This window comes from Aegilops tauschii, chromosome 7, assembly GCF_002575655.3.
Source record: "Aegilops tauschii subsp. strangulata cultivar AL8/78 chromosome 7, Aet v6.0, whole genome shotgun sequence".
NCBI classification, from domain to species: Eukaryota; Viridiplantae; Streptophyta; class Magnoliopsida; order Poales; family Poaceae; genus Aegilops; species Aegilops tauschii.
The window spans coordinates 85,882,027-85,953,438 of record NC_053041.3 but is presented as its reverse complement, the minus strand read 5'-3'; the positions used below and the strand labels follow the sequence as shown (position 1 = coordinate 85,953,438).

General features: G+C 43.3%; 4 protein-coding genes across 5 annotated transcripts; 2 read left to right on the top strand and 2 right to left on the bottom strand.

The window, feature by feature from the left end:
• Window positions 1-27,632: 27,632 nt before the first annotated feature.
• On the top strand, window positions 27,633-35,912 carry LOC109781666 (uncharacterized). Its single transcript, XM_020340256.4, has 26 exons — window positions 27,633-27,860; window positions 27,960-28,214; window positions 28,959-29,039; window positions 29,133-29,270; window positions 29,451-29,611; window positions 29,953-30,080; window positions 30,210-30,301; window positions 30,419-30,470; window positions 30,560-30,620; window positions 30,807-30,961; window positions 31,040-31,101; window positions 31,185-31,349; window positions 31,946-32,014; window positions 32,104-32,202; window positions 32,375-32,464; window positions 32,886-32,961; window positions 33,064-33,154; window positions 33,252-33,321; window positions 33,408-33,587; window positions 33,979-34,101; window positions 34,203-34,286; window positions 34,377-34,561; window positions 34,647-34,785; window positions 34,895-34,954; window positions 35,047-35,151; window positions 35,259-35,912. Exons 1-26 carry the CDS (start codon window positions 27,738-27,740, stop codon window positions 35,379-35,381), a joined length of 2,967 nt encoding a protein of 988 aa, XP_020195845.1. The 5' UTR covers window positions 27,633-27,737; the 3' UTR covers window positions 35,382-35,912.
• An 8,632-nt stretch (window positions 35,913-44,544) lies between these two features.
• On the top strand, window positions 44,545-53,177 carry LOC109781665 (histone-lysine N-methyltransferase EZ1). The gene is made up of 16 exons (XM_020340255.4): window positions 44,545-44,884; window positions 45,480-45,603; window positions 45,705-46,027; window positions 46,150-46,311; window positions 47,673-47,757; window positions 47,878-48,027; window positions 48,112-48,159; window positions 48,228-48,296; window positions 48,415-49,115; window positions 49,863-49,998; window positions 50,085-50,305; window positions 51,025-51,156; window positions 51,442-51,532; window positions 52,234-52,281; window positions 52,358-52,486; window positions 52,662-53,177. Exons 2-16 carry the CDS (start codon window positions 45,505-45,507, stop codon window positions 52,929-52,931), a joined length of 2,664 nt encoding a protein of 887 aa, XP_020195844.1. The 5' UTR covers window positions 44,545-44,884; window positions 45,480-45,504; the 3' UTR covers window positions 52,932-53,177.
• A 293-nt stretch (window positions 53,178-53,470) lies between these two features.
• Window positions 53,471-58,457, bottom strand: LOC109781664 (protein FAR1-RELATED SEQUENCE 5). The gene is made up of 6 exons (XM_020340253.4): window positions 58,062-58,457; window positions 55,858-57,981; window positions 55,652-55,782; window positions 55,492-55,563; window positions 54,178-54,250; window positions 53,471-53,937 (listed from the first exon to the last, which is right to left on the bottom strand). Exons 2-5 carry the CDS (start codon window positions 57,926-57,928, stop codon window positions 54,188-54,190), a joined length of 2,337 nt encoding a protein of 778 aa, XP_020195842.1. The 5' UTR covers window positions 57,929-57,981; window positions 58,062-58,457; the 3' UTR covers window positions 53,471-53,937; window positions 54,178-54,187.
• A 3,865-nt stretch (window positions 58,458-62,322) lies between these two features.
• On the bottom strand, window positions 62,323-64,382 carry LOC109781662 (uncharacterized). 2 transcript variants are annotated; one of them, XM_020340251.4, is made up of 4 exons: window positions 64,221-64,382; window positions 63,436-63,507; window positions 62,708-62,909; window positions 62,323-62,617 (listed from the first exon to the last, which is right to left on the bottom strand). In XM_020340251.4, the coding sequence occupies exons 3-4, from the start codon at window positions 62,900-62,902 to the stop codon at window positions 62,519-62,521; spliced, it is 294 nt and encodes a 97-aa protein (XP_020195840.1). In that variant the 5' UTR covers window positions 62,903-62,909; window positions 63,436-63,507; window positions 64,221-64,382; the 3' UTR covers window positions 62,323-62,518. The 2 variants fall into 2 exon arrangements, with proteins under 2 accessions (XP_020195840.1, XP_020195839.1); XM_020340250.4 differs by having other exon boundaries at window positions 63,436-63,502; window positions 64,221-64,376.
• Between the last annotated feature and the right edge of the window lie 7,030 nt (window positions 64,383-71,412).

The following is a 71,412-nucleotide window of genomic DNA, read 5'->3' as shown; positions in this document are numbered from 1 at the left end:
CGGAAGTCTTACGAAGATTCATTTTCTTCTTTATGCCCTCGATGCTAGGATGTCCCTGTTGAGCCTTCTTGATTTGTTCCACTAGGGTGGGTTGTATCTCCAGGTTCGATATGGTGCCCTCAGAGACTAACATCATGTTGAGCCGAGTGAACTCTCGCTGAAACTCAGGCCTCAAGTTTTGCTGACCGTCACTGTCCGGGCTGGGGTTTCGGCTAAGGGCATCGGCCACTACATTTGCTTTTCCTGGGTGGTAGTGGATGCCGACGTCATAGTCTTTGACCAGTTCCAACCAGCGTCGTTGGCGTAAATTCAGCTCTGGCTGCGTGAAGATATATTTGAGGCTCTTATGGTCCGTATATATTTCACAGCGATTTCCCAACAGAAAGTGCCTCCACTCCTTGAGTGCATGTATAACTGCTGCTAGTTCCAAGTCATGTGTTGGGTAATTTTCCTCATGCTTTCGCAGTTGCCTGGAGGCATATGCGACAACTTTGCCATCCTGCATTAGTACACATCCGAGACCTTTTCGGGACGCGTCACAATATACTTCAAAACTCTTGTGTATGTCTGGTACGGTTAAGACTGGTGCGGTTGTTAGCTTCTTCTTGAGTTCTTGGAAGCTCTGCTCACATGCTTCCGTCCATACGAATTTCTTGTCCTTCTTGAGTAACTGTGTTATAGGTTTCGCCACAGTGGAGAATCCTTCAATAAACCTCCTGTAATACCCGGCCATTCCTAGGAAACTCCGCACATCTGTGACGTTCGCGGGTGGTTTCCAGTCCAGTATGGCCTTGACCTTTTCTGGGTCTACGGCCACGCCTTCTTGGTTCAGTATATGGCCTAAGAAACCAACTTGTCTTAGCCAAAATTCGCATTTGCTAAACTTGGCGTACAACTGATGTTTCCTCAATTCTCCCAAAACCATTCTGAGGTGCTCAGCATGCTCTTCTGGTGTCCTTGAGTAAACCAGAATGTCGTCAATGAATACCACCACAAATTTGTCCATGAATTTCATGAATACTTTGTTCATGAGGTGGACGAAATATGCGGGGGCGTTTGTTAGTCCAAACGGCATCACCGTAAACTCGTATAACCCATATCTGGAAGTGAAAGCTGTCTTGGGGATATCCTCTGTTCGTACCTTCAGTTGATGGTATCCTGATCTCAAATCAATCTTTGAAAATACTTTAGCTTGTGCGAGCTGGTCAAACAAATCATTTATCCGTGGCATCGGGTATTTGTTTTTGATGGTGACCATATTGAGGGCTCGATAGTCTATGCATAGTCTCAGTGTCCCATCCTTCTTCTTGGCGAACAATACGGGCGAACCCCATGGTGAGGAGCTGGCTCGTATAAACCCCTTGTCCAGTAATTCCTTTATCTGCTTCTTCAATTCCACTAATTCTGAGGGTGCCATTCTATACGGCTTCTTATAAATGGGAGCGGTGCCAGTTGCTAATTCAATGCTGAATTCGATCCCTCGGTCTGGTGGCATACCTGGTAGTTCTTCCGAGAACACATCAGGGAACTCGCATACCACTGGCACTTTTCTTAATTCTGCGATGTCCATCTTGTTCAGTTTTGGTTTCTGTGATCGTGGCCTTTCTTGAGCGGAAACTCTTATTGTCTTGCCGTGATGGTGAGTGAGAATCACTGTCTGATTGAAACAGTCGATGAATCCTTTGTTGGTGGTCAACCAGTCCATTCCTAAAATGACATCCAGTCCTTTACTTTCCAACACGATGAGATTCGCGTGGAATGGTAGTCCTTCGAACTCAATGACCACTCCCTGGCAGTAACCCTGAGCAATTTGCTTATTTCCGGGGGACTTGATGATCATAGATTTTTCCAAGGGGAGTATCGGAAAACCATGTTGCGAAACAAAACTCTTCGAAACAAACGAATGGGAAGCTCCAGAGTCAAACAAAACCGTGGCAGGTACTGTGTTGACAGGGAACGTACCGAGCACGATGTCTGGGGCATTCTGCGCTTCTTCCCTGGTCACATGGTTCAAGTGACCCTTCCTGTGGTTGTTGCTGGGATTGAAGTTGTTGCGCTTGGGGGCTGGATTGGTTCCACCATTGTTCGGCTTGGGTGCCGAGTCTCTTGGCTTCGGGCACTGTTTAGCATAATGCCCTTGTTGACCACAAGCATAGCAGGTGACCCCTGGACGGTATGTGAACTCCTTGTCTCTGGCATGAAATTGTCCGACGGGTCTTGGCTCAGTAGCCGTGGATCTCCTCATGTCTGTCCTTGGGACCTCAGTCTTGCCTCGGTTGCTGCGGGCAAGAGTCGTCTTGTCCCTCTTCCGCTTGCGGATATCTTCCAGACTACGGCGCTCATTCTCCAGGGTGATGGCCTTGTCCACCAACGTCTTAAAATCCGGAAAGGTGTGTACAATCAGTTGGCATCTTAATGCTGGTGCCAGGCCGTCCAGGAATTTTTCCATCTTCTTGTTTTCTGTCATGTGCTCGTCGTAGGCATAACGAGACAGTTGGGTAAACTGGTCGTTGTATTCTGTGACGGTCATGCCTCTTTGCTTCAGGTCATCAAACTCTCTCTTCTTGATCTTTAGGATGCTCCTGGGAATGTGTGCCCCACGGAAGGCTTCCTTGAATTCTTCCCAGGTGATGTTGTGTTCCCTGGGGTGCATGTGTAGGAAGTTTTCCCACCATGCTGCGGCTGCTCCAGTAAGGTAGTGTGGTGCATAAAGCACCTTCTCATGATCTGAGCATTGAGCGATTATTAGTTTCCTTTCAATCTCGCGAAGCCAATCATCGGCTTCCAGTGGCCTGTCGGTGTGAGCAAAAGTTGAGGGGCGAGTCTTCTGTAACTCAGATAACTTGGAATGTGGTTGATAGGGTTCACGGTGGTTTCCCATATTGATGACATGGTTCATCATCTCCTGGTGTTGTTGCTGGCTTTGCTCGAAGAGACGGCACACTTGAGATAGTGCCGCTTCGCTGTCCTGTTGGCTGGACTGACCCTGAGTGAAATTGTTGCTGGTCTGTGTTCCGTAAACCTCTTCTGGCTGATTGGGCATAGAGCGAGTCCAAGGGCGAGACATTTTTCCAGTCTGGGGTATCATTTGCAAAACTCATGAGAAAAACCGTGTAGCGCAGGAAAACCCTTGCAAAGGCAACACAAATGATTTTTCATGGAGGAGAAGTGCTTAACACAAATCTTACATGCGAAAGCAAACACAAGATACAGCACTCAGGCTGTGCGTACACAATCCTGACATGTTATTAAAAGCTAGCGTACTACTCCGGAAGGCAGCAAACACACCAACGCAAACTAGCGTACAGATAAAAACAACACATCATACAAGCAGGCACAACACGCGGCTACTCGGTGCTCTCAGTCGGAGATGGTGAAGATCTCCTTCCCCTTGCCGAGGGCAAGGCTCAGCGGTCCAGGAGAATCAACCTCCTCCTCTCTAGCTGGCTCCTGGCGTGCGACGCTGCGCTGCGGTGATGGTGCGGGGGCGACTGGTGGTGGAGCGCGAGCGGCAGGTGGTGCGGCTCTGACTGGAGTAGGGGCGATGACTCGGTCGAACTCCTCAGTGGTAGGCAGACGGCGAGCAGTGGCCAAAACGGCCGGTGCATACGAGGCTGAAGACGAGACGAATGTCAGAGGCGGCGCCGTGTGGAGAAGCTCCTTCCTGCTGGCAGGACCGCCCCGGACTAAGTCCATGCGGGCAGCCACAAGATCATCTACGAGGTTGTCAAAAGACTCCTCCAGAGCCTTGAGATACTCCACAATCATCTCGATGGCTTCATCTCGCTCTCCCCGATGGCAGGCGAACGCATAGTGGCTGGTGTAAGGCACATGGCATGGGAGGTAGCGGTAGCGACGAGTCTTCATCGTAGGAAGGATGTCCCGAAGGCGAGCTATCGCCTCACGGGCAGCCATCTGCATGGCATGCCTCTCCGTAGGCATGGCCCTTCCCACAAAACGGAAGTGGCGTGCAGCTGAACGTCCTCCCTTGAACTGCACCACAGCCTGGTGCATAGACACGTCGTCACTGAGCTTGTGCTGATAGAGTGTGAACTCCGGGCGAGCTGCTGGCCCGATCGCGAGCTTGGTGATGGAGACGAGGAGCTTGACAAACCCCTCGGGCACGTTGGTGAACACTCGATTCTCACAGCCGCTGCCAGCCATCTATAAAAGTAGGCAAAAATTCTGAGTAGTCATGTCATAAATCTTATGATGACCAACAGAAAATAGCTACAATTGCAAAATGCTGAAGAAGCACTAAAGACGCTAATAACCGATTAGCGATCGCACCTAGTGGCTTCCTACAGTCAGCCTGGCTCTGATACCAAGCTTGTCACGACCGGTTTTTCAATAAAATAATTTATTGAGAAACCAATCCCTGTTACGGACCAGCGAGGAAGAATTCCTTCTCACTGATAGACAATACATTGGTCACAGAAGAAAAATACCAGGAGTACTAAATATAATACAAAGTTGAGCAGAGACTGCCCAACAATTTATTGCATGCACGCCGATAAAACAATACGGCGGATAGGGTGGCAAACTTCTAACTCACAATAATAACGGTGGTGGAAATATCATCGCGAAGCGAGTGACCTGATTCCAGAACACTACAACTCTTCGAGCGTCGGAGTGAGGCTCGAGAAGACTTATTGCGGGTGGCGGAAGCGTAAACGATACAAGTGACCAATATCCGGGATCGCGCAGGACTGACTGGGACTCCTCTAGGCGTCGGACGCGCTATCAAACTCTTCATCCAAGAGATCGCCTTCGTCAACATCTGGCCAAATCAACAAGCCAGGTGAGTACTATGAAAGTACTCGCAAGACAGTTCGGACATAAGGTATAACAAATGCAAACATGAAGCACATGAATAAGTTAACCAGTGCGATCAGACATAGAGATAATAAATACGGGGTGCCAAGCGAGGGTCTGAATGACGCCTCGAGCGGAAACTGCAGAATAGTAATACTGGTGCCAAACGAGTGTCTGAAAGACTCCTCGAGAGGAAAATGTGGAATAAAAATACAGGTGCCAAACGAGTGTCTGAAAGACTCCTCGAGCGGAAAATGCGGAATAATAATACAGGTGCCAAACGAGTGTCTGAAAGACTCCTCGAGCGGAAAATACAGAATAATAATGCCACAGTCGGGCGTCGGGGCGACACCACATAAAGGGCTTATAACAGAAAAATAAAGACAGTACATGCCACAGTCGGACGTCTGAGCGACATCGCATAAAGGGCTTATATTTAAAGTGAGAAAAGAGTACACGCCACAGTCGGGCGTCTGCGCGACGTCTCATAAAGGGCTTATATTGTAACACAACAATACAATAGTTCGGGAATATAACTTATCACAAGCACGAGACAATTATAGTGTTAGCCCATCCACAGGAATAACAATGAAATTGATTTTTACCACTTGAGCTTGTTCACCGGGGGCAAGTTTTTCACACGGATAGATTTGGATATGATGTCTACATTACTGATCATGGATACGATGATTTGGAAAGAATTGACTCTGCAGAGTTTGTACTTAACCACAGCCAACGGATTTCAGTAGTCACGGGGACTAGTTCCGTCTACGGTGTTCTGGAAGGAACACGTCTAACCAGTACACACCCAATTTAACCATCCGAAGCCAGGGATCACCCTCGGCAACATTCAGGAAAAACCCTGAGTCGGGGAGGCTACAACCTCGCGTAGCATGGGATCAAATTTCTATACGCGCGCTATAAGGGGGTGCCCCCCCCCCCTCTCGGTCCCAACCGGAAACACCCATGCCCCCTGACCGAATGACTGGCTTTAATCCTGGGCCAAGGTACCATCATCCCGGCCTCTCTGTTTGGTGTGTACACGGAAAGAGTTACCAACTTACTAAACCGTATCCTGGCAATGAGACATGTGGTAGCACGGAAAGGGGAAGGGACGATAACACGGCTCCAACCATGTTAACGTCGGAAAAGTCGGATGACACAAGGCTGGCATGCTACAACAGTACCACCCTGCTGCCCTTCATGTCACCACATGATTAGGCCACCTCTCATCAGAGGTCATCGCAACTTTGGAACATGCGGGAAAAGATCGATAACGTGGCTCCAACCACGTTAACGTCGAAAAGAGTCGGATGACGCAAGGCTGGCATGCTACAACAGTACCACCTTGCTGCCCTTCATGTCACCACATGATTAGGCCACCTCTCATCAGAGGTCATCGCAACTTCGGAACAACCGGGTCGTTGCCTTACAAGCAACGAGATATTTACCGACACTCATATGCCACACACAAACTTTCACATGAACATGCAAAACATCTGCCATATCAAATGTTCAAACATGCTTGCCTGGTTCGGAGAAGTCGGAGTCTAGCTCGGCGAAGTTCGCGGCTCCGTCCCCTCTCCCGGAACCTACGGCAATCACGAAACGGGGTACTAACGTAAAAACCAACACATGCACAGAAACTTTGCCAAATATTTTTCAAATAAATCCCATAAAAAACTAGACAAAATTTGGAGATTGACAGAAAAAGAATCACTCAAAAATACCTTTTCATTAAAAAGTTATAAAGGTTTCTGTCCAGGGACCTTTCTGTAATGAAACAGAAAAGTTCCAGGGTTTTAACTGAGAAAACAGAAAACGCTTCGGCTGGGAATGCGCAAGCGCAAGGAGAAAACGTATTTTGCCCGAAGGCGCCAACAGAAAACGGTTCGGGGAAATAAAACAGAGGCTGACACGCGGGGCCCGCATGTCAGGTTTGAAAGCTCGCCGGCGCCCGAAGACGGCGGTGGACGCCGGCGTCGAACCACGGCGAGTTAGGAGAAACGGAGGGTACCAAGAGCTTCAGTGTCTTCTTCCGCGTCGGTGGGTGGTGGACTCGTCCAACGGGGAGCACCACGTCGACGGCGACACTATCTCCGGCGGACGGCGGTTCGGGTGAGGTTGGGGAACTCCGGTGGAGGGCTGCAAAGTACGAATTGAGGCGCGGGTCAGAACGGGTGATGCAAGGAGAAGCTACTGGCAAGAGAATGGGGGCTGCGGAGCACACACGGGGGCGAATCGGGCTGGATCCCGTGGCGGATTGCGGCGGCCGGAGTTGAGGAAGGAGACCCCCTCGCGGCTCTTCCAGTGGCTGGGCGTGCTCTAGGGGAAGTGTAGGGCTGGTGGGTGCTCGAGTTGAAGCTCGGGGCCCCTATTTATAGGCAGATCGACGGGGTGGCCGTGAACGGAGAATCTCCGGCGAGCGATTACGGCGGAGCAGTGGGTTGGCAGGGGGTTTGAGCGGTCGAGCAGCATCAGTGGATGTTACGGGACTCGTTTTGCAGCTAAACGGAGCTGGCCCTGGCGTAATGGCGTCTGCCCACGGTGAGGTGACCGCACGGGCTCAACGGCGGCAGAGAGCGCGCTCCGCGCCCTGGGGTTCACGACGAGAGCGGCAGCGCATTCGGGGGAGTGGACGGCCACGCGGCGGGCTCCGGTGGTTTGGGCGGCGCTGGGTGGAGTCGGCGGCGCCGTGTCTCCCGCTGGCGTCCGCAAAGCCGCCGCCGGCGTCGGTCACGGGGCGGCGCACCTTCTGCTGCTCGTCGCCGACGCCCGCAAGATGCCAGGCACTCGTGCGGTGCAGGAACAAGTGGGCGAGGATGAGGAGCAAGGCGACGCGATGGCACTGGCGAGATCGATGCCCGTTTCTGAAGAAAACGACAACAGCCACTGCAGTGTTGTCTGAACTTACTGAATCTTGACATGACCATGCACTGCAGGTGTTCGACAGTAGGTTTTGGTAAAGAGATAAATTTTTCTGGTGCTGTAACTTGGTGAGATGATCACTCAAAGCACCCAGGGGCTGCATGAATTTACTTGGAATTTTTGGAGAAAGTTTTGAATGAATTTCACCAAATTTGCCAAATCTGGTCCAAACTTGCAGCTGATGTAGTTTGAAAATTTTGAACTGGAGACCAGTGGATCTTCATGGTTCTAGGTTGAGGGTTCAAAGGACTAGGAGGGGAAAGAAGTTTGGTGGTAAAAGTCCAAACAGAAAATGGGGTTCCTTTGTAAATCTCCAAGAGCTATAAGAGAAGACAGAAATTTGTTTGAATAGAATTTGAATGAAAAGGGTCACATGGAGAGGTTCAACTTGCTGGATTTGATGCAAATCATGATCCAAAGGTGAGGGAAGGGTTAGGAGAGAGGATTTGCACTAATGCCATGGCAAGAAGGAATAGTTGAAAGCGGCAAAGGACTTTCCAAAAGCCATAGTGCATTCTCAAAAATATTTCAAAGGTTATTTTCTCAAATGAAGAAACATTTTGTCTTGAGCCCAAATGAAAAGCAAGAACCTCCAAGACCAAAGGAGGATCTTGGGTGAATTCAAATAAAATTTTTGCCATAAAGAAAAAAATATTTGAGAGTGAGAGTTCTCTTGAAGAAAAAAAATTTAAATCACTCCCTTCAAGTCAAATAAAATCTTTTGAAAAATCCAAATAAAAACTTGGGTGTCACACGAAGCAGCTATGTACTCCGCTTCACACGTAGATCACGCCACGATGCTTTGCTTAGAACTGCACCAACTGGCAGCTCCACCGTTCAATATAAAGACATATCCGGTTTGTGACTTAGAGTCATCCGGATCAGTGTCAAAGATTGCATCGACGTAACCATTTACGATGAGCTCTTTGTCACCTCCATAAACGAGAAACATATCCTTAGTCCTTTTCAGGTATTTCAGGATGTTCTTGACCGTTGTCCAGTGATCCACTCCTGGATTAATTTGGTACCTCCCTGCTAAACTAATAGCAAGGCACACATCAGGTCTGGTACACAGCATTGCATACATAATAGAACCTATGGCTGAAGCATAGGGAATGACTTTCATTTTCTCTCTATCTTCTGAAGTGGTCGGGCATTGAGTCTGACTCAACTTCACACCTTCTAACACAGGCAAGAACCCTTTCTTTACTTGATCCATTTTGAACTTCTTCAAAACTTTATCAAGGTATGTGCTTTGTGAAAGTCCAATTAAGCGTCTTGATCTATCTCTATAGATCTTGATGCCCAATATATAAGCAGCTTCACCGAGGTCTTTCATTGAAAAACTCTTGTTCAAGTATCCTTTTATGCTATCCAGAAATTATATATCATTTCCAATCAACAATATGTCATCCACATATAATATTAGAAATGCTACAGAGCTCCCACTCACTTTCTTGTAAATACAGGCCTCTCCACAAGTCTGTATAAAACCATATGCTTTGTTCACACTATCAAAACGTTTATTCCAACTCCGAGATGCTTGCACCAGTCCATAAACGGATCGCTAGAGCTTGCACACTTTGTTAGCATCCTTTGGATTGATAAAACCTTTTGGTTGCATCATATACAACTCTTCTTCCAGAAATCCTTTCAGGAATGCAGTTTTTACATCCATTTGCCAAATTTCATAATCATAAAATGCGGCAACTGCTAACATGATTCGGACGGACTTAAGCATTGCTACGGGTGAGAAGGTCTCATCATAGTCAACTCCTTGAACTTGTCAAAAACCTTTTGCAACAAGTCGAGCTTTGTAGACAGTAACATTACCGTCAGCGTCAGTCTTCTTCTTGAAGATCCATTTATTCTCTATGGCTTGCCGATCATCGGGCAAGTCAACCAAAGTCCACACTTTGTTCTCATACATGGATCCCATTTCAGATTTCATGGCCTCAAGCCATTTCGTGAAATCTAGGCTCATCATCGCTTCCTCATAGTTCTTAGGTTTGTAATGGTCAAGTAACATGACCTCCAGAACAGGATTACCGTACCACTCTGGTGCGGATCTTACTCTGGTTGACCTACGAGGTTCAGTAGTAACTTGATCTGAAGTTACATGATCATCATCATTAGCTTCCTCACTAATTGGTGTAGGAGTCACAGGAACTGATTTCTGTGATGAAATACTTTCCAATAAGGGAGCAAGTACAGTTAACTCATCAAGTTCTACTTTCCTCCCACTCACTTCTTTCGAGAGAAACTCCTTCTCCAGAAAGGATCCATTCTTAGCAACGAATATCTTGCCTTCGGATCTATGATAGAAGGTGTACCCAACAGTCTCTTTTGGGTATCCTATGAAGACACATTTCCCCGATTTGGGTTCGAGCTTATCAGGTTGAAGCTTTTTCACATAAGCATCGCAGCCCCAAACTTTAAGAAAGGACAACTTGGGTTTCTTGCCAAACCATAGTTCATAAGGTGTCGTCTCAATGATTTAGATGGTGCACTATTTAATGTGAATGCAACCATCTCTAAAGCATAACCCCAAAATGATAGCGGTAAATCTGTAAGAGACATCATAGATCGCACCATATCTAATAAAGTGCGGTTACGATGTTAGGACACACCATTAGGCTGTGGTGTTCCGGGTGGCGTGAGTTGCGAAACTATTCCGCATTGTTTCAAATGAAGACCAAACTCGTAACTCAAATATTCTCCTCCACGATCACATCGCAGAAACTTTATTTTCTTGTTACGATGATTTTCCACTTCACTCTGAAATTCTTTGAACTTTTCAAATGTTTCAGACTTATGTTTCATCAAGTAGATATACCCATATCTACTCAAATCATCTGTGAAGGTAAGAAAATAAGGATACCCGCCGTGAGCCTCAACATTCATCGGTCCGCATACATCAGTATGTATGATTTCCAACAAATCTGTTGCTCGCTCCATTGTTCCGGAGAACGGAGTTTTAGTCATCTTGCCCATGAGGCATGGTTCGCAAGTACCAAGTGATTCATAATCAAGTGATTCCAAAAGTCCATCAGAATGGACTTTCTTCATGCGCATTACACCAATATGACCCAAACGGCAGTGCCACAAATAAGTTGCACTATCATTATCAACTCTGCTTCTTTTGGCTTCAATATTATGAATATGTGTGTCACAACTATCGAGATTCAATAAAAATAGACCACTCTTTAAGGGTGCATGACCAGAAAAGATATTACTCATATAAATAGAACAACCACTATTCTCAGATTTAAATGAATATCTGTCTTGCATCAAACGGGATCCATATATAATGTTCATGCTTAACGCTGGCACCAAATAAAAATTATTCAGGTCTAAAACTAATCCCGAAGGTAGATGTAGAGGTAGCGTGCCGACCGCAATCACATCGACTTTGGAACCATTTCCCACGCGCATCGTCACCTCGTCCTTAGCCAATCTTCGCTTAATCCATAGTCCCTGTTTCGAGTTGCAAATATTAGCAACAGAACCAGTATCAAATACCCAGGTGCTACTGCGAGCATTAGTAAGGTACACATCAATAACATGTATATCACATATATCTTCGTTCACCTTGCCATCCTTCTTATCCGCCAAATACTTGGGGCAGTTTCCGCTTCCAATGACCAGTCCCTTTGAAGTAGAAGCACTCAGTCTCAGGCTTAGGTCTAGACTTGGTCTTCTTCACTTGAGCAGCAACTTGCTTGCCATTCTTCTTGAAGTTCCCCTTCTTCCCTTTACCCTTTTTCTTGAAACTGGTGGTCTTGTTGACCATCAACACTTGATGCTCCTTCTTGATTTCTACCTCCACAGCCTTTAGCGTCGCGAAGAGCTCGGGAATTGTCTTATCCATCCCTTGCATATTATAGTTCATCACGAAGCTTTTGTAGCTTGGTGGCAGTGATTGAAGAACTCTGTCAATGACACTATCAACCGGAAGATTAACTCCCAGCTGAGTCAAGTGATTATGATACCCAGACATTTTGAGTATATGTTCACTGACAGAACTATTCTCCTCCATTTTACAGCTATAGAACTCATTGAAGACTTCATATCTCCCAATCCGGGCATTTGCTTGTAATATTAACTTCAACTCCTGGAACATCTCATATGCTCCATGACGTTCAAAACATCGTTGAAGTCCCGGTTCTAAGCCGTAAAGCATGGCACACTGAACTATCGAGTAGTCATCAGCTTTGCTCTGCCAGATGTTCATAACATCTCGCATTGCTCCTGCAGCGGGTTTGGCACCTAGCGGTGCTTCCAGGATGTAATTCTTCCGTGCAGCAATGAGGATGATCCTCAAGTTACGGACCCAGTCCGTGTAATTGCTACCATCATCTTTCAACTTAGCTTTCTCTAGGAACGCATTAAAATTCAACAGAACAACAGCACTTAGATAGACATCCCTCTAATCATCTAAGTGATCACGTGATCCACATCAACTAAACCATGTCTGATCATCACGTGAGATGGGGTAGTTTTCAATGGTGAACATCACTATGTTGATCATATCTACTATATGATTCACGCTCGGCCTTTCGGTCTCAGTGTTCCGAGGCAATATCTGCATATGCTAGGCTCGTCAAGTTTAACCCGAGTATTCTGCGTGTGCAAAACTGGTTTGCACCCATTGTATGTGAACGTAGAGCTTATCACATCCGATCATCACGTGGTGTCTCGGCACGACAGACTTTCGCAATGGTGCATACTCAGGGAGAACACTTGTACCTTGAAATTTAGTGAGAGATCATCTTATAATGCTCCGTCGAACTAAGCAAAATAAGATGCATAAAGGATAAACATCACATGCAATCAATATAAGTGATATGATATGGCCATCATCATCTTGTGCCTTTGATCTCCATCTCCAAAGCACCGTCATGATCACCATCGTCACCGGCGCGACACCTTGATCTCCATCGTAGCATCATTGTCATCTCGCCAACTATTGCTTCTACGACTATTGCTACATATTAGTGATAAAGTAAAGCAATTACATGGCGATTGATTTCATACAATAAAGCGACAACCATATGGCTCTTGCCAGTTGCCGATAACTCCGTTACAAAACATGATCATCTCATACAATAAAATTTAGCATCATGCCTTGACCATATCACATCACAACATGCCCTGCAAAAACAAGTTAGACGTCCTCTACTTTGTTGTTGCAAGTTTTACGTGGCTGCTACGGGCTGAGCAAGAACCGTTCTTACCTACGCATCAAAACCACAAGGATTTTTCGTCAAGTATGTGTTGTTTTAACCTTCAACAATGATCGGGCGTAATCACACTCGATTCAACTAAAGTTGGAGAAACAGACACCCGCCAGCCACCTGTGTGCGAAGCACGTCGGTAGAACCAGTCTCGCGTAAGCGTACGCGTAATGTCGGTCCGGGCCGCTTCATCCAAAAATACCGCCGAATCAAAGTATGACATGCTGGTAAGCAGTATGACTATTACCGCCCACAACTCACTTGTGTTCTACTCATGCATATAACATCTACGCATAAACCTGGCTCGGATGCCACTGTTGGGGAACGTAGTAATTTCAAAAAAATTCCTACACACACGCAAGATCATGGTGATGCATAGCAACAAGAGGGGAGAGTGTAGTCCACGTACCCTCGTGGGCCGTAAGCGGAAGCGTTATGACAACGCGGTTGATGTAGTCGTACATCTTCACGATTGACCGGTCCTAGTACCGAAAGTACGGCACCTCCGTGATCTGCACACGTTCAGCTCGGTGACGTCCCACGAACTCACGATCCAGCAGAGTGTCGAGGGAGAGCTTCGTCAGCACGACGGCATGATGACGGTGATGATGATGCTACCGGCGCAGGGCTTCGCCTAAGCACTGCAACGATATGACCAAGGTGGATTATGGTGGACGGGGGCACCGCACACGGCTAAGAGATCAATGATCAACTTGTGTGTACTAGGGTGCCCCCCTGCCCCCGTATATAAAGGAGCAAGGGGGAGGCCGGCCGGCCCTTGGGGCGCGCCAAGGAGGGGAGGAGTCCTCCTCCTAGTAGGAGTAGGACTCCCCCTTTCCTAGTCCAACTAGGAGGAGGAAGGGGGAAGGAAGGAGAGGGAGAGAGGGAGGGAAAGAGGGGGCGTCGCCCCCCTCCTTGTCCAATTCAGACTCCCAAGGGAGGGCGCGCGGCCAGCCCTATGGCCCCTCCTCTCTCTCTCACAAGGCCCATGTTGGCCCATTAGTTCCCCCAGGGGTTCCGATAACCCCCCGGCACTTCGATAATTATCCGGTGACCCCCGAAACTCATCCGGTGTCCGAATATAGTCATCCAATATATCAATATTTATGTCTCGGCCATTTCGAGACTCCTCGTCATGTCCGTGATCACATCCGGGACTCCGAACTATCTTCGGTACATCAAAACACATAAACTCATAATACCGATCATCATCGAACGTTAAGCGTGCGGACCCTACGGGTTCGAGAACTATGTAGACATGACCGAGACACGTCTCCGGTCAATAACCAATAGTGGAACCTGGATGTTCATATTGGCTCCCACATATTCTACGAAGATCTTTATCGGTCAAACCGCATAACAACATACGTTGTTCCCTTTGTCATCGGTATGTTACTTGCCCGAGATTCGATCGTCGGTATCTTAATACTTAGTTCAATCTCGTTACCGGAAAGTCTCTTTACTCGTTCCTTATTGCATCATCCCGCAACTAACTTATTAGTCACATTGCTTGCAAGGCTTATAGTGATGTGCATTACCGAGAGGTCCCAGAGATACCTCTCCGACAATCGGAGTGACAAATCCTAATCTCGATCTATGCCAACTCAACAAGTACCATCGGAGACACCTATAGAGCACCTTTATAATCACCCAGTTACGTTGTGACGTTTGGTAGCACATAAAGTGTTCCTTCGGTATTCGGGAGTTGCATAATCTCATAGTCATAGGAACATGTATAAGTCATGAAGAAAGCAATAGCAATATACTAAACGATCAAGTGCTAAGCTAACGGAATGGGTCAAGTCAATCACATCATTCTCTAATGATGTGATCCCATTAATCAAATGACAACTCATGTCTATGGCTAGGAAACTTAACCATCTTTGATTCAACGAGCTAGTCAAGTAGAGGCATACTAGTGACACTCTGTTTATCTATGTATTCACACATGTACTAAGTTTCCGGTTAATACAATTCTAGCATGAATAATAAACATTTATCATAATATAAGGAAATATAAATAACAACTTTATTATTGCCTCTAGGGCATATTTCCTTCAGAATAGTCGGGTTAAACTTGACGAGCCTCGCATATGCAGATATGGCCTCGGGACACTGAGACCGGAAGGTCGAACGTGAATCATATAGTAGATATGATCAACATAGAGATGTCCACCATTGAAAACTACTCCATCTCACGTGATGATCGGACATGGTTTAGTTGATATGGATCACGTGATCATTTAGATGACTAGAGGGATGTCTATTTAAGTGGGAGTTCTTAAGTAATATGATTAATTGAACTTTAATTTATCATGAACTTAGTCCTGATAGTTTTTGCATATCTATGTTGTTATAGATCAATGGCACGTGCTACCGTTCCCTTGAATTTTAATGCGTTCCTAGAGAAAGCTAAGTTGAAAGATGATGGTAGCAACTACATGGACTGGGTCCGTAACTTGAGGATTATCCTCATTGCTGCATAGAAGAATTACGTCCTGGAAGCACCGCTAGGTGCAAGGCCCACTGCAGGAGCAACTCCGGACGTTATGAACGTCTGGCAAGCTAAAGCTGATGACTACTCAATAGTTCAGTGTGCCATGCTTTACGGCTTAGAATCGGGACTTCAAAGACGTTTTGAACGTCATGGAGCATATGAGATGATCCAGGAGTTGAAGTTAATATTTGAAGCAAATGCCCGAGTTGAGAGATATGAAGTCTCCAACAAGTTCTATAGCTGCAAGATGGAGGAGAACAGTTCTGTCAGTGACCATATACTCAAAATGTCTGGGTACCATAACCACTTGACTCAGCTAGGAGTTAATCTTCCTGATGATAGTGTCATTGACAGAGTACTTCGATCACTGCCACCAAGCTATAAAGGCTTCGTGATGAACTATAATATGCAAGGGATGGATAAGACAATTCCCTTGCTCTTCGTGATGCTAAAGGCTGCGGAGGTAGAAATCAAGAAGGAGCATCAAGTGTTGATGGTTAACAAGACCACTAGTTTCAAGAAAAAGGGCAAAGGGAAGAAGGGGAATTTCAAGAAGAATAGCAAGCAAGTTACTACTCCCGGGAAGAAGCCCAAGTCTGGACCTAAGCCTGAAACTGAGTGCTTCTACTACAAAGGGACTGGTCACTAGAAGCGGAACTGCCCCAAGTATTTGGCGGATAAGAAGGATGGCAAAGTGAAAGGTATATTTGATATACATGTTATTGATGTGTACCTTACTAATGCTCGTAGTAGCGCCTGGGTATTTGATACTGGTTCTGTTGCTCATATTTGCCGCTCGAAACAGGGGCTACGGATTAAACGAAGATTGGCTAAGGACGAGGTGATGATGCGCGTGGGAAATGGTTCCAAAGTCGATGTGATCGCCGTCGGCACGCTACCTCTACATCTACCTTCGGGATTAATTTTAGACCTAAATAATTGTTATTTGGTGCCAGCGTTGAGCATGAACATTATATATGTATCTTGTTTGATGCGAGACGATTATTCATTTAAATCAGAGAATAATGGTTGTTCTATTTATATGAGTAATATCTTTTATGGTCATGCACCCTTGATGAGTGGTCTATTTTTGTTGAATCTCGATTGTAGTGATACACATATTCATAATATTGAAGCCAAAAGATGCAAAGTTAATAATGATAGTGCAACTTATTTGTGGTACTGCCATTTAGGTCATATTGGTGTAAAGCACATGAAGAAACTCCATGCTGATGGGCTTTTGGAATCGCTTGATTATGAATCACTTGATGCTTGCGAACCATGCCTCATGCGCAAGATGACTAAGACTCCGTTCTCCAGAACAATGGAGCGAGCAACTGACTTGTTGGAAATAATACATACTGATGTATGCGGTCCGATGAGTGTTGAGGCTCGCGGCGCGTATCATTATTTGCTGACCTTCACAGATGATTTGAGCACATATGGGTATATCTATTCAATGAAACATAAGTCTGAAACATTTGAAAGGTTCAAAGAATTTTAGAGTGAAATGGAAAATCATCGTAACAAGAAAATAAAGTTTCTATGATCTGATCGTGGAGGTGAATATTTGAGTTATGAGTTTGGTCTTCATTTGAAACAATGTGGAATAGTTTCGCAACTTATGCCACCTGGAACACCACAGCGTAAAGGTGTGTCCGAACGTCGTAACCGTACTTTATTAGATATGGTGTGGTATATGATGTCTCTTACCAATTTACCACTATCGTTTTGGGGTTATGCTTTAGAGACGGCTGCATTCACGTTAAATAGGGCACCATCTAAATCCGTTGAGACAATGCCATATGAACTGTGGTTTGGCAAGAAACCTAAGCTGTCGTTTCTTAAAGTTTGGGGCTGCGATGCTGTAGCGCCCAAGATGCGATTCTATCCCGGTCACGTGATGAACTCGTGATTGGGGCACAACCGCATTTCGAGCGCATAGCAAGGTGGATATCATTACAACATACCATGTACTGAATAGATGGGAATACGAGATAAAGGCTTACACTCGCCACAAGTTACAACATTCATACAACAATACATCAATACATAACATTCATCATGCAGAAGAGTAGGATCCGACTACGGATGAAATCAAACGAAAAAAAGAACGACATCCACCCTGCTAGCCCAGGCTCCCCGACCCGGAACCTATTTCCCTTGATCGAAGAAGAAGAACTCCAAAAGCAATCAAGCATCACACTCGTGTCAGAGCATCGCATTACCTGTACCTGCAACTGTTGGTGTAGTAATCTATGAGCCACGAGGACTCAGCAATCCCATTACCATGGGTATCAAGACTAGCAAAGCTTAATGGGTATGGAAAGGATAAGTGGTGAGGTTGCAGCAAGGGACTAAGCAAGTATGGTGGCTAACTTACCAATACAAGAATAAGATGAGAAACTACGCAAACGGTCGCGAACTAATAATGATCAATAAGTGATCCTGAACTACTTACGTTCAAACATAGCCCAACCGTGTTCTCCTCTCGAACTTCCCCGAAAATAGATAGTCACGGTTACGCACGCGGTTGGTGTATTTTAATTGAGTTTACTTCAAGTCCTCTACAACCGGATATTAACAAATTCCCATCTGCCACATAACCGCGGGCACAGCTTTCGAAAGTTTAAACCCTGCAGGGGTGTCCCAACTTAGCCCATGACAAGCTCACGATCCGCGGAGGCAATCCTCCATCGCGGGACCCTCCAATCAGACTCGGAATCCCGGTGCACAAGACATTTCGACAATGGTAAAACAAAACCAGCAAGACCTCCCGATGTACCGACAAATCCCGATAGGAGCCGCACGTATCTCGTTCTCAGGGCACACCGGATGGGCAAGACGTCGGGTTGGCTGAGACCTTGGTTGCCCAGGGGGCGCCAGACATCGCCCGGTTTGGACCAACACTCGGAGGAGCACTGGCCCGGGGGATTGATTAAAAATCCTCGGGGTCCGGAAAGTCCCTATGCAAGTTTTAGTTGTTATTAGGCAAATGGTAAAACCAATGTTGGGCCTTGCTGGAAGAGTTTTATGAAAACATGCGTATGCAATGCGGATGATGCGATGATGAATGCAACAAACAAATAAATCACACGGTGACAACGAGAAACATGGAAGGCGTCTCGAGCATCGGTCTCGGGGTGTTACAACTCTCCTCCACTTACAAGAGATCTCGCCCCGAGATCTAGGGATGACAAACGGAAGAGGAAGAGAAGAGGTAATACAAGTTGCTTCTTTGACAAACGAGTGAAACAAAATAACCTTGAGAGGTCGCAAAGCTTGAAGAAATGACACGACGAAGGTGAACAAAATGTAAAACACTCCGTTCAGCCAGAGGAACAAGGAACATTACAAGAACCTTGTAGGTTGAAAGACATAAGAAAAAGGGTTACAATGGAGAAGAAGTACATGCAAGCACTCCGGTTGAAACGAGATGTACAAGGAATGATAAAGAACAAAACAATTACGACAACACTCTGGTTGGAATGGAAGGAATAGAATATGAACTTGGCAAAATGAAAGAACTTGGATGAGACTCCGGTTAAAAGAGGAATGATAGACACAACACTCCGGTTAAATTGATAAACAATAAAAGAGCATGATCTTGACAAAACAAGACGATGGGTCGAAGAGAGCAACATCACCAGGCCTCCGGAACGAAAGAATAGAAGTTGGACCATTGGAAGGAAAAGAATTGAGAAGAAAATGACGTCTTCTACCACAATTGAATTTGAAAAGCATCCTTACAAAGAAGGATTGAACGGAGCTGATGGAGAATCAACAACGAAAAGAATAAGCTTGTTGTGGGCTTATGGAAAACATCTCAAAAGGTGAAATTTTGCCACTAACAGAATCAATTGCTTGCTTGAGAGCAACGAAGAGATGAAAACTTCTTTTACCAAGAGAATAGCAGGAAACTTGGATTATCGATAGGTGCCACAATAGCAACATTCCTTAGGGAACGCTTTAGATGAAATATAACCCAAGATAACTCCAATGAAGAGATTGATGGGTTGCAAAGGATCTCCTGGACGAAGAGAAAATGATGCGTTTAAATATCTCATTCCTGACAACTTGTGAATCATGAAACCTGAAGGAAATTGTCAAGAGTGACATAACACCACCTCAAAGATAAGGTAGAAAGAATTGACTTTGAAATGCACGATGAAAAATGCTTGATCCTCTCCAACAAGGATGTTGACGAACACTTGAAGAATGAATTAAATCCTTAATGAACCACTCTGTTGAGCCTTTGTGAGAACTCTGGTAATAAAAGAATGATCCAACGAAAGGAAATTTGAAAAGAACAAGATGAAGCCTTGAAATGATTTAGATGGATCTTCGCGATGACATAACCAAGAAAACTTGGAACTCCGGAAAAAGAAAGATGGAACAATTGAAACCAAGAATTTTGATGAACCTCCGGAATAAGGAATTAATCACTTGGATGAATTGACATGACAATCTTGATAAACAAGAAGGATTAGCATCCACGTAGAAATATGAGAACACCGCTTAGGGCAGGTATGGAATCAACACTTGACATTGAAGCAACTCGACTACCACAAACCAAAACAAAACAAAGGATTTGGCTTGGAAAATTAGCCGGAAACAAACATATGATAGAGATTTACCCAATCCCATATCATGCATCTGTCGGAAAGATATTCTAGGAGCTACTTGAATTCCCACCTATTAACTCCCGAAACTTTCTGGTTATGCCATCTGATGTTGGGGATACAGGGAGGCACAATATATATCACACAACTAACAAGCCCTACGCTCCAACTGTATCCATCCCTCAACACATAACCAAGAAAACTCTGAAAATCGTGTACCTCGACCTTCGAAAAGCATCCGATATATGAGTTGTGGCAATACTCCCGAACTCCCTCCCCAGTACTGGGTGGCGTCGAGGTTATCTCACCAATAACTGCATATAAGAGATTTTCGATGTCGGCGAGCTCAGGTATACCGGAACTGCAACGATAAAATTGTGACGACAACACCTCAGAACTCAACTCCCCGGGACACTGCCACAACCTCTAAATGTCAGGAGGCACCAAGAACAATGTTCTCGTCACAAGAATATCAGAACGATCCCAAGATACCCGCGTGATCCTAAAAAATTAGTGAAAATGAGGAGAGGAAAGTCAAAACATCTACGTCAGGAGACCTCACCAGAGCGACGAAGTGGCTGAGGAGTAAAAAGAATCCTACTCTCCGATATATATAATCCTAAGACTCAAAACAATTTTGTTCTAGACTCAACAACGTCAGCGATTCGATCAATCAAGGGGGCTCCTAAAGTCGGTAAGGCTCTGATACCAACTTGTAGCGCCCAAGATGCGATTCTATCCCGATCACGTGATGAACTCGTGATTCGGGCACAACCGCATTTCGAGCGCATAGCAAGGTGGATATCATTACAACATACCATGTACTGAATAGATGGGAATACGAGATAAAGGCTTACACTTGCCATAAGTTACAACATTCATACAATAATACATCAATACATAACATTCATCATGCAGAAGAGTAGGATCCGACTACGGATGAAATCAAACGAAAAAAAAGAACGACATCCACCCTGCTAGCCCAGGCTCCCCGACCCGGAACCTATTTCCCTTGATCGAAGAAGAAGAACTCCAAAAGCAATCAAGCATCGCACTCGCGTCAGAGCATTGCATTACCTTTACCTGCAACTTTTGGTGTAGTAATCTGTGAGCCACGAGGACTCAGCAATCCCATTACCATGGGTATAAAGACTAGCAAAGCTTAATGGGTATGGAAAGGATAAGTGGTGAGGTTGCAGCAAGCGACTAAGCAAGTATGGTGGGTAACTTACGAATACAAGAATAAGATGAGAAACTACGCAAACGGTCGCGAACTAATAATGATCAATAAGTGATCCTGAACTACATACGTTCAAACATAACCCAACCGTGTTCTCCTCTCGAACTTCCCCGAAAAGAGACAGTCATGGTTACGCACGCGGTTGGTGTATTTTCATTGAGTTTACTTCAAGTCCTCTACAACCGGATATTAACAAATTCCCATCTGCCACATAACCGCGGGCACGGCTTTCGAAAGTTTAAACCCTGCAGGGGTGTCCCAACTTAGCCCATGACAAGCTTACGAACCATAGAGACAATCCTCCATCGCGGGACCCTCCGATCAGACTCGGAATCCCGGTGCACAAGACATTTCGACAATGGTAAAACAAAACCAGCAAGACCTCCCGATGTGCCGACAAATCCCGATAGGAGCCGCACGTATCTCATTCTCAGGGCACACCGGATGGGCAAGATGTCGGGTTGGCTGAGACCCTAGTTGCCCAAGGGGCACCGGACATCGCCCGGTTTGGACCAACACTCGGAGGAGCACTAGCCCGGGGGGTTGATTAAAAATCCTCGGGGTCCGAAAAGTCCCTATGCAAGTTTTAGTTGTTATTAGGCAAATGGTAAAACCAATGTTGGGCCTTGCTGGAAGAGTTTTATGAAAACATGCGGATGCAATGCGGATGATGCGATGATGAATGCAACAAACAAATAAATCACACGGCGGCAACGAGAAACATGGAAGGCGTCTAGAGCGTCGGTCTCGGGGTGTTACAGATGCTTATGTGAAAAAGCTTCGACCTGATAAGCTCGAATCCAAATCGGAGAAATGCGTCTTCATAGGATACCCAAAGGAGACTGTTGGGTACACCTTCTATCACAGATCCGAAGGCAAGATATTCGTTGCTAAGAATGGATCCTTTCTAGAGAAGGAGTTTCTCTCGAAAGAAGTGAGTGGGAGGAAAGTAGAACTTGATGAGGTAATTGTACCTTCTCCTGAATTGGAAAGTAGTTCATCACATAAATCAGTTCTAGTGATGCCTACACCAATTAGTGAGGAAGTTAATAATGATGATCATGAAACTTCGGATCAAGTTACTACTGAACCTAGTAGGTCAACCAGAGTACGTTCCGCACCAGAGTGGTACGGCAATCCTGTTCTGGAAGTCATGTTACTAGACCATGACGAACCTACGAACTATGAGGAAGCGATGATGAGCCCAGATTCCGTGAAATGGCTTGAGGCCATGAAATCTGAGATGGGATCCATGTATGAGAACAAAGTGTGGACTTTGGTTGACTTGCCCGATGATCGGCAAGCCATAAGAGAATAAATGGATCTTCAAGAAGAAGACTGACGCTGACGGTAATGTTACTGTCTACAAAGCTCGACTTGTTGCGAAAGGTTTTCGACAAGTTCAAGGAGTTGACTACGATGAGACCTTTTCACCCGTAGCGATGCTTAAGTCTGTCCGAATCGTGTTAGCAATTGCCGCATTTTATGATTATGAAATTTGGCAAATAGATGTCAAAACTGCATTCCTTAATGGATTTCTTAAAGAAGAGTTGTATATGATGCAACCAGAAGGTTTTGTCGATCCTAAAGGTGCTAACCAAGTGTGCAAGCTCCAGCGATCCATTTATGGACTGGTGCAAGCATCTCGGAGTTGGAATATATGCTTTGATAGTGTGATCAAAGCATATGGTTTTATACAGACTTTTGGAGAAGCCTTTGTTTACAAGAAAGTGAGTGGGAGCTCTGTAGCATTTCTGATATTATATGTGGATGACATATTTTTGATGGGAAATGATATAGAATTTCTGGTTAGCATAAAAGGATACTTAATAAGAATTTTTCAATGAAAGACCTCGGTGAAGCTGCTTATATATTGGGCATCAAGATCTATAGAGATAGATCAAGACGCTTAATTGGACTTTCACAAAGCACATACCTTGATAAAGTTTTGAAGAAGTTCAAAATGGATCAGTCAAAGAAAGGGTTCTTACCTGTGTTACAAGGTGTGAAGTTGAGTCAGACTCAATGCCCGACCACTGCAAAAGATAGAGAGAAAATGAAAGTCATTCCCTATGCCTCAGCCATAGGTTCTATCATGTATGCAATGCTGTGTACCAGACCTGATGTGTGCCTTGCTATAAGTTTAGCAGGGAGGTACCAAAGTAATCCAGGAGTGGATCACTGGACAGCGGTCAAGAACATCCTGAAATACCTGAAAAGGACTAAGGATATGTTTCTCATTTATGGAGGTGACAAAGAGCTTGTCGTAAATGGTTACGTCGATGCTAGCTTTGACACTGATCCGGATGACTCTAAGTCACAAACCAGATACATATTTATATTGAATGGTGGAGCTGTCAGTTGGTGCAGTTCCAAGCAGAGCGTCGTGGCGGGATCTATGTGTGAAGCGGAATACATAGCTGCTTCGGAAGCAGCAAATGAAGGAGTCTGGATGAAGGAGTTCATATCCGATCTAGGCGTAATACCTAGTGCATCGGGTCCAATGAAAATCTTTTGTGACAATGCTGGAGCAATAGCCTTGGCGAAGGAATACAGATTCACAAGAGAACCAAACACATCAAGAGACGCTTCAATTCCATCCGCGATCAAGTCAAGGAAGGAGACATAGATATTTGCAAAATACATATGGATCTGAATGTTGCAGACCCGTTGACTAAGCCTCTTCCACGAGAAAAACATGATCAGCACCAAGACTCCATGGGTGTTAGAATCATTACTATGTAATCTAGATTATTGACTCTAGTGCAAGTGGGAGACTGAAGGAAATATGCCCTAGAGGCAATAATAAAGTTGTTGTTTATATTTCCTTATATCATGATAAATGTTTATTATTCATGCTAGAATTGTATTAACCGGAAACTTAGTACATGTGTGAATACATAGACAAAACGGAGTGTCCCTAGTATGCCTCTACTTGACTAGCTCGTTAATCAAAGATGGTTAAGTTTCCTGACCATAGACATGTGTTGTCATTTGATAAAAGGTATCACATCATTAGAGAATGATGTGATTGACATGGCCCATTCCGTTAGCTTAGCACTTGGTCGTTTAGTATATTGCTATTGCTTTCTTCATGACTTATACATGTTCCTATGACTATGAGATTATGCAACTCCTGAATACCGAAGGAACACTTTGTGTGCTACCAAACATCACAACGTTACTGGGTGATTATAAAGGTGCTCTACAGGTGTCTCCGATGGTACTTGTTGAGTTGGCATAGATCGAGATTAGGATTTGTCACTCCGATTGTCGGAGAGGTATCTCTGGGCCCTCTCGGTAATGCACTTCACTATAAACCTTGCAAGCAATGTGACTAATGAGTTAGTTGCGGGATGATGCATTACGGAACGAGTAAAGAGACTTGCCAATAACGAGATTGAACTAGGTATTGAGATACCGACGATCGAATCTCGGGCAAGTAACATACCGATGACAAAGGGAATGACGTATGTTGTTATGCGGTTTGACCGATAAAGATCTTCGTAGAATATGTAGGAACCAATATGAGCATCCAGATTCCGCTATTGGTTATTGACCGGAGATGTGTCTCGGTCATGTCTACATAGTTCTCGAACCCGTAGGGTCCGCACGCTTAACGTTCGATGACGATTTGTATTATGAGTTGTGTGTTTTGGTGACCGAAGTTTGTTCAGAGTCCCGGATGAGATCACGGACATGACGAGGAGTCTCGAAATAGTTGAGAGGTAAAGATTCATATATTGGAAGGTAGTATTCGGACATCGAAATGGTTTCGAGTGGTTCGGGTATTTTTCTAGAGTACCGAGGGGTTACCGGAACCCCCCGGCGGAAATCATGGGCCTCATGGGCCATAGGAGAGAAGAGGGGACAGCCCACAAGGGGGAGGCGCCTCCCCCCAAGTGGAGTCCGAATAGGAAGGGGAGGGGGCGCGGCCCCCTTTTCCCTCTTCCTCTCCTCTCCTTCCCCCTTTCCTCCTTCGTTGGAAGGAAGCGGAGCCCGAATAGGACTAGGAGTCCTAGTCGGTTCCCCCCCCCCCACCTATGGCGCGCCCCTTGGCCGGCCTCCTCCCTCTCCTCCTTTATATACGGGGGCAAGGGGGCACCCGATAGCACATTAATTGTTCTCTTAGCCGTGTGTGGTGCCCCCTCCACAGTCTACTCCTCCGGTCATAGCGTCGTAGTGCTTAGGCGAAGCCCTGCGCGGATCACATCACCATCACCGTCACCACGCCGTCGTGTTGACGAAACTCTCCCTCGACCCTCTGCTGGATCAAGAGTTCGAGGGACGTCATCGAGCTGAACGTGTGCTGAACACAGAGGTGCCGTACGTTCGGTACTTGAATCGGTTGGATCGTGAAGACATTCGACTACATCAACCACGTTAATATAACGCTTCCGCTTTCGGTCTACGAGGGTACATGGACACACTCTCCCCTCTCGTTGTTATGCATCTCCTAGATAGATCTTGCGTGATCGTAGGAATTTTTTTTTTGAAATTGCATGCTACGTTCCCCAACAAGATTACCCTATCTCATAAATTGTGACAACAGTCGGGCTCATAATGGTCTGTTCTTCCAATGATCGCTTTGTAGGATAGCATATTGCTTATACAAGCCTGAGAACACATTAAGATGAAAGTCTGTCTGTCATACAGTTTGCGAGAGTAGTGCATCTCCAATGGAGTGGATTAGTAAGGTTACTCTCCTCAGATTACTAATAACTTATTTTCCCATGTCCTACTTCACAGTATCTCTGATCAAATAGGTTGGATTACCATCGGGACTACTCATGTGGGTCTCATACCCATCTTCTTCTAGATTGCATGTTGCCCTTTGAACTGCTTTCCCTGACAAGCATTGTGTGATTGTCAATGTTCATAAGGATAGCCGAAATTAGGTTTTTAACCACCGGCAAGTCCATCAAAAGCTCTCAAAGCCATTCCGTTTGAGTGCAAGGTTTTTCTAATGATGTGAGTATTGCTTCCATCATTGAAGTAGTTAAGATGGTTTACTTGCAAGACTTCCATGAAACAAGGCCACCTCCAAGTGTAAACACATATACACTTATGGCCTTCCTCTCATCAACATCAGAAATCCAATTTCCATAACTACACTGTTCAAGTACAGCCTGAAGTCCATGACTCGTAGTACCTTTTAGATATCGCATAACTCTTTCAACAATATGCCAATGTACATCTCCCAAAATTAGAAACAACCCGGCTTAGTTTGCTCACATCAAACATGATCTATGGCCTCATCGCACAAGCTAGGTACATGAGTGAACCAATAACTTGAGACTATCTCAGTTGACCTTTAGCTAGTCCTTCGAACTTTCAGATCCATATACTAGGATCATATAGTGTTGGAGAAGGTTTGCAATCCGAATATCCAAAGCAACTCGAAATCTTCTCAACATATTGGATTGCAGAAGGGTATAAGCACACCCTTAGTATTTCACTAACTTGTACACCTTTCCTTCTTGACCATTCACTACAAAGCCATCTGTTTGTTACATGTAGATTTTCTTGTCTAGCTCTCTGTTTAGGAAAGTTGTCTCGGCGTCCATCTGATGAACGAGAAGACTATGTGAGGCGACCAACGAAAGTAGCACTTGAATGGTTGTGAGAGTTGCCACATGTTATGTAAGCATCAAAGAAATATTCGTCTTCTTTCTGGGTATATAACCCTTGGTCAGAAATCAGCCTTGTACTTTTCAATTGTACTATCAGACTTACACTGCGTTTGGATGTCTTCATTGAAGTCATGAAAACTGAATTGGTATTCTGCTGGCAGCAATGCAGGTGTTTGGCTGGACACCAAATCTGTATTGGAAACTTAAAGACAATTCAGCTCGTTTTGGCTCCCACGTAAAATTCCCTCCCACAATTCAGAGGCTCGCCGCTCCGATTTTGACCAAAATCACTCGCTCCTGCAAAATATACCGTTTCACCTTCGCGGCCACGAACAGAAGGAGAAAAAGAAGGGAGAGAAAAGACTTATATTTAAAAACGAAGGGAGTACTTGATATTAATATATTCTTTCTTTTTACATGAAGCACTTGTATTCCATTAAGACACGACTAAATTGCCGGTTACAGCATGGGTCATATTATCAGGATAGTTTGAAATCCAGTGGTTTGAAACTGCAACTGGTAATCCGGTACCAAAAGCCGCCAACACATGTACTGGCTTGTTACTTTCACGTGGTGTGTGCACTGCAATAGAAAAAAAAAACGGAAGCTAGCTCTCCCCTCACCGCTTATAGAATAAAGTCTCCTCCTCGCTGACTCACCAGTTATTTTCTCGTGTAAAATAACAGAAATCCACCGAGAGTTCGGTTTTCCGTTCCGTTTCCTTTCCGGAAAGAGAAAGAGCGCCCCTCGCCTCCGGCGACCGCCATGGTGGACACTCCCCGTAGTTCCGCCGACGGCAGCGGACGGGGAAAGGGCGGCGGGAAGCGCGCGTCGTCGTCGTCGCCGCCGCAGCCCCCGTCCTCCGCCTCTCCCATCAAGCGCTCCAAGGTGACTCTGGCCGGACTGGCCCCTCCAATCCAGCAGCGCGAGAATTCGGTGTCAGTTTGGACCTTGGGCGCCTCGGGTTGACCCGACCTCGCTTCGCAGGCGGACGCGACGGGGAAGGGGAAGGAGAAGGAGAAGGCGGAGGCGGACAAACCCCAGGAGAAGGCGCCCGTCGCCGCGGCGGCGGCGGCGGAGAAGGCGACGACGAGCTCGAGGCGTGCTGTGGAGGAGGAGGCGTGCAAGGCGCTCGCGTCATTGGCCGCGCAGAACAGGCTGGCTGCGGCGGCGACGGGGTCGCAAGCGAGGCAGCCGCCCAACCAGGGGCCGTGGGCGAGGCTGCTGTCACAGTTCTCGGAGGTGCGTGAATTGGGGTTGCTGACTCATTGGTTCTCCATTCTCTTCAAGATTATCGTCAGACTCCATTTTAGAGCTCGTTGGGGGCGAATGCTCTGTTTCTTGGTGATTCTTGGCGTTCATTTTAGAGCTCGCTTGCGTTCATTCTTGATGCTGTCTGGCTGCAGATATCTAATCTAGCATCTGCTGGTCTTCAAGAATCAAGATTTCCCCCCTGTTTTTAGACCAAGTTACAAGATTTCCCCTGGTCTTGATGATTGCAGTTCAATTTTGTAGGCATTGTTCATGTAGAATTTTTCTTGCGGGTGTTAAAAGTTGTTGGTGTCTGAATTTGTTGGGGAATATCAACGACCATCATGCCTGATTCAGAATTAACCAACCACTCACAGAAAGGTCAAGTGTTAGTCAACTCGTGGTGAAATGAAATTTTTCTTAGCTTGAAGATGCAACTTAGAGTTGCATTGCAGGCCGTTTTGTCTAGTCTTGCAAATTTTGTTCTCAACACCTCTGTGAGAATTTCAGCATCTCAAACATGAAATGCATCACAGGAATGTGAAATGTGAAATGCATTACAGAAATGTGAATTTCAGCATCTCAAATGTGAAATACATTACAGAAATGTGAAATGCATTGGTTTCTTCTTAACTGTTGACTCTAGTGCATTCCTTCTTTATTATCATCTGTGCATGTTCGCGAATCACCTTAATCACTACCTGATAGATACCAACGATCACTATCTGATTGCAGATTCCTCATCTCACCATCAGTGACCGTCCATGTCCTATCAGTTTCAATAGCGCGACTCTATGCATGTTGCGGCACCTTGAGGTACATACTGTTAACCTTGCTACCGTTCCTTGCTTTGTTGACTATTCGACTTTTTTTGCGTAAACATTGTGCTGCTTTGCTTTGTTCTCCCAGGAATCGGGCCAGTGTCTATTAGATGTCACAGGAGAACAGGGGTGGGTTCAAGTAAATCGTAGGAACATCATCAAGGGCACCACAACTCCCCTTGCCGATGGGGATGAAGTTATCATTTCACATTACAAGAATGCCTACGTATCCATTTCTTATCATGTTTTGTTGCTACACTTTACTTTACCCCTGTCTGTCCTCTGTCCTGCTTCCATATATTTCATTGATTATATGCTACTCCGACAATGATAAGTAAAAGCTACCAGATTTGTTAGTTTGACTATTCTCTGAAATCAAGGGGAGTTAGCCTTAACCTGCTGCCAGATTTTCCAGTATCTTTTAAATGGCAATGAAGCGCCGATCTCTGTATCAGCTGGAGAGAATAACCAGGGAGTATCTCAAACTTTTAAGGATGGATTGAAACGAGGAATTCTTTGTCCAGATGCTATTCAAGTTACTCTTGACAATTTCCCCTACTATCTTAGGTAATTAATATGCTACTTGTGTTTAGCTCATTTGTTTCAACAGCTATCCGTTACTTAAACACTTTTCTCTGCATGCTATGCCATGTGAATGAAACATTTTGCACTATTCTGTTTATTTGCATCCCACAAAGCTGAGGGCAAAGCAAGGTCTCCCTTTTCTGTATACTTTTGGTGCTCAAGTTGTTTAACTTAAAGCAAGGTCTCCCTTTTCTGTATACTTTTGGTGCTCAAGTTGTTTAACTTATATATATTTAGGCAAAGAAAATTGTTTACAAAAATGTTTGTTTGAATCACCTTTCCTCTCATTATTCATCAAACCATCTTTCCTTTTTTTTATGCAGTGAGAATACAAAGAGCAAACTCTTGACAACTGCATCCATACACATGGAACACAGGGGGAAAAGGTTCATCAGAAGTTTATGGGGAATTTCGTCTCTAAACCAGCGAATTCTGTTATCTAGTTCATCTGGTATTTTTCAGCATTTCTCTTCTCCGTTTTTGATATTTACTAAGGCCACAGGACCAGGTGGCGGCAATTTTCTAATGCTTGCTTGTCCAGGGAGTAGTTAACTATATTTGCACAAATATGCTTTTCTAGGGACCGAAATTTATCAGGAAACAATTGTAAAGGCCCTTGCAAAGAAGTTTGGTGCCAGACTTCTCATTGTTGATTCTCTTCTGCTTCCTGCTGTAAGTTATCCATGAGTTTCCATTTCAATATCAATCCAAACATAGTAACTAAGCAACTTGTACTCTGTGAATGCCGAAGCAATTTATGCATTATCTGAGAAATAAAATTATGTTCAGGCCAGATGTACCAAGGTTCCAGAATCGCCCAATGGTGTAACTTTTGGAAAAGGTTTTGGTACCCTTTTTTTATATTGTTTATCAGCTTAAATGTTACCATAACCTTTAGTGAAGCCTTTATATATACTCTTTGTTGTGCAGGGAGTAGGGTAAAGTATATTGGCCCAATTACAAAACCTCCCTTTCACACATTTCTGCACAGGTAGCTTTGTAGCCTTGTGTTTCTGTTTCACTTTGACATAATATTTGTGCATCCTGGATCTCCTTTGTTCTTTGTGCTTTTTGGTCATATTTGTTACATGAGTATGTTAGCCCTGCTGATTGCATGATTATGTTAGCAAGATAATTTCCTTTGGAATTTTACATCGTAAATTTGGCTTATTCGCAGGGGGCCAAGTAATGGTTGTCGGGGCAGAGTGATGCTTGCCTTCGAAAACAATGTCAGTAGTTTCCGTAAAGTTGGAGTTAGATTTGACAAGCCGATTCCGGGTGGTAATGATCTTGGGGGTTTGTGCGACAAACATCATGGCTTCTTTTGCCCTGGTTAGTCTGAACTTGCTGTGCAATGGTCATTTTGGTTGCCTACTCTGATTTGTGATTAACTGTTTGACATTTCTCTAGTTAATGAACTTCTCCCAAGCTCTTCTAGTGATAAACAATTTGGTACAGACGAGTTAAATCAGGTACCTACTGTTTTGGGTGATCATATTTATGTGAAATTTAACCTTCTATAGCCTGCAGCAACATTGTTTCCATTGCCTTTCAGGTCATTTCGGAAGAAAGCAAAAGTAGCACTTTGATTGTGTTCGTTAAGGATTTAGAGAGAACGCTGACCAGAAGTCCAGAATCACATGAATCACTAGGGAAGGAACTTCCACCTGGTGTTCTAATAATTGCTTCTTACACTTGGGCAACCAGCCAGATAGATAAGGTATACTACACAGTCCCCTTTAGGAAGTAAATTGAAATTTAGCACAAGGATTAAGATGCCGTGATATCGGGTGTTTTTTAGGTAGGGAAGATTGATTAGATAGGTTGACACATTTATAGATAAGGTATAGTACTACACAGCAGTCCATTACATTTGGTGTTCTGCTAAAGCACAAGGTTTTTTAGGTAGAATAGGAAAGATTGCTTAGATAGGTTGGCACACCTATATTTTAAAAACGATCGGAACAGGGGTGAGTGAAACGTAGGATAGCCGAGATCACTAGGCTAGCTCAACTCTCAAGGACAAACACCTAAGACAAATCTTTTTGTCACATGAGACTAAACCTAAGACAACTCTTTTTAATATTTCACTAGCTAATATGTGGTTTGAGTAACATTGTGGCACATGAGACTAAACCTAAGACAACTCTTGCCACCGGTGGATTCTGAATTCACTAGTTAACATGCAGCAAATATTCATTCCCCTCGGCTCCTCTCTTCTTGTCAGCTTTGTATCGTTCTGTTGAATATATGTAACACTGTTTTTTTGTACTTATTTTTTACCTTCAAGATTGCTGACGCTGGTCTATTTTATAGTCACCTCCAAAAGGATTATCTTTTCCGGCGCTTGGTAATGACGCCCAGGCCCTTATTAACTCTTTATTGGTAAAAATTAATACTTATTTATATTAGAGTTTGTAGGCATGGTGTAGAATGCTTGAGAGCTACTCTAACTAATGCTATGAAAAATGCAGGGGTCTTCTGGAAGTAAATTGCAAGAAAGAAACAATGATTACTCAATAAAGCATCTAACTAAGCTTTTCCCTAACAGAATTTACATTGAACCTCCGAAGGTAATGTCACGGTTTTATCTGGTTTCCCATATAAACCGGCTCCATTTCTTTGAATAGAGATCAACATACAGGCGGGATTCCTCCCCCCTGGTGACATATTCAAAAAACTTCTGTTAACCATTAGCTTGCAGATGGTACTTTGTCTAATCTAGAGATTCGTGTTTTTTCTTAGGACAAAGCACAGCTATCATATTTGAACCAACAAATAAGACTTGATGCTGAAAGCCTTAGAGCTAAAGCCAATGTTCTTAGTATTCGCAAGGTAAGCTGCAACAAGGAGTCTCTGTAGAAGGTGACGGGAATTTTTTTGTGCGACCCTGGAAGTACATATGTAGCAGTGTTTGATCGAGAAAACTTAATTGCATGGTTTCATTTCTAACTTGCTATATGATTGAAATGTGAACTTATATGGTTATATGTATAGCGCTCCTTGCACAAAAGCAATTCTGAAAAGAATTTTATGGTGCTTTACTTGACTATATATTGCTTTTAATGATTTACATGTTTTATGCCCTTCAAGTAGTATTCCCTTGCAATCAATCAATGTATCAAAAGAAAGCACCTATAGAGGTGGAACAACAATTGCTAGAATGGTAGCATTTGGTACCTTCAATTATTAATGAACTTCGGTAGTGATACTTTGGATAATTATTATATGATTCTTACATTGTTTTATAATGCAGTTTCTGACCCAATGTGAAATTGAATGCCACGATGTTGAAGAATTGCCAATTACGGACCGACTACTGACTCATGTTGGTAAGTTGGTTCTTCCATTGTCAGTCATGGACCAACTGTTAGTATTTTATTTTCAGTTCTATAGACATGTTTACTGAAAACTTATGATTTTCCGATTTTCAGATGTGGATAAAGTTGTTGGTTATGGGATTTCTTATCACCTTGAGCACGATAAACCCAATATGGATGCCAAACCTGTACTTCCAACAGAAAGGTAAATAGACTATGCTAATGTCCTACGAGTATTACATATCAAAATAAACTTGAATTAGGTGTTTTTGTGGAATACCAAGTTAGCTTTGTGCTTACAGTCTGAAGCATGGACTCGAACGTATACAGAGCGAGAGCATGGCCAGTAGTAGCTCAAAGAAAGCACTGAAGGTGTCCTCCGCCCCTATATCTAGCGAGCTATTTAAAAGTCTAAGATGCTTAAATTCATCTAGGTTTTTATTTTATTTTATTTTCAGGACGTGGTCACAGAGAATGAGTTTGAGAGAAGCCTTCTGTCGAATGTTATTGCACCCCATGAAATTGGAGTAACCTTTGACGATATCGGAGCCCTGGAGTGTGTAAAAGACACGTTAAAGGAATTGATTATAACTCCTCTAAAAAGACCTGAATTGTTCAGCAAGGGGCAGCTATTAAAGGTACTCGATCATGTACATTCAGCTAAGGGCAGCTCTCTTAGTGGATAGGCCGTACAACAATTTTAAAATTATAAATCCGGTTGCCTTCCAACATGATTAATATCTATGGTTACTTTATTGGCCAAAACAAGATATGCAGAATTTTAATTATTTGCTCACCAATATAACTGCAGTAACTAGCAGTTAGCTAGGATGCTTGATGTAAAGACTCAGGGTTCTGTTGCTGTGGCATTGTTTTTTAAATAATCAGAACTGTGCCTGCCATTTTTTTATATTGGGAAATGGGGAGATAAAAGAAGTATATGTACAGCTAGCTGGATATTGTTTTACATGAAAAATAAATTTGTGAAGGTTAATGAGTCACTGCATTGAATCCCTTTCATGTTGGCAGCCTGCGAAGGGAATATTGCTCTTTGGACCTCCCGGCACCGGTAAAACAATGCTCGCAAAAGCAGTAGCCACAGAATCAGGTGCAAGCTTTATGAACGTATCCATGTCAAGCATCGCGTCAAAGGTATGTTAGTTGAATCAAAATAACAAATTGGCTGCCCCTGCTCTTGTGTGCGCTTTCCGGCCTGTTAAAGCTGGTGCATTTTTCTGTCGTCTTGTTTTCAGTGGTTTGGGGAAGGAGAGAAATATGTAAAGGCCATTTTCTCTTTGGCAAGTAAACTATCTCCTGCTGTAATATTTCTTGATGAGGTGAGCAATCAAGTCTATAATAATCATTTTCTTTTATGCATGGTTTATTAATTATGCTCACATCCTCTTCTGTATTTCTTTTTTTCACAGGTTGACAGCATGCTAGGAAAGAGGCAAAATCGAGAAGAGCCAGAAACCACGCGAAGGATGAAAAATGAATTTATGGTGAATTGGGAGGGGTTGCTTACTAAAGATGACGAACGTGTAGTGGTTCTTGCAGCCACCAACAGGCCCTATGATCTTGATGAGGCGGTCATTAGAAGGTTACCTCGCAGGTAGCATCTATCTCCCTATACTACATGACAAATCTTGGTGTCCTCATTGGCTCTTATCAGGCGCTGATCTGACCGGTGTTGGCAGATTAATGGTGAACCTTCCTAATGCGCCGAATAGAGAGAGGATTTTGAAGCTGATACTGTCCAAAGAAGCGTTGGCAGAAGATGTGAGTCTTGAGTCAGTTGCCAGTATGACTGATGGATATTCAGGAAGTGACTTGAAGGTATGTTGATGTTGGTGTTGGTGTTGGTGTGACTCTCTTATGCTCTTGAGCAGTGACATTGTACTGCCAAAGCCGAATTCTCATTGACCTTCCCCTTAATTTCCCCCAGAATCTCTGTGTGACAGCAGCAGGGCGGCCCATTCACGATCTCCTAGAGAGAGAACAAAAGGTTTGAATAGAGATCAACATACAGGCAACACACACACACACACACACACACACCGGTGTGGCTGAATTCATACTGTTTTTGTTTTTGTACAGGAGAAGAGTCTGGCGATAATCGAAGGTAGGCCTGAGCCTGCGCTGCTTACAGCTGACGACATCCGGCCTCTTAGAATGGACGATTTCAAATCGGCCCATGATCAGGTGAGGATCAAAGCACTAGTTGTTTGAAAACTTGCTGGCAATAGGTATGTTTGTTACTGCTTGCTTATTGACCATGTGATAACCACGTTGCATGATTTGCTGCATAGGTGTGCGCTAGCGTGCCACTTGACTCCGAAAACATGAGGGAACTTATTCAGTGGCACGACCAGTATGGCGACGGCGGATCAAGGAGGAAGAGCAAAGAACAGGCCAGCAGCTACTACATGTAGTAGCTGTATGTAGGTAGACATATGTAGAGTAGCTATACCAATAGTATACTGCCCTGGAGAGAACAGTCGGGTTTTTCGCTGCTTCCTTGAGGAATGAGGAGCGGCTGCCTCCGACACTCCCACCTAACTAGATATCTAGGTTGATGATTTGGATCCAGGTCGACAGCTTCTTACGGCGATCTGGATCTGTTCCTTTGGCTATGGATAGGCCTTGTCAAAAAGAAAGAAAAAGCAAAGGGATGCCTTGCTTGCACAGCCTCAAGTTGTACCTAGTTTTGTTCTGTGGCCCCGCAAAATTTTGAGTTGTATTTGTAACCCTTTTGTGGTCCGGCAAATTTTGTTCGGTAGTGTCGGGCGATCTGTTCATTCTTGTATTCATTGTGCATGTTAATTCATTCAGCAAAGATTTTTTAGAAACAAATTCATTTCAAGTACAAAATTGGAAAGCATATATCGCGCTCTTTGTATTCCAGTTCTCATGTAATCAGAATTTGAAAAGCCTGGAGCTGCGTTACCAAGGTAACATCTGAGCAATTATTTTGAGAATCCTGGAGCTGCATTGTACTGGTTAAGACACTTGTGCAATTATATCTTGAGTCACATCTACTATATGTAAGAGAGAAAAGCGTTGCAATTATTTCAGCTTTCGATTACACATCTACAGAATCAATCAGTAAAGAAAAGTTAAGGAAACTCATTGAGAAGATGAGCCTAGTTATATATATTTGCGCTAGGTAAATTATATTTGTGTTGCCACTAGCTCGGTGAGACAAACATGACAGCGGCCTCTAAAATGGCATTGGGTCACTTTTGCAGAAACAATTTATAGTAACCTAAAAGCATTTTTTTGTATAATACAGAACAAACATAAAAAATTCAAATTTCATCGAGTCATGGGGCATAATTATAATGGACAAGGTTTTAAATTTGAAATAAAAGATGTATGCATGTTCCGGTCGTAATCGGTGCCAATCCAATTCAATTGGTGTTCTGTGTGAACCAATCCTTACTTGCAATAACATCACCACCGATGTCACTAACTAGTAAAACTAATCGTCAGCCCGTGCAACTGCTGGCTAGTTATTTAACATACAAAGATCATAACCCCTTGATAACATATTCACCATTATTTTAGCAAGTTAGTAGTATGTGCCAAGCTTGTTCAACAATTTTTTTATTTCATTTGTTATATTATATGATGTGATACTTGAACTATATAAAAAAGCATAAATGCCAACCAAGTAAGCACACATGTAAATTTGAACTAAAATCAATATTTTTATAAAAAATGAGTACTTAAAAAATAGTAAGAGTAAATGTTAAATAGTTGCAACATTCTGGACATCACTCTGGGCCTTTCTTCACGTATGTAAGCACCAAAGGGATCAAATAATTTTAGGGCCTCTGTGGAATGTTTGGTTTCATAGACATTTTTATGGACTCTGGTCTTTAGGATCCCCCTCTAGTTCTCTCCATATTTCTCTTACTGTTCCGTTAAATTATGTGCTCATTTCCTATGAACCATCCAAAGGTTTCACCTTCCCTACAAAATATGAAGGTTTCAGCTAAAAAATTGTTCTGTTAAGGTATATTGTTGGAATCAATAGTGCATGCATTCCAATCATATGCTGTTCTTATTCCTACATTGCATTGTCATGTCTTAAAATTTGGCGTTCTCACACATGATTATTTGCCATGGGGTATTCAGTTAATATATATGAGTCATGGGAACTCACAAATGAGAGAGCAATTCCAAAAAATCAAAGAGGTCAAATAAAAATCAGGCGACATCACAGCTTCATCAATTCGGATGTCATCCGGTACATAACGTTAGATATGTTGTCATCAATTCGGATGTATTATAAACTTCATCTAAGTTGAACTTTCGCATAAACAAATGTTGTATGGTGGTGCGCATGTTAATTTGTGCTCTCTAGATCAAATGATCCAATTATGTCTTGCGTCACATTGGTCAATGAGTGCAATATGTAGTTGAAAATTTTAAGTACACTCAAGCATGTACATTGAGTGCAACAAGTTGGAGGATATAGTTAGGCTTTCAGTAAAAAAAACGCCTAGTCTTGATGATACAGAAGAAGCCTAATTTCTGTAATCTGCGTTATTAGTACCAAGGAAAGCAAGAACATGAGTTATCTTTGCAATTGTCTTATTTAGCATGAAAAAAATGGCCACACGCTACATAAATGTGTTCTTGTTACTTATGCTCTCTCTTGCCCTTTCATATAGTTCAAGTCCCGTCATTGTATCATGGCAACTTTTTTTTTTCTATTGAGAGGTACTCTAATCTTTAGAAGTAGCTTAAAGCAGAATTACAAGATGAAATAACATGCAGGTATAAGTCAAAACATCCCTATGAATGATCACCGACCAACTACAACTACATAATTACAGTGTTGTACCTAGTATATCTTTATATATAATCTGCTACATGACAGATTTTATTAAGTCTAGCATCAGGGCGCACTAAACTAAACAATATCAATTCTGCGTAAATAACATAATTCATGAAGATCAATGCATAAAAAAAACAAAGAATGCATGAACACACCTGTAGATATTGGGCAAGCTACACAAAACAGCTGCCTTTCATATATCGGAGCAATGTTATGTTTCTTCTATGATTTGATCATGTATCGGCATGCTATAAAGAGAGCTTCAATGCTTATTGTTTCGACGTGGTGAGGTTTGTACAGACATGGTAAATTATATTGCCTTGGGAATAGGCTATTTCGGTGCAGCAAACAACTATGGGAAGCAACATAATATACATGAGTGATAAGGTATGTTGGATGAACTAACATATAATCAATAGGTAGTCTATTAATTTAATGTGAAGTTCGTTAAAAGTGGTAAAACCCAATATTTTTCATCACTCACAGAAGCTAGAACAAAATATGCAATGTACTCACTCTGTCCCAAAACAAGTGTCTTACTTTTTACTAACTTTAGTACAAAGTTGTAATAAGATTAAGACATTTATTTTGGGTCGGAGGGGAGTATGAGATATGGTAAGCAGGCCCATGCTGCAGAAGAGTTACAAAAAATGAATCACAAACTGCATATATCTACAACAAAGAGAAATGTCATAAGTATGAAATTTTTTTGGCATGATCACTATGGTTGTTACATAGCGTGTGGCCACCGTATAAAAACATAAATTATATAGTAAACATCAGCGGCTTCGACGGGTTAACCTACACGATTCGGCCAACACCATCCTTCCTAGTTGAATATTCGGTCCACATCTGAGCCTAAACTAACAGCTATGCGGCTTGGTCATGCAACGGCACACACACGTACCGCAGCCTCACGTCTATGAAACTCAAAAAATAATTGAAACGTAGTCTATGGAAACTCAATTACATGCAAGAATGAACTGACGCGACAAAATAAACATGATGAACCCCTATACAGCAAGGTTAACTCTTAACATCCCCCACCCCGTGCACAACACCACAATATATTTCTTCAAGGATTCAACGGCAACGATTGCGGCTCCAGGGTGCTAGTCTTTAGGGGCTCATGCATTAAGACTTCCCGGCTGTCATCGACAAGGTCAAGCCGGCTCCGGTAAAGGAGCGGCGGCAGCGGCGCGTCGGTGGCTCGTTCTGGCGGCGACAATGGTCGTTTGGTGGTCCATGAACCTCAATGTAATTTTTATTATGCTTGAGATGATTTGTACTTCCGGTGAATCTTTATAATAGATCTAATCCTTTTCGAAAAAAAAGAAATTTAATTGCCATGATTACGCCTCCTGACTCCTCAACCATTGTGGACCAGGTTCATCTATGGGACCAAAAAATGATGCTAGTTTGTAGCATGATCAGAACACGAAATGTAGATCCAAATCTTGTAGAGATAAGCATATTAGGATGAGTGGGCCACACAACCTCGATTCGATCGTAAATTTCCTCAGATCAGTTCCACCATGGATGGGAGATTGAAATTGAGAGGGCGGAAGAGCAGTAGACACGGCAGAAGAGCGTCCGTATGGAACAACATACAGATGCATGGGGATGGGGTGATGGAGCGACGAAGGCCGGATGAGTTCAGGAGGAGGGGTGCACGTGGGAGATTTGGTGAGCTAATGGACGTTCTTCCTCAACCTGATTCCCTGGCAAAAAAAGGATGAAACCGAAACCTATTACCCCTGCCACCTGGTCCCGACCCAGGGGCGACGACCAAACCATGAACGATTTATGAATAGAATGTGAGAAATAGAAATCACATCCAAGTATTTGAGACAAACGATGCGCTGGGCGTGCCGCCATAGGGTGCCTTGCCACATGCCACAACACAATTGTGTAGAGTGACATATTCGAGTACGGGTGAGATATAATGCAAGGTTGTGTCTCTATGACTCCTGTGAACACGATCCGGTGCTTTGTCAGATCTTATCTACGCAGCTGAGATCAGATGGTTATTTTCATCAGATTTCCCAGGATTAGCGTGGAGCTCCGTTGATGCCTCTAGTTAGTAAATACAATATGAGATAGAAGATATCCTCACATAATAGTTTGGCTTCCTCTAAACTGTAATTGGGCCAAACTCATCATAAAATTTAAATTACAGTATGATATAACTATAATTTGACTCAAACTCAGCATAGGATAGAGCAGTATGTGTTTGTACTGCAAAATGAAGCCAAATTACGACATCCAAATTTAATAAATTTTTTAATCATGTAAAGGTGCAAACATATATGTTGGTATAAAAAGTGCGTACAAGGTATGTAATATACCGAGCTTTATTTGCTGGAAAAGGATTACAACTCTATACTTTATGGAATTCGAGATAGACAATGGAACCAACAATTTGTTTTTTTACAAATTCCTACCCCACCCCCCCCCCCACCCCCCACCCATCCACCCAAAGCAAAATAAGTAACTACATTTTGAAGTGATGAAAAAAGGAATATAGAAACTTTTAGTTTGAAATAAGAAGTAAATAAAATTAGGTGTTTTACACACTCAATATGAAGTCCATAAAATAGCTAAAATGTGAAACTAATATTGTATGGAAATTAGAAGGTGAGTTTTAGAATAAAACTATGGGATCAAAGTAATCGACCGGGGGAGGGGGCGAGTGAATGGGAGCTTTTAACAAATTCTTCAAAAGCAACAAGTTCTTAGAAGAAACAAGGTAAAACAGAACTAGTAAACAAGTAATGAAGAAAACTAACATGCTAGATAGCTAAACTTAAAGGCATGCAAAGCAAAATGACTAAGTAAAGTAAGCATGAGCAAGCAAGAGGAAATGAAAACTAAGCGACAGAGCAAGCAAACACAACTAGCATGCGAATGGAATTCTTTGACGAGTGCTGAAACTTAATAGAAGTTTAAAGCAACAGAATGAAAGTACTCGGGAAGTCTTCACGAAAGGCGGAGGGATAAGAATTCTTTGAAACATGGTAAAATATAATTGAAGTTTAAAGCAACAGAATGAAAGTACTCGGGAAGTCTTCACGAAAGTGTTCGAGGAATTGCAACCCATAAGCTTAGCGAAAACACAAAGATTTGTTTGCCCAAGTTCAAAATGTTGGCATAGTTCTACGGCCTAGTTGGAGACCCACTGCGCCCATCCAGAAACCAACACATGGCACCGGTCGGATTTTCAACACTGATGCACCTGGACTGTTTTGGAGGGCAAGTCATCCAACTCCTTAGCGAGGAATTGAAACCAAGTGTCCCAAAGACTAAACTTCAACACTTGAGCTAAAAGGCTCACTTGGAAGGAGATTTCCAAGTCTTCACTCACTGAAGTAATAGGTTATGATTGGGCATACACATGGAGGCTCAATCTTACTTCACTTCGCCCCCCTCCCCTGTTAAATAGTATATTTGCCCTATGACTCAATGAAAAATAAAAGAAACTAACAAAGAAACACTATTCTTCAAGCTTCAATTCTTCATATGATATTCCGAAGACTTCAGTGTTCTCACAACATATTTTAGGGGTCATCACCCACTTGTTAAATCAAATCCTCAGGGACTTTCACCTGTGCATACTTACAAACATATTAGTCCCTTCACCATTTTGTCATTAATCATCCAAAACCCACAAAGCGGGCTGAAGGTGCAGGAAACCGTCAGTGTCCTTGATAGGGTGGAGAGCATAACCGGAGGTATCAGAGGGGATTGCACATGGGGTTTTTACCCAGGTTCAGGGCCTCATGGTTGAGGTGATACCCTACTCCTACTTTGTTTTGGATCAATGGTGGGAACGCCTTGTGTGAGGGGATTACAGATTGAGGATGGTGAATGCTACCGAGGTCTGAGCTATTGGAACAGATGTCATCAACCTACCCCTAGCCTCGCCTTATAAAGGGGGCAAGAGCTAGGGTTTACATAATATTTAACTGACCTTATCCTGAGGGGGCCTTGGCTTGCACGCCATGATGCTCAACCCGGAAGTCGGGCCTCCCATCGACCGAAGAACATAGTCGGCTGCTAGGCCATCTAGGTGCATTTGTGGTGATTATGATCAATCCTAAGGTGACACTATTGGAAATATCCCTAGGCAATCACAGAGATGATGATATTTCCATATGTTTATGAATACTTGTTATTCCATCCCTTGAATAAAATAGCATGATATTGATTAATGAATATGTGATTCATGTGTGAAACCCATTATCTCTATGATGTTATTCTAAAGAAGTCCCTAGCCAAGCATATGAGAGAGATGCATATGAGTTAACGACTAGAACATGTATTGATGGATGATCATGTTTCACGGATCATTGACATGGAGATGTCCACCAATAATGTTACACACATGTTGGAGAACATGGGGTTGGACTGACTCACCATAAGACATTGTGAGAGCATTGTATCCTTCTATGCCGTCAATTGGTCTCCCACAATGTGATGATTCCTTAGACCTGAGATCTTCACATGTGCATGGGATGTGTAAGGGCTTACTTAGGGACTATCAAAGTCTACACCATAACTATGTAGTCACAAAGGTAGTTTTCGAGTTTGCCTCGCAACATGCTGCAAGATATGGTCGATCAAGATGAGATTTGCCCCCTCAATACAATGGGAGTATCTCTTGGACACTCTAGTGATCGGATCCAGAAAATATATGGCCATACTCTCGTTTAAGTGCTAACTGTCTTTCAGGGATTACAGTCATGGAAATCGAGAAAGAGGCTCGAGCTATTAACAAGGATGACATATTCTCACCTTGAGCTTAATCAATATCGCGAGGCAAAGGGAACATGTATATAATATTGTGAAAGGTTCGCCCAGTACGATCTTTACGTGTATTTGGGAGTCGACACATCCTGCTAGAGGCCGCTACCGATGATTGGTCGAGCAGTGGACTCGTGCATGTGCAAATATACGTGAACCTATAGGGTCACGCATTTAAGGGGCCTGAAACAAAGTTTGGATGTGATCCATCATTTATTGGGTATATAGTGCTAATGGGCTTCTAAGGTAGAAGCCCATCATGAGGTCTATATAAAGTGAAGGGTGGGCAGGATTAGGGTTAATCTAATGCGTGTGTGAGACACAAACCCTAGCCGCCGCACTCCCTCGACCCAGATCACGCCTTCGGAGCTAGCACACCGGCCGTGTGATGTTCTAGTCCTTGTATGTGTGGACACCTTGGAGGTACTACACATGCGGCGCTTGTACGAATGGTTCATGGGATCCGTGAGGAGTTGTATGTGGGATAGAGAGGAGGAGTACAACTACATCGACATCGGCACGCAACATCGACACTCTTCGGTTGCGCTACGTGTCGAGATGTAATTACTTGCAAGAGTTCCCGGGATGAACACGTTAGAATTTTTTATTTATGCCAGTGTAGCCTACCCGGTCTCATACAGACACTTGTGAAAACTTATTTATGGCTAGTTGCTTATTAGAACATTGATATTTCCACTAATTATCTCACATCACAACTGGTAACTAGTTTTATCAGCAGTAAGCCTTCTACTATTATCTCCATAACCAGTAAAGAATTAAAGAGCAATCACTATGACTAAGTTAACACAATATTGTTAGATTTATTTGTCATAGTTGATAGTTCAACTACTTTTATAGTCTTCCCTGCTTTTTGAAACACTTATCTGATAGCATGAACTTGATTTAAAATTAGTATTACCAATAGATCTCTCTGCATTTGTTGACGATTCATTACACTTCTTATTCCAGCCTTTCTAAAATGATGAGTGGCACTTTGGTTTCTTTGGGCGGTGCAGATATGTTCTCGCGTGTAGGGTAACTTGGTGAGGTGCCGAATGACACTTCTCATCCTTCCTAGCTAAAGAAGTACACAAGTGTTGGTTGGTTCTCGACTTGTCCTCATATGTCGATGAAGTATGGCTCAAATGTCCATTGATCCGCAGTTTCGAATATACAAGGGAAGTTTTTTTATTGCGAAAAAACGATGAAAATGTTTTCATTACTACATTGACGTTATTTATAAATCTACTATCTCGATGATTTCTTCTTTGTTGCTTGTTACATGTCATCGCGTTAAAGCCACATTTTCATTCTCCGCCAATGTTGTAAGCAAATGTGCATAACCAAAATGTGATTAGGGATCCAATTAATGATCTTAGGGCCTGTTTGGATTGCCCCCGGGGTCAGCCCTGCCAACTGCGGGCACGCCAATTAATTAGCGGTCAATTCTGGCGCCCGCATCTTGCCAAAAATTTATCGTCGGATTGAACTAGCATAGTTGGGCTGGGCATGACGCACCAAATAATTGGCAGCTACCCAAACGCCTACACCATGCAAGGCCAACCCCAAATTTTTGGCTGGGCATGTGAGGATAACGATCCAAACAGCCCCTTAAGGTTCTTAGATAAAATTGAAACACCCAAGCCCGACAGATGCAGTGGGCCATAGGCGCGCCCTAGCTCCAACCCCTAGTGATAGTAACTCATTCTTTACGGATCTTATCTTATAATATTAACTTGGTCAACGTCAACAAAGCTTGGCTTTCAAAAATTATAAGCACTACGTCATGAAATGAAGAGAGTATACATTTCCTCAACATATTTTGTTTTGCTAAGAAAACGATTTTTAGTGGAGAGAGGGTGCGAAGATAGCAATTATCCACGCCGGGCGGCGAGTGATCTGACCGGGTCATCAAAGCCCACCTGCTTTCCCCCCAGGTTTCCCTCGGCGCTGTCCCGCACCACCACCTTCTCTTCCCCCTCCCTCCCCGCATTTCAAAAACTAATCCCCTCCCCTCCTCTCCCCCCTCTCGTGACCTATCTCCCTGCTCCGAGTCTGACCTACCCTGCCCAGCCCCCACGACCACGATCCGCCATTCCCACCCAATGCGGCCACCGCGAGCCTCCCCCTCCTCCTCCGCTCTGCCCTAGAGCCGCCGCCGCACCCCCGCAGCCAGGCGTCGCCGCCGACGCCTCCTCCCCGGCCCGCCCCTCCGCCGCCGCCGCGGCTCCCGCCCCGACTCGGCCCGTCTCCGCCGCGTCCGCGACCGCCGACATTGGCTCTCAGGTATGCCCTTCCTTCCGGTCACGCGGCGGCTGCTTCCGCCCCGAAACAGGCCGCCGCCGCGCGCACCTTATAGATCCGTCCATGGCGCGGCGACGCGGAATGCGGCGAGGGCTGAGCGCCGCGTGGTTACGCTCTGACGGCCTGAAACGGGCGGAGTCTGAGTTCGTGCGTTTTATACTGCGTTTCTCCCTTCTACTAGGAGCATTCACGAGCCACCCGTTGTGTTTTTGTCATGGTCTGCCCTTTCCGTTACTGAAGAACTGCTTCATTTATTTTCGAGTGCAGTCATCTGGGGATAGTACCCTAAACTGGACGCTTATGCATGACTAACAGTAAACTGGACGATGGTGCCTATTTATTGTAGATTCGTAGTAATTTGTCTGTTCTCTATGGTGTACAGTATCATTATGCGCTTACAGTTTGTAATCACGACGCCATTTTATGCCTAACATTATGCCTGAAAATTTTGAGACGAACTAATTAGTGGCACTCTAAAGTTGGTTGTCTTCTGGCTTCAATATTTTTACCCTTCAATCATACAGCTGTGATATGAGTTTGTATTATGCTTGTTATGCTAAAGTTACTACATGTCTAGGTTTACTCAAGATAGTAAGGCTAATATGTCAGAAGAAGAAAGAAGTGAGGCCTCCCGACACGTTTTACGTGTTATTGACTCGTTGAAGAAGAAAGTTACAGCAGATCGTTTTACTTACATTAAGGTGCTTTGAGATCACACATTCTGTATTTCTCTCACTACTTTTTTTTATCAGATGTTCATGTTGTTCTTTTCTTTCTTCTGATTGTTATATTCTTTTTCCAGAATAGGATAGAGGATAACAAGATAAAGCTCAGCCCCGTTACACAAGGCACTGGCAATTCTTCAAAAATCTGGCAAAGAAATACATCAAATAGCACTGACTCGAATCTGCTGACAAGTAGGCAAGACGATGTACTCTCTTCTGGGCCTCGTATTGTAGTATCCCCTGCTGACGAAGATGGTGTCAGTTCTGATGAAGAAAGCTCCTATGCCGCGTCAACTGTTATGTTGGGTGGAAATCTAGCTGCAAAGAATGTCACTAGGCCAATTAAACTACCAGAAGCACCAAAAATTCCGCCTTATACAACATGGACATTTTTGGACAGGTCTGTTTATAACCACATGCACTTCTCGACCTCCCCATACCCCTGCTGCGTGCAAATGAGTTTCCTTCAGTAAGGTGTCGTAGGGTTTCTTGAGACAAAAGTTTTCTCGGGGTTTCATGCAGGAACCAGAGGATGACAGAAGACCAATCTGTACTTGGTCGACGAAGGATTTACTATGATGCAAATTGTGGTGAAGCTTTAATTTGCAGTGATAGTGAGGATGAAGCTGTTGAGGATGAAGAGGAGAAAAAGGAGTTCAAAGTTTGTGAAGACTGTCTTATTCGGTAAACAACTTGGGGCATTCCTTTGTTTTCTTTTGCATTATTTTGCCTTAGCTTTGGCTTAACTTCTGCACTTATTTGTGATTCACAGATGGGCTAGTTTTAATATCACAGTTCCTCAAATAAATGCTACCTCACTTACTTTTCTTTGAAGCAATACATTTGTTGTATTTCTATGAACCACGCTACATTAGGATACAAGCAGCTTATGGTTTTAGGATACATAAGCAATTAATAGTTTCCTGAAAAAAATACGGTTGCGCACAATTTACTTTTAAGTTAAAGGATTGTCTCATTTTTTCTTTCTTGAAACATAATACTCCATCCGTTCCTATTTATGTGGTGTGTGTTTTTTTCCTGTTGAAATTCCTATTAAGGAGGCACATTAGGAAGTCAAATGATTAGTTTTCGTGTCTAGTCCTCTCACTAATCTCTAATCGGCTCTTAACCCATTGATCTCCACAATCTATGGCCGTACTAAATACACCCAGAACACATGCCCGTTATCTTCTCTCGTTCCTCCTTTATCCACGATAAATACATGCAGGACAGCAGTAGTGCGCAAGGTTGATGTGTGAGATCAAGAGAGAAAAAACAGGAGCGAATCTGTTTGCAATTTTCGCAAGATAGCGCGTTATGAATACGAGAGCTGGGCGATGGTGCAGTTATCAGATGATGTGAACAAAGAGCTGGGGTGTGCGTGACGGTAAAATGACCAAAATCTTTGCGGGCACTCTGCGCTGGAAATCCTTGGTCTTGGCAAAATTGGAAACACACCACCGAAAAGGGATTAGGCGGGGGTACATCAAGAGTTGTAAAGTACTTCCTCCATTCTTTTTTTTAATACATTTCAGACAGCTGGCACTGAACTGTTTTGGGTGCTGTCTGAACTGTCTAAAACGTCTTATAAAAGTGAACAGAGGGAGTATTTAACTAATATGAATACGAAGTATCACTAAGTAATTATTGTGGCCTGCATTGCTTTACTTTATTTTCGTCTAATAAAGAACTTCGATAATTCAATACCACTTTTGTGTCTTTCTTCTTCCTTTCTACCTAAGGTGAGACTGCAAAATGTTTAATTGGTTTGCATAATCGGACTAGACTAGCTTGGACTTCCAGAAAAGTAGGCTTATGTTACTTAAAATGGGCTGCATGCTTTGTTTCTAGCGTACTCTTCAAGGAACTTTAATGTGGTGTTTATGTTGTCCAACTATATTCTGCGTAGTCTGTTGATGAGTTTACACACCTTCTTTAACCTGGATAGACCAAAAATAGATTTAGGCTTCTGCTATACCCCTTTTTCTCAATGGGTGATTTGATGACGATGTCATTAATTATGTTCCTCTGCTACTCTATGTTAGGATGACAATTCAAGAATGTGGCATGTCTGATGCAGTGCTGGAAACCCTAGCTCGATGTTTTGATAGGGCAGCTGGTGATATAAAGGCTAGTTTTCTGTTCATAATCATTCACATAATCTCAATAACATTTTGGCCATTTGGGCTTTTCCTTTTCCAGTTCACATTTTCAATATTGACAATTAACACATATAGCCCTATTTTACAGGCCAGATATGAGATCCTAAATGGGGAGAAAACTGAGGGTTCTCTTAAAAAGGTTTCTGTACCTAATGCCAAAGTGGAAGATCTCTACCGTGATAAAGATTTGGATGCAGCATTGGATTCCTTTGACAATCTCTTTTGTCGCCGATGTCTAGTACGTTCATCTGTTAACCATCATATGCTTTCTGTAATGCCTCTGGTTTGCTGATGAATATTCTGCCCATCTTGATATTGGCAGGTTTTTGATTGCAAACTACATGGGTGTTCTCAAGATTTAGTATTTCCTGTAAGTTTTGAAGTTCAAGAGTTATTTCCAAAATTGGGAGGTATTCTAATTTGTGCCTTCTCATACAGACAGAAAAGCAACCACCTTGGAACAGCCTGGATGATGGTATACCATGTGGTATTCATTGCTATAAACTGGTTTGTATTTTATGGTGTATGACTTCTGAAAATTGGCTTGTCTTGTTTGACAATTTGAATTTTGAAACATAAGCATGTGACTTGCATTGACATTGTTTTACAAACCACATTTTTTCAGGCTCCTAAACCAGATGCTACTACCACAGTTGATTCTGACATGCTTGACATAGAGGAGCCAACTCACTCATCTGATAATACAAGGAACCAGTTAAGCTCAAATAAGAAAAAACAGGGTTCTAGTGGTAAGAAAGCGAAATCCCAACAAAGTGAAGGCTCTTCAACCCAAAGGGTTGCCTCAGAAAGCAGCGACTCAGAAGGACATCCAACGAGTACTAAATCTCCACAACAATCATCTTGTCAATCAAAAGTCAAAATTAGCCCAAAAGGTGGAATCAGGAAAAGTACTAATAGAAGAATTGCCGAGCGGATTCTTATGAGTGTGAAAAAAGGACATAGAGAAGTGGCACCATCAGATTCTAATTCTGGTGGATGTCTCTGGCCAAGGGACATGAAGCTTAGATCTGATACACGAAATGGGCACAAGGATTCAGTTGCATCCCCACAACAGAATTCTCCAAGCACAAGAAGTTCTCGGAAGAAGGATGCGCCTCAAATGGAGAATAGTTTAGCTTCAGGGGAAGATCGTAATGATTCAACAGAGGAAACTAAGAACGAACATTCAGCAACAGATGGCCATGATAGTTCGATGATAGAAGATGTTGAGGAGAATATATGCAGGCAAGAAAATAAATGTAGATCCTGGAAGGTGATTGAGCAAGGGCTTCTAGTGAAAGGTTTGGAGATTTTTGGAAGGAACAGGTTGGACCCTTCTCCTGATGACCATCTATATCAGTGGTTTCATTACCTTGCACTTGTTTATGTGTTGCTTACTACAGTATTATTATACAACCAGTCAGGTGATCTTTTGTGTGTGGCTTTACATAACCTGTAAACATTTTTCTGAACTGAGTAAAGGTTATATGTGAATTATTTTAAACTCTGCCACTCGGAAGACTTTGACTATGGTTCCTCACTGAGTAGACAATTCATTCCTTTCATACAGTATTCCCATCATTTCCGTTTGCATGCTGTTTTCTCACCATCTTACAAGTGCGGAGTACCAGGGATTGAAAAAATGCTGGGGGAGGAAATGTTTATGAACTTTCTTTGACTAAAAGTTGCGGCCATCCCCTCAAAACTATATATTACAAACAGATTTTCCACTAATGACATAATTTTTCCACTAATGACATTATCTTCATAGTGTCAAGGTATATACTACCTATATAAATGGTTAAAGTTTAAAATGTGAACTGCAAGGATCCCATCACCACTTATATTTTTAGGCATTTTTTTTCAAGGTTAAAAAAATACTCGTTTTCCCATGAAAATTGCGAGGGTATGACACTTTCATGTGTCTTTTTTGAATTGTTGCTGCTCACAGTGGGAGCACATTAATCTGGGAGCCAAATCGCTGCTCTCCTTTTATCATTATTATAGCCGTAAGTTTACCCTGTTTCCCAAAATTAATAGCCACACTGAATTCATGGGTTTTCTTTCATGCAGTTGTTTAATTGCTCGGAACCTTCTCTGGGGAATGAAAACATGCAGCGATGTTTTTCAGTATATGAGTTATATTGAAAACAGCAGCGCATCTGGAACTCTTAGCAGGGGTGATTCTCTCGTCAAAGGATATATAAAGGCATGGTTCATTCTGCCCCTCTATGTTATTTTTTATTTTCACCCAGCTAGTTTCTTATTTTAGTGCTGCGAATGTCAACATCTCAGGGACATGAGTTGCGTGTGAGATCACGGTTTATTAGAAGGCGAGGTAGAGTTCGTCGTTTGAAGTACACCTGGAAATCTGCAGGCTACCATTTTATAAGGAAAAGGATTACAGAAAGGAAGGATCAGCCTTGTCGGCAATATAACCCATGTGGTTGTCAATCATCATGTGGGAAACAGTGTCCATGTCTTGTAAATGGGACATGCTGTGAGAAATACTGTGGGTGAGTTGATTATTTTCCTTTACAACAACTTGCACTATTATAGCAAAAGTTCTATGCAACTGAAGTATATGTATTTTGGTGTCTGTTTTCTATGGAGCTATTCTAGTTATTGACTATAACCGTCCTCTTCCACAGATTAACTTACCTTTTCATTTGCTGTTATATATATTTTGCTTGGACTAATCCTGTTACATGTGAACTAAGAATGCTTGTCCTTCTGGACACTACTACAATTGCTAAAAACTACTGTATATCTAGAGATATAGTTTGATTTCATATTCCATTGAATTGTTTAGTACTCCCTCTGTAAACTAATATAAGAGCGTTTAGATCACTATTTTAGTGATCTAAACGCTCTTATATTAGTTTACGGAGGGAGTAGAATGATTGAATACCTCAGTGCTGAATTGCTTTCCCGTTACTTGTTAGCATGCCTGGACTCTTTTTAGACAATATCGAAGCTAGTATTGGATTCAAAAAGAGATTTTTAAAGATGCATAGTACATGGATTAACTATCATTAGAGAATGAAATCAGACTAATTTATGTGGTCCTGGATACTTTGTTGTTATTGCTTAGTTTGAGAAATCTCAGTTGTGAATGGAATAATAAAAACTATAAAAACACATAAAAACAGACAAACAATTTTGTAACTAATCCTGCTGTCATAATGTAGCAATTGGAGCGAGAAACTGAAAGTTTATTCCCTTTGCATTTCAGGTGTCCGAAAATGTGCAAGAATCGTTTTCGAGGTTGTCATTGTGCAAAGAGCCAGTGTCGCAGTCGCCAGTGTCCATGCTTTGCTGCTGACAGGGAATGTGATCCTGACGTGTGCAGAAACTGCTGGGTAGGGTATGTATTTGCAAAATCAGATCAATCTTTGAACGGCTTTGTAGTTAATTGCACCACCAGGTCCTGTGCATTTTGTTCTTTACACTTCTACAATCTCACTTGTACCAGAGTAGTTCAAAATTCACAATGGGTGTTTTACCCAAACCCGTTAAGTTGCAAGGCACAATTTTATTAATGTTGAGTCATGGTTTGCAAACTGTTCAAGCTTGAAATGTTGTTGTCTCATCTTTAAGTATTGCAGAATAAATCATCAGTGCATTAAACTGTTCCATTTCTAACCTACAGGTGTGGTGATGGTTCATTGGGAGTTCCCAGCCAAAGAGGCGATAATTATGAATGCCGGAACATGAAGCTACTTCTTAAACAACAACAAAGGGTAAACTTTTTACACTTCAGCTTATCACATGTTGTGGACATCTTGGTTATATTTCTTCGAGTCGATACTTGATTTGATGATTTCTTTGGTTGGCACTGTCATCTATAACAGAATAAAGATAAAAACTACAGATTCTTTGTGTGCAGAACTGCAGGCTTAGATACCTGAACTGCTAGATGTGATTTAAACATGATTTAAGTGTCTACATCTCTTTGAGTTAGTTCTCATTACCGTCGAGGCTGGTATTGATATAGCAATAATTTAAAACTTCTGAGCAATGGCTCTTGTTTATGGTTAGTTCCGAGCCAGTTATGAACCAATTAGGATATGATTTGATTTAAATTGGGTGTTCTCTTAAGAGATTATTTTACCATCAATTTAAGCAGGGCACATCATTTTTCTTCTGAAATCAAGGAAAAATAGAACAGGGCAATGCCAGCATCGCCACCCCTTATAAAAAACTAAGAAGGGATTAATAGATATCGAGGCAACGATGTTGCCATTAGTTGTGATAATGACTATGAATTGCAAAGCCGAATTGTTGTACACGACGGCCATTTTAATGTTCTTGTTGGACTTGATGTTGTGACACAACACATCGAATAGCTGGTAAAATACATGCTGTCCATTATAATGCCTGGGTTCTGTTTTGAACAAAATGTTCTGTTCATGGTATTGAATAGTCATTACTTTGTTTTCAGGTCTTACTTGGAAGATCTGATGTTTCTGGCTGGGGAGCATTTCTCAAGGTAAAATTGCTCCTTCCATCTTGTCCATCGTTCTTTCCCTTTAACTCATCTTATTTATCTTTTCCATGATCTTCAGAATACTGTTAGCAAGCATGAATATCTTGGCGAGTACACTGGGGAGCTTATCTCTCACAAGGAAGCAGATAAGCGTGGAAAGATATATGACCGTGAGAATTCGTCCTTCCTTTTCAACCTGAATAATGAGGTGGGTATACAATGTTACCATTTACAGTCTTTTCAACATTCAGGGTTATATGCTGGACTGATCACTAGATATAGCTCATTTCTTTCAAGTTATTCTCCTTCCCAACTCTTCATTCAAAGCCCCCCTGCATTTTACATCTGATCCAACCGCTGTTGCCTTACTCTACTATGTGCAGTTTGTTCTGGATGCCTTCAGAATGGGCGACAAGCTGAAGTTTGCCAACCACTCCCCCGACCCGAATTGTTATGCCAAGGTCATCATGGTAGCAGGCGATCACAGGGTGGGCATATTTGCCAAAGAGCGGATCGGTTCAGGAGAGGAGATCTTCTATGATTACCGCTACGAGCCTGACCGAGCCCCCGTGTGGGCTCGAAAGCCCGATGCCCCTGGAGCGAAAGACCCCGGGCAGCCTTCCAGCGGGCGGGCCAAGAAGCTCGCCCATTGAAGAGACATCAGTCATTGGTTGATTCTTTTGTTCAGGGCCAGAACTGGGTAGTCGTTAGCATGCTGTTGTACCTTAACCTGACATTCATTCATTGGCCCATGACTGTTGTTGTAGTGTCGGAAGTTGAGAACCCCATTTGTGTCGGAACCTGTGGATGGAAGATGGACGGTTTTTTAACCGCTATGGTTGCTGCTCCATGCCCAATGCAGCTGGGCTGCCTTTGGTGGTGTGTTTGCCCTCTAAAAAGTTCTTGTAAGTGTGTTTGTTTGCTGTAGCTGCATGGGTTGATCATGGCACCACAATGGTCCTGCGAGCGACTTGTTTGTTCGAGCAATGCCCAGCGTTATGCTCGTGACTCACTGGTTACTGAACATTCTGACTGACGAGTGGGTGACATACAGGCAAACAAGCGAGGAGCTGTTTGCCAATGGCAGTGTACACGCTGGACTGCTGGAGGCACTAGTGGCTGTTGTTCTGCATACACAAGGGAAAGTAGAAGATGCAACATACAAGGCCAGTTAAAATCACAATTCACAATATGCAAGCGCCATCCATCAAATATATAATCAGCCTGAGAATCATGGTTTAGATACAATTTGGTGACAACACAAAGAATTCAAGGTCAGCTTGGAGAGGCTGTCAAGGCCTTGCATTTCTCATGCTCCAACTCGGGCAAAAAATGAATGTTGAAAATTACACCACATTGCGTTTCTCGGCCAAGGGTTCCTGGACTCCCTCCAGGGGTCCTGTTAACAGCTAATTAATGTCTACTCTTGTAGTTACAGCTTACATGCTATATGTAATTGCCTACGCCCAAAAGGTCACACTGCAATGGGATGCCTAATTAATCCTAGACTCCACCCTCGGTAGAAAAGAAATGGCACAGGACAGAATAGCCGCTCCTCTCAAGAGCAGCATCTATGGAACCATGATCCCTCTGTAACGGTTGGTACTTGGTAGTAGCCATCTCCAACAAAAAATTGTAAAGAAACACATCTAGCAGACCCTGGAAGTTAAGAGCAACAACAGATCAGTGTAGAAATTTCAAACCACAATATGGGTTACACCTCTTGTGTGTAGTAGGGTTTGAACCCTTGCTAACTCAGGATTCACATCTAGCTTATGATGCTCAAGGTATTCAAGAAATGCAAGGGAGATACAAGCCTGGTGCTACCATCCTAGTTCTGCGCAGAGTGGCAGAAGCAATATTGCTAATCAAGTTACTGAACTGAAAAAAATTGTATACCTTGTGTCCTTTAGATGTTCTTCGCGCCGCCGAAATTTGAATTAGGACGCACTGCAGCATATGCTGACAAATCCTGTTGATCATAAGTGCACAAGAAGCCAAGAGCCTTTCAGCATTTTTTATTAATGCTGTCTGTAATGCCAGTGGAATCGTAAACCCATCTACCAAGTTAAGAGATGGTACAAGTGCTACGGGCTCTAATACCAGAAAATAGAAAATAGTATGGCATACTTGTCGACGTCCTGAAGGTTTGCTCAGTTCAGTCTACAAAAGTACAGAGTCATGTATTGGTAATTGCATTGGAGCTCCGGGTGGTCCATGCATCTATATCCTCACCCTGCACTATCCTTGGGATCGTATGCTACTTTATGTATTCCACCCATATATACTTCCCTGTACCAATTTATTACAAGCTAGTATGTTTTGTACCATGGTACACGGACTTGTCCCACCAGCCAGAAATCACCTATTTTGTTCCAACCACCAAACAACCGTACGCACAGTTCTTTTTCATCACCACCACTCCCCTTCTCCAGAGTCAGACGCCATCTTGACCTAAAAACCTACACCTTCTTTGGCTCCAACCAAGGTCCATCACCATGTCCGCATCGTCATCACCAGGTCCAACCAAGGCCCCTCTGCTCTACATGGCTGGGTGGTCTGCACCAAGATATTACCTAATCTGCTTTGAAGAACTAGGATCCATCAGAATATGAGGGTGGGGAGCAGGATGGAGTTTGTTTCTAATGGAGGCAGTAACGGGGAAGATGAACAGTGATGGAGCTCGGGCGAGACCAGCCCTATATGGAGGATATTACTTCTGGGTTACAGGGACGGGCGACTCTAGCATTTCTTTGATTATTGTATGATAGATGACGTAGGTAACAGTTTGGGAATTAAATTCTTCCTGTTCGTACTAAATCAACGACAACTAATATGTAATGGAGGGAGTACTAAAGTGATGCATTAATTGAGTATCCTTCCATCTATGATGTATTATTAAGTGGGTGTATGCATCTGGTATGTCAGTTGGAGTGAATTTTGTGGCATTTACTCCAACAATCCCGAGGGATTACGTCCGGACCTGATTACGGCTTCTCCGACTCCTGTGAGCCAAAATCCGCGTCTGTCATGTACTTATGTATATTTCCCTCGAGGAACAACATGTACTTATGTATAGAAGCATTGTTCAAATTTATTTGTTACAAAACTTCCATTTATGAGTTCCAAAGTGCTGTTTGGTAATAATGCTAATAAACAGTTGAATAACAGACAAAACTAATTTTGCTCAGGCCAATCTGCCAACCAGAATACCTGTGGTGCACAAACAGGCATTGTATTCGGATGCATGAAGATCTGGTTTGGTTGCATAGGCGTTGGAAAAACCTGCAAAACATGAACCATGCTGGTATGAGATCAGTTAAATCTTAAATGCCAGAAGAAAAGATAACATTTCATACATATTTATGTGTACCTGATAGTAATATGATCTTCCAATGGTTGCATTACCATTTGCATCTTGTGCAGATTGAAACTGCTGCTCATTAGTTTGGGCGGTTAGTACCGGAGCAGCCGAGGAAGATGCCAGGGCTTGCTTTGCTTTTTCTGCACAGTGGCGTATTTTTGTTATGCAAAAAAGATGTTTTAAAAGCACGAGGAGACTTGAGTGTTGTTGCTTACTGGTGCTTGGTCCTTTAGGTATTTTCTTCTTCTTCTTCTTCTCCCTTGTACTGGCATCTTTGGCAGATTGAGCGTGCAGATTTCTCATTTCGAAGAACACTTCAAGTGCCTTCTCTCCTGTTTCAAGGGAGTCCCAGAATATCTTTCTTGCTTCTTCCAGTTCCTGGCTCTTCAATGCAAGGTTATACGCATACTGCATTGCGCGATTGCGATACGCAAGTTCAGCCTCGGTACATTCTTGTTGTGTTGAATCTTCTTGACTGAGATTATACATGCTTCTCCTGGCATCTTTCGTCCACCGTTTCAAGATGTACTTTTCAGGAACCATATCCACATTCTGCAGGCTGAAGGCTTTCAGAGCATGAGAACAAAGAAGGCCCATCCTTTCAAACTTTCCGCAACCACAAGAGATTTCCATTGTGGATGTATCAAGAAGAACAGTCCACATTTTTGAACCCCTGCCCTGCATTGTTATTTCAAACCTCAATAAGCTTCCACCACAGGAATTTTCATGACATGAAGTTGCTCCACATCCATCCAGAAATTCAGCCTCAAATAACTTGTACATCCTATGTGTATAAGATTCCGCAGCCTGCTTCAGAACTGTACTGTGCTTGATTGCACGAACTGGAGCAGTTTGGCTGCAGCGAAAATCCTCTTCTGACTCATTTCTACGTAGTGTTTTCACAACCTTTTCCAGCAAGAGAGCAAATCTTGTTATAGAAGTAGATTCATCAGCAACTCCAGTGAGGATATTGTTTGAGACTTCTCCCCACTGGGATGAATTGATCCCACCATCAAAAGTATCTTTGTTAAATACCGAGCACCATCTGTTATGAAACTTATAAAGGCCATTAAGCCAATCATTATCCTGTAGTTTGTATTCATCAAGCATAGCATCCCAAGATTCCTGAAGCTCCATTTCTGTGTCACATCCTTGCATGCACTTCATAAACATATTTTGAAATGCTTGAGAAGTATTTACAGTGCCTAAATGAGACTGTGCATTCTTCAGGATATGCCAGTAGGAGAAGCAATGCTGCGTGTTAGGAAACACCTGCTCGGCTGCCTGCATAATAGCTTCATCCTGGTCAGTGAAAATCGATTTTGGCGACCGGCCACCCATTGACTCCAAAAATGATTTAAATAGCCAAACATAGGAAGCTGTGGAGTCATCTAACAGGAATGCAAATCCAAAAACAACATTGTGCCAATGGTGGTTAACTCCAACAAAAGGGGCACATATCAGGCTATATTTATTTGTGCGGTAGGTTGTGTCAAATATAACAGCATCCCCAAAGCAGTCATAATCACTTCTACTTTTACCATCCCTGAAGAAGAAGTTAGTCATGCGGCCTTCTTGATCAACTTGGACATCCCAATAAAACATTCCTTCCTCGTTGGTTCTACGCTTGAAGTAGCTCACAAGACTTTGGCTGTCTCCTGCCCCAATTAGCGTTATATTCTGCACGTTGTCATGATTGTAGCAATCCCTTGTCGTGTAGCCTGGAGGTTCACTAATATCACCCACGGTCCTATCAGAAGAACCATTCATTGCATGTGATTCAGCAGATTCTGCTGGATCTATAACACCTGATTTTCCAACAGCAAATGACTTCGCGGATCTCAACAGATGCCTCTCCCCAGGTTTAGCCAACTGGTGATTGTGCAGGGGAACAAAGCGTATGACAGTCCAACGCCCTTTCTCATCGACTCTAAAGCGGACCATCGCCTTGCAATTCGTTCTTGTGTCCGGCCGGTTGAAATTCGCTTCTGTGACAGGCTCGTCATATTTAAGCCCTTCCTTCGAGCAGTAGTAATCTTTTGTCCGGATGTCCCTGGTACCAATGAAGTAGGACTGCTTGCCCTTCCGGACACTAAAGCCGATTCGATGTCCATAGTCGCAGTACAGCTTGTATGCCTCCTCCTCACTGTGGACCATGCAACCGATAAGCTCCTCGGTCGCCTCCTTGCGGCTCAAGGCATTTCCATGGTCTTCCCCCTTCTTTCCTGCCTCACCATTTTTCCTCATTCGAAGCAATTCCTCTTGTGAGCCTGGTATGCTATCCATTTCTACTCAAGCAGCTGCACCGGCCTTCATGTGAACAGCATCAGGGACTGGATCTACATGGTAATTTGTGAAGGTTATTAATAAGTTTGAGTTTGAGTAATCTGATCACCTGGATGTGTAAAAAAGCTCATACCTCAAACCCAAATGTGCGAGGCTGCGGACGGGGTGGAGACAGCAGGGCCCCCGGGAGGAAGAACGGGAGCGGCAGTCGCGGCGGCGCGCGCGAGAGGCGGATGCGTCGGCGGAGGCGGTGACGCTGAGCTACGGCGCACGGCGGCAGCGCTAGGGCACAGCGGGGTCGGGCTGGAGCTTGGGTAGGCCAGAGCGCCCGCGAGATAGCTCGTGAGAGGAAGAGGAGATGCTGCGGGATGGCGGAGAGGAGGAGCCTAGCTGCGGAGCTCACGGGCAACCGCCGGCGGGCCTCGCCGGAGCCCAGCGACGGGGGCGGGGGTTGGTCGTGCGGTGTACGGCCGAGATGGTGGAACGGGTCTAAGGAAAGCAGCGGCGGCGTTGCCTGGACCCGGCGTTGGAGTCCTGTAAGTGAACCGGGGTAAATGGGCCGGAGACGAGGTGTACGGGCTGTGGCCGTGTGAGTGAAGCCCGTCTTTCGTGGTACATGCTGGTGACAACGGAGACCTCCTATCTGCCGCTCACAGCGGCAAGGTAGTCGAGGTAGCGCACATGGCGCTCGCCTTGTCAGCTTACCGACCATTACTCCTTTGGTTTTCCAGCGCTTTTCTTCTTCTTCCGCTTTCCTTTGGTTTTCTCATAAAACGTGAATATTTTCCTAATTATATGGGGAAAATGAATGGATATTTTTAAAGAGCATTTTTGCAAATTCATAAACATTTTTCTAAAAATGATCGCCGTGTTGAAAAGTGTCCATATTTTAGGAAAAAAATGTTAATTGTCTTTTGAAATAAGGACTGTGCTAACCACCAGTCGACTGGTGGTTAGCAACAGATCCGCACGACTCCCGCCACAGCGATTTTTTCATCCCTAGCGATTCTCCCCGTATCGCAGCTTTTTTACGCAAAAAAAATTAAAAGAACGCGCGCAGGAGTCAAACACAAGACCTCGGGCGTCCATCCCCAGCTCAACAACCACCTGAGCTAACCCCTCATTGCAATTAAGTCATGCGTTAGTTTGTATTTCACTACCATCTATAACGTCAGACAAGCTTCAAAAATATCTGACTCCTTACAGAATTCGAGTACATATTTGAAAGAGAAATTCGCCTCACAACTAAATTGAACGGTCGGGCCAAATCAAATAATAAGCTAACCAATTTTTGGACATTTGTTTACTATGTATAATAGTACAGGAAACATGCTTTTCCAGTTTTTTCCTTGGATATCTGTACTGGACAATTTTCGCGAACGGATATATGGTGTCTCCATGACCCTCATGTTATACTAGTTACCTAGAACTTATCGGGGGGATGTTTCTACACTTATTTTAACTGAAACAAAAGTTATCGGGGTGTTCATATGTAAGTTATCAGATATGTGAGGTGTAAATTATCCTGCTATTTACACAAGAGTTATCGGGGTACATTTTTAATTAAAAAATCCCCAATTCAAAATTATCAGGGTGGCTTGTGCATAAGTTATCAGGTCTGTAATGCGTAAAGAAAACCATGCTTTTTGTACAAAACTTGCCGGGATATATTTTCAACAACTTTTTTCCGAGGGTCAAAAAGGTTACCATGGTATTCGTACACGAGTTATCGGCTCCGCGCTATGTAATTTACCGTGCTATTTACACATATGTTACCGAGGGTATCTTTTCAATGATTTTTTCTCCGGTTCAAAGTTATCATGTTGTTTGTACCTAATTTAGCAGGTCTATAGTTTGTAACTTACCACGCTACTTACACAGAACTTATCATATGTATGTTTCAACAATTTTTATCCACTAGGTCAAAAGTTACCACGGTGTTTGTCCATAATTTATCAAGTATGCGGTGCGTATTACAATGCTATTTACATAGAACTTAGCGGGGTTTTGTTTTGAACAATTTTTACCAGGTCAAAAAGTTATCACGATGTCCATACATTAGTTATCAACTCTACGATGTGTAATTTATCATGCTATTTTACATACATGTTAGGGGGGGGGGGGGGGGGGGGTGAACAACTGCCCCCTTCATGGTGCAAAATTTACCATGGTGTTTGTTCCTAATTTAGCAGGTATGTGGTACGTAAGTTATCACGCTACTTAAACAAAACTTATCAGGGGTATGTTTAAAAAAATCCATTGTCTTAAAAGTTATCATGATATTTAGACGTAAGTTATCAGGTATGCGGCATGTGTATTACCATGCTATTTAGACATAAGTTATTGAGGATATATTTTCAACAAAAAGATTTGGTCAAAAAGCTACCGATGTTTGTATGCAAGCTATCAGGTTTGTGGTTCATAAAATATCAAACTCATTACAAAGAATTTGTCGGATGATATTTTAAAACAAACATTTTTTCTTCATGACACATGAGAAAAAAATTATTCTATGGGAGCAAAATGTTTATTTCACTAGAAAGTGTTCATCACTACAAAATAGAGACAAGTACAACACGATGCATCAGTCCTTTACAAAACTTGGACTAGATGAATTTGTCCCCTCGTCAAAGGCGATGTTGTTTTTCTTTCCCATTCTCAGTTAGTAAGGTATAAAATATTGTTAATCCATGTAGGAAACACAATAGGTACATATCCCAGTTGGTTGCGCGCCACGGGCTTCAAACGACTGGTCGTGGGCTCGAATCCTGGCGGCCCTATTTTTAATTCCAATAGCTTTTTTCACGCGCAAGAGCTGAACGAGCGGGGATCGAGCGGATCTGTCGCTAACTTCCAGTGACTGGAAGTTAGCTTTCTCGTTGAAATAAATATTCACCATGAAGTATTCAGAAAAAATGTTAATAATCAAATGACAATAAAGCTCGACGGATCCTAAACCCAAACAATGAGCTACACAATTAATATCCTTATTACATAAGCTATACCCAACCCTAGTGAAGGTAGAAAAGCCTGAGCACATGTGTCATCGATAAAAGGAGCAACTACAACAGATCATTCGGTTGCTAATAATGCCTGGGATATGAAACAATGCCTTTTTCTCCCCTCAAGGAGACATTGTCACATGCGGAGTTCACCAAAGTTCTGGTTGCCCTGTGGGCAATTTGGTGGGCACGACAAAAGGTTATCCACCAGCAGATAATAGGTGTGGTGACTGTATGGGCAACATAACTATCATGGATATCTGCAAAACTGTTTTCAAATTCTTCTAGTACACCTGAGAGCTGTTGTGGTTGTCTCTTGTCTGACGGAATTCTTTTGGAAGCCTCGAGTTGTTTCATGAGCTCTGGAGATCCACAAATGGAGAACAAAAGAACACGATGTAGTATAATAATTAAACATTTAACCTTGTGCTGTGAAGTTGACACCATGCACATTCTTTAAGGCTTCATTCAACAAGCCTTGCGGAAAAATAAACCTTGATTCCTAAATAGCCAACAAAACAGAGGCATAACTATTGGTACACTTGGAGTACCTCAACGAAGACAAGTACCGATTCACAATTTGCTTGTACAATAGTCAAACAATGTAAAATGCTCCTTCCACTGAACTTTGGCCATGTCAAACGTGTTGATGGTGCAACCTCCAGGAATGGGGATGTTGAAGCTATTGATGCGGTCTGCTGGAACCATAACGGTACATATATTGGGTCATCTGCGATCACCTTCAGAGGTTGAACAAAAAGCACGACATTTATTTTGGAATAGAAGGAGTATAACTGAAGCTTCTATACTCGAGTCTCTAGCCGTTTGGGAAGCTCAAGCCCTGGGCTAAAAACTTGCTCGTCAAGTGCTTGATTATCGCATCAGAATGTCAGGCAATAGTGAGGGAAATCTCCCAAAGGACTTGGGGTATTGTTGCCCGAGCAACTGAGTTTGAGCATTGCCAGGCCATCCACGAGAGAAGAAATAGTAACCATGAAGCTGATAGCTTTGCAAAATTTGCTTTATCTTTGAATGTTTGCCACCACGTCTACAAAAAGATCTGAGAGACAGATGTGTGTAACTGTGGATGGCTTTCTACATCAGAAAAATATGTACAGGGCCTACTCTATACCCTCTTTATCTCTTTCCCAATGGAATTTCAAAAGACACTCAAACACCAGATTGTCCCAGACCTACCGAAATGTGAGGGATTTTTTTTTGTGCAGCAGGCAGGGCTTCTCTTCTTTCTTTTCTGTGAAAAAAGTTCGTTGGACGAACCGAATGAGCAGCCGAGTGAAGATATTCAGCCCATCAGAAGCACAAGACTGAAGCATTGCTGAATCCAATTTCGTTTCTGTTACTGGGCTATACTGGAATCTCTACCTGCGTCAATTATCGTGGGCTTGTATAGCAAACCTGCCGATGCCCCAGTCTCAGTTTATACTCATGTTAATATTATTCAACATTTCTAACAGAAAAAATATATAGTGACCATACAGCAACAATAGGAAAAAAAACATTTGCTAGATTCCTGATACAAGAACCATGCCACCAGAAAGCAAGAACTGGCCACCACCAATGCAATCTCCTACCGGGACACACTGGTCTCAAGAGGCAAAGCACTTTCGACTTCAGCTTCCTTTGCTGCAGCGGACCGCTCCGCAACAGCCTTTGACATCCCGAACATCTGAGCAACACAAAGCAAGTGGCTTGATCACAACGCACCAAAGTTAAACAAGGCAGAACCACAAAAGTTTTGAGTTTCAGCGTCACATACCTTCTGGATGGTCTTCTTGAAGCAGGTCTTGTGCTCATCCATGGAGGCATGGATGAACTCATCAATGTGCTCTTTCACATCTTTGAGGAAGGTAGCATCATCATCAGTTTTCTTCTTCCGGCACGACGACATGGTAGGGCTTTTAGGAGGAACAGGTGGCTGAGAACCTTCAGACTGTGTAGTGCTGGAATCCATGTCGATACTGAAAGAAACCAAGGGAGAAAAGGTTGATGTACATATTCCAAAGAGGAGATCAGGGTAATATGGATCCTGAAGCCAACTTCTGCATCACTGCAGCTACTCTACACATTTAATCACGGGAAGAAGAACCATATGCCATCTGTCATACTTGACAACCGCAAACTTAAAACCAAAAAGGAGCATTATCTACTTCACCAAACTGAAATTTAAGAGAGTGCAATATAGAAATCGCACGACGGCAGTAATCAACTTGTGGTGGGACTGACTCAGAAGGAACAGAGACAAATCTGTGATGCACAACTGACATATGAAACAAAAGGGGAATACAGTGACCATAAGTTTGACATAATTCGTTAGGTAAGTACTCCTACTAAATAAGAAGCTAAAATGCACCGATATGGGTACGTGTAGCAGTATTGGGCCGGATACGTAACTTCGCCATTTTGGAAAAGCGCCAATACAGGGATACGTTTTAGTTTTTTTTATCCACAAAAAAAAATGTATAGAAGCTAGGAACAGCAGATTACCTTCTTGTTTGCTCTACTGTGGATGCCAAAGCAGCTCCAAGCCTCTCCAATTGACAATGTTGATGCCCTGTTCTGACTCCAAGTTCCAAAGATATAGAATTATACTTTTAGTAAGTGTAAATGAATATGGAGCAGCAAATCAAATCATTAGTTAGCTGTACATCTATCATCGCATAATACGAAAGGTGGAACCTTAAGATCAGTCAGCTAACATCCAAAAGGAGAACCAATCACTTTAATCAGCTAACATTTTAGGTCTGACTATTAAAATCAACAGCACAGTGTAACAATGTCACTATATTCCCAATCATAAACAAGATTTGGGACATCTATGATGCCAACAACACCAGTATATAGTAGTACTAATGTGTTAACCAATTTCGTCCAGTATAACCAAGACAAAGCTCCTGCTCTCTCAAATTGCATTTACTCCTAAGCTTTGATTCAGATAAAACAACTTAATCTTTTCCTTTACATATATCGTCAGGCATTGCATGTTTCACTGCTAACATGTTTAAACCAAAACATGTGAGCATCTGAAATAAATTCAAACTACAATTTGTATACATTTTCCCTTATAAGCATTATCACAAACACCTACCAAGCAAAATCCTTTCACGACTTGAACATGCGCTGGAAAAATCATGCAGCAAGTAGTCATCAAGAAATAGCCATCATTATATTCTCACAATATCAAATCTACAGCAAGTACTCGTCCAAGACAAAAATCAGGGGAAAAAAAGAACAAACAGAGGATGCAAGAGGAAGGAGGGAGGGGGGATGACCTATGTATTCGTCGCCGGCGTAGCTCCGGGCGGCGGCGTTGCTGCTCGACGAAGGGAGGCGCTGCTTGGCTCCTGTACCGGCGGCGGCGCAGCGGAGGCTTCGGCCGGCTGTTGTTTTCGTTTCTTTCTCTCTCTTTTCTTTTCGACCGGAGTTTTCATTTCACAATCTTCAAATTTTAAGCCTATTCTCTCTGAAGTCCAAAACCAAAATTTCACAAAATATCCTAAGTCAAAGAAGTAAAAAAGGGAAACAAATAGTAAGCCTGAGTATCCGACATGTATCTACTCGAACTATCTAGGCATTGACAACTGGCTGGCTCGGGGTGGTTCATGAGATGGACAACTGCCAAACTGTTTGAGCCTTTGTCCGAGCTTGCTCGGACTAAGCCGGACAAGTCTTAGATTGTCCGGGCCTTGTCCCGGCTTGCTCGTTCTCGGGACGTTCACGAGCAAGACAAGCCCTGGACAATTTATGACTTGTCCAAGCACGCTCGGTCTGACATGACTAATGGGTTAGACTGTTCGGGCCCATAATAGTCGGACTGTCCGCCCCTTGGATTTACGCTAATCATTGTTGATGGCTCGACTACTGTTCTCCATAAAATTCATCAGTTGGACTGTCTGGCCACTTTTAGCATGGACTATCCAACTATGGAATTTATGGAGAAAAACAACGACTAGTTGCAGATACACTATAAATATCCACCTACCTCTTTGTGGGTGGGTTGACCACATTGAATAAACTTGAGAAACAACTCTCCTAACTTTCCCCAAACCGAATCTTTGATTCTTGAGGGAATGTTGAGAGATTTGAGTGTGGATTCCACTCAAGCATAGATCTACACATCCTCGCCACTTTGAAAAACTAGATTTGTGGTTTGAGTGAGTTTCAAGCTCTCCCCTTTGATCCTGTTATTACTCTGAGATGTTCGAGAATCCTAGGCGTTAGGAGTTCTCACTTAAAAATCATGTTTTAATTTGCCCCAAAGTTTATAAAAGGTTTGGAGACTGCCTCAAGGTCTACCATGAGTGGGTGTGAATCACCTTTATGGTGATATCTTAAGGAGAAGAAGTTGAGCTTGTGTGAGAATCCACCTCTCCAACGGTAACTTGCTCCCTCCAATCACATGTCTTTGGTTAACTCTAACCCTAGCTTGTTTATTGTGATTAACTTTGGACCTTGCAAGCTTTGTATAGGTTGTTGAATGATCGTGCATGTCGCCTAGAGGGGGGGGGGTGAATAGGCGCTTTAAAATAATTATGATTTAGGCTTGAACAAATGCGGAATAAACCTAGTGGTTAATTTGTCAAGCACAAAACCTACAACAACTAGGCTCACCTATGTGCACCAACAACTTATGCTAAGCAAGATAAACAACTAAGTGATAGCAAGATATATGACAAGAAACAATATGGCTATCACAAAGTAAAGTGCATAAGTAAAGGGCTCGGGTAAGAGATAACCAAGGCACACGGGGACGACGACGTATCCCGAAGTTCACACCCTTGCGGATGCTAATCTCCGTTTGGAGCGGTGTGGAGGCATAATGCTCCCCAAGAAGCCACTAGGGCCACCGTAATCTCCTCACGCCCTCGCACAATGCAAGATGCCGTGATTCCACTAAGGGACCCTTGAGGGCGGTCACCGAACCCGTACAAATGGCAACCCTTGGGGGCGGTCACCAAAGCCGTACACTTTGGCAACCCTTTGGGGTGGTTACCGGTACCCGTCAAATTGCTCGGGGCGATCTCCACAACCTAATTGGAGACCCCGACGCTTGCCCGGAGCTTTACACCATAATGATTGAGCTCCGAACACCACCAACCGTCTAGGGCGCCCAAGCACCCAAGAGGAACAAGCTCAAGGGTACTAAGCACCCAAGAGTAATAAGCTCCTCAACTTGTAACTTCCACGTATCACGTGGAGAACTCAAACCAATGCACCAAATGCAATGGCAAGGGCACACGGAGTGCCCAAGTCCTTCTCTCTCAAATCCCACCAAAGCAACTAATGCTAGGGAGGAAAATGAGAGGAAGAACAAGAAGGAGAACACCAAGAACTCGAAGATCTAGATCTAAGGGTTTCCCCTCACATAGAGGAGAAAGTGATTGGTGGAAATGTGGATCTAGATCTCCTCTCTCTTTTTCCTCAAAAACTAGCAAGAATCCATGGAGGGATTGAGAGTTAGCAAGCTCGAAGAAGGTCAATAATGGGGGAGAACACGAGCTCAAAGGATAAGGTTCAATGGGGAAGAAGACCCCCTTTTATAGGTCCCCACGAATCTACCCGTTATGTGCAGAAAACTGTAGGACCGGTACAACCGGTGCACGAACCGGTACAACCGGTCAAAGCAGAGGAAAAACCAACTTGTAGGAAAAGCGGTACAACAGCCCGGGGAACCGGTAGTACCGGTTAAACCGGTACAACCGGTCAACAACCGCCCAAGAACCGCTCCAAAACAGAAACTAGTCCGGTAGTAGAGCGGTACATGGCCGGTACAACCTTTGAACCAATTTTCGAGCAGTACAACCGCTCCAAACACCGGTACAACCGCTCTATGGGGCGGTACAACCTCTCTATGAAAAACAGCTAAGAACAAAACAACCATAACTTTCGCGTACGAGCTCCGAATTCGACGAAATCAAGTTTGTTGGAAAGCTAAGGACAAGAGCAAACACAATCTTGATAGAAATATCAAGAAATAGCAATTGAGAAAATACCCAAAATAAAATGGTGAGAACCCTTTCTCAAATAAGACTGCTAAAAACTCCAACACCGAAAACACAAAAGAAGATGCATATGAAATCGGTTTTCGATGAACTCGAGCTTGTCATCAAGATGACCATAAGCTCTAAGACTCACAAAGAGAACCAACCAAGAACCAAGAAAGGTGATGCAAGGATGCAATGGTTTGAGCTCTCTACGAACGATACGATCAAGCTACTCATCGAAAGCTCCCCTTGATAGTACGACAATCGATCCTAGCTATAACCTGGTCTCCCAACTACCACCATGAGACCGGTAAAATAGAAAACCTATCAAGGTCAAACCTTTGCCTTGCACATAGTCCACTTGAGCTAGATGATGACGATCTTGACTCCCTAAAGTTGGACCACCTTTCTTGATTGCGTTGGCTCGATGAAGACTAGTTGATTGCTCCCCCATACTCCACTATGGGTGAGCCACTCTTTGGCACACCTTCACAAGTCCATTGACACCATAATGGAGAACAAGCTTCAAGTATGATCTCTTCGTGATGCTCCACTTTAACTTGCACACCGCAATCTTGACGACGATCACCACTTGATGTCATCATCTCCATGGGTTGTATGATATATTCCTCTTGACGCAAGCCCATGGAAACATACCTAACCCCACATAGAACTCTCACGTAGACCATGGGTTAGTACACAAAGCGTAATGGACAATGCTTACCATACCATGGGATCACTTGATCCCTCTTGGTACAGCTTCTACGCTTTGTGTGTTGATCACTTTGAATCACTCTCTGTACTTAGTCTTGATCAACCTTGAATCTTTCCAACTCTCTTCATTTGGATGATGCCTTGAAGGTAAGCATGAATGATCACACAATCTTCTTCTTCAAGACATGCTTGCAATAAGCTCAACACTCACATGACCAATCTTGGATAATTCCTTAATAGCACCTTGGTCAACTCATAAACTCCTTGAAACCAACACATGGACTTCAAGAAAAGCCTATGGACAAATCCTTCAAATATAACTCAATGCAACCATTAGTCTATAGAGGATGTCATCAATTACCAAAACCACACATGGGGGCACCGCATGTCCTTTCAGTTGTTCTCTGACCATAACATATTTAGGCTCACACTTTACATTCCGTAAGGTCTAAATTGCAAACAAGTGAAGTAACGTTTTTGTTGACATATTCACCCCCTCTAGGTCCATCTTGATCCTTTCACAAATGACATACGAGCAACTCCGGCGGAGTAGCTACTCCGAAGGTGAAAATTAGATGGATTTAGGCTTGTTTGTTTGGATGCAGCTGCGATGCAAGTAGCTTTGGGCTGGTTGTGATGGTAAAACTATTGTGCCGGGGAGGCGACTGTGAGGAAGTTTAGTCATTTGGCAGAACTTTAGATATGTTGTGAGCTAATGATATAACTAGAATCCCCCTAGAGTGCTAGAAGGATTCCAATTCACCGTTTGAATACTATTTATTTATTTTATTAATACTAATCCATACCATACTAGTTTATAAATTATCAATTTAGTCAAAATATTATATGATAGTTATTTTACATTCTTTCGAATATTGATGATGATGGCAACTAAGATAATTATATGAACTTGAAAATAACTAGAAGAATTTTCATAGGTTTGAAAAACATGTAGGAGGGGAGAAATCAACACACAGACACACAACTCTCTTGCATGTTAATCTCCAAAAAACTACCTTGCATGTTGTCAAGTGCTCAAGTTGAAGATCATAATTCACTCAATGCTCTGCCCCATCATGCACATAGACATGTCTACATAACCAAAAATCATTTGCAATCCATCAGAAACATGCATAAGCTACCAGATTCAACGACATCGATGAGAGGAGGGGGGGGGGATCGGAGCATAATGCCATTTGGGTTCTCACAGTGTCCTTGAGGAGCAGGTTTGGCGCAACGAAGGAACATGATCCGGAGGCGAGCACGAAACGACGCGAAGATGGGTATTAGGGCTTATGGTTTAGGGTTTACTGTTGGGATTATGACTTAGGGGTTAGGGCTTAGGGTTTAAGGTTTAAGTTTTATTATTGAAAAATCGGTGATTTTATCCTTCATCGTATGAAGTTTTAATCGATGAAACTAGGTGAAAATCTTAAAACTTGTAAAAATGTATTCAAGATTGCTATTATTTGAAAGCCCTCGTCGCAAGAAACACAAATACGCAAACGAAACAAAAATTGGACTTTCAGTTCAGAAGATACAATAGATTCAAATTTGAATGCTAAAATAAAAATCAAGGAAGTTGGATGGGTGGAGCATGCCATCTCTACCAAAAATTGCATGCAGGGGTCGACCCAAAATAATCAATGGACTAGTCCATGAACGGACCTTCCATACACGGCAGAAAATCCACTCTGTTAACAATCACTCTTAGCTGAGCATGCATGGAACTCCCCCAGTTCAAATCTGACATGTCCAACAAATCATTTATCTAAGAATTTGATAAGGGGTTCAATCTTTGCTCTACCCACTATAGTTTTGTATCCAACTTATTTTCGTCAACATTTTTTTGATTTTTTTCAACATGCGTAGCTACGTGGTGAGCACAAAGCAAACTGTTCTTTCGCCATTTTCTTCAACATTTGTCAGTCAGATTTCCTCCCTGGCCATTTCAAACTATGATGTACAAAATGAATCTCAATGTAGTCATTGGAAATTTTATATTTATGTATGCTAGTGTTGGGGCTTGATTTTACCAAGTTTAGCATGTCATAATATAGTTTCCCGATCCCTTTTGGCGCAATGTATGTCTGCTTTGGGTAGCCAAAGGTCCAAACCAAACAAAAATAAAATTTATTTTTCTAGTATTTACACCACGTGAGAGAGACAATGCTGAAAAAACAACAGTAAAATGATTTCATAGATCATGGGTCACCCTGGGCGGTACCATCCTAATTGAACAGTGAACACGACCATACATAGATACCTAGCTAGCTGAAACATCAAAGCCGACTAATGATACACTGAAGAAGCGATGAAGCAAACACCAATTCAGCTGTTCTCATAGCTTGAACTAAGCTAGCTACTGCTAGAACTAACTAGAGAACCAACCTAGTGATGTAATTAGCTATACTAGAGAAGAATGATATGCATATGCTCGATCGATCAAGAGCAGCCGAGCCTAAGCTCAAGATCCAGACCATCATCTTCCTCCTTGGTGCAGGACTGCACACCAGCCTCCAACCCTAGCTCCAGGCTCAACTCTAACGCCCTCGTGTCCGCCGCAGCCGCCGACGAGCGCTCATTGTACAGGGATGGCTGCGGCGCCGGTGGTGGAGGAGGATAGTTGAGGTTGGGGATGGCTGCTGCTGCTGCTGCCCGTCTAGGGTTAGGGCTTCCACCAGCAGCAGCAGCAAGCTGAGGAGGAGGAGGTGGGGAGCCGTGGCGGAGCCTGGCCCTGTCCCTGCGGTGGACATTCATGTGGCCACCGAGGGCCTGCGCGGACCGGAACTCCCTCTTGCAGAAGCTGCAGGTGTAGGAGCGCGGCGGCCACGCGAAGTTGCAGCTGTAGCGCCATGGCTGCTGCTCCCTCGCGCCCCCGCTCTCCATGGTGTCGATCGAGCCTTACAGAAGTAGCTAGCCTAGCGAAGGTAGAAGAGGGCTGGATGGATGTATGGCAAGGCAAGTGAAGTGAAGCGGCACTGGGTATTTGTACTGGCGACACAGGTAAAGCTTGATGGCCACTGGCTGTTCTTGCTGGTCACTTTCATGTCCCAGTCCATCACACACCAGTCTCTCTCTCTATCTCTCTCTCTCCCCTGGGCAGTGCTATCATAGCGATGGACTTGGCTAGCCATACACATACTCTCAGTCTCAGTCAATCTCTCTCTCTCTCTCTCTCTAGCAGCATGCACAGGAGATGATGAGCGACAGAGTCCTGGCCGGGAACAGGGGAGGCCACTGTAGATCATGCACGCACGCACGCATGTACTAGTTGCGTTTCACTGTTTTGTGCTTGGCATGCGGGGCCAGGTGCGTGCGTGACCGGGCCATTCAACCGACCCAGAAATGGACACCTCGGTAATGCCATCTCCCCTTTGTCAAACGTGCCCAGCAAAATCTTTCCCCGGACAACAAACCGCAGTGCCACTCCAGTCCAGCATCCAGCAGCTTTGCAAGCGGCCGGTCTCTCTCCAAGCATGCAGCTTGACCACGTGCAATCCAAGCTCCTCACAGGCTAGCTGGAAATTTGACTGCATATATGATATATGCCAAGGGGTTTACGAAACAGCTCCGCGTATGATTAATTTCCGTCGGATAGCTATACGACCAGACTGCAAATGCTATGGCCCACAAACTGGATCATCTACATTTTGTCTCTAACCATACATGTTGGACGGGAGTTGATAGTACGTATAGCAAGGTTGAAGGGTTTATCACCTCTGTCTCCATGATTTTTCTTGCTTTCATTGCCTCCCTTAATTTC

Bases quoted from the DNA above. Each gene is read 5' to 3' on its own strand.
- LOC109781666 (XM_020340256.4), top strand. From the start codon at position 27,738: ATGGTGGACACTCCCCGTAGTTCCGCCGACGGCAGCGGACGGGGAAAG. The intron at 33,155-33,251 runs GTAAATAGACTA...TTGTGCTTACAG, and splicing joins CCTGTACTTCCAACAGAAAG to TCTGAAGCATGGACTCGAAC. The intron at 35,152-35,258 runs GTGAGGATCAAA...TTTGCTGCATAG, and splicing joins TCAAATCGGCCCATGATCAG to GTGTGCGCTAGCGTGCCACT.
- LOC109781665 (XM_020340255.4), top strand. From the start codon at position 45,505: ATGTCAGAAGAAGAAAGAAGTGAGGCCTCCCGACACGTTTTACGTGTT. The intron at 46,312-47,672 runs GTAAACAACTTG...ACTCTATGTTAG, and splicing joins TGTGAAGACTGTCTTATTCG to GATGACAATTCAAGAATGTG. The intron at 50,306-51,024 runs GTGAGTTGATTA...TTTGCATTTCAG, and splicing joins TGCTGTGAGAAATACTGTGG to GTGTCCGAAAATGTGCAAGA.
- LOC109781664 (XM_020340253.4), bottom strand. From the start codon at position 57,928: ATGGATAGCATACCAGGCTCACAAGAGGAATTGCTTCGAATGAGGAAA. The intron at 55,564-55,651 runs GTACACATAAAT...CATGTTTTGCAG, and splicing joins GAAGATCATATTACTATCAG to GTTTTTCCAACGCCTATGCA. The intron at 54,251-55,491 runs GTATTCTGGTTG...TATGATCAACAG, and splicing joins TGCCTGTTTGTGCACCACAG to GATTTGTCAGCATATGCTGC.
- LOC109781662 (XM_020340251.4), bottom strand. From the start codon at position 62,902: ATGGATTCCAGCACTACACAGTCTGAAGGTTCTCAGCCACCTGTTCCT. The intron at 62,618-62,707 runs GTATGTGACGCT...TGTGTTGCTCAG, and splicing joins TCAAGAAGACCATCCAGAAG to ATGTTCGGGATGTCAAAGGC.